The sequence below is a fragment of the Diadema antillarum genome, unplaced genomic scaffold (genome assembly GCF_040938485.1).
Source record: "Diadema antillarum isolate AM-2024a unplaced genomic scaffold, OU_Dant_1.0 seq00000143_RagTag, whole genome shotgun sequence".
Lineage (NCBI taxonomy): Eukaryota > Metazoa > Echinodermata > Echinoidea > Diadematoida > Diadematidae > Diadema > Diadema antillarum.
Window position 1 is genome coordinate 698,830 of NW_027271219.1, and position 60,948 is coordinate 759,777.

Consider the following 60,948-nt stretch of genomic DNA (forward strand, 5'->3'; position numbering starts at 1 on the left):
AGTGTACAGTAAATTCAAAGAGCAATTACCCTTCACGTATACTTTTTGGTTTTTAAAAGACATAACGAGAGACCACTCGATCTGTCCCTTTAACTCTCTGCATTTCAAGATGTCGATTGAGTATTCACTCTTCATCGCTAAATGATGCTTCGTTGAATTATCTTGATAAAGCTTTCTTACAGCATCCTAATATCATTACATTTCAAAGCATTGCTGCCTTGAAATCCAAATATTAAGGACAAATAAGTACAGTGAACTGCTATTGTACCAAACATATTCATAACATCTTTTTTTACGACGAAGCATAAACCATGGTCCCAAATTTATCATCCATACAATTGCCTTTCTTATACTTAATTATTCTGGTGTAACAAAGTTTTGTTGCATCATATCTTGAAATAATGGCTGACTGCTTTGATGAGGGCTATGGAAATGTCCATAACATGGTGAGCTGATTTTTTTCTAAATCTTTCCATTTTTCTTCTCGTGTTTACTTTGAAATTAAGATCTTCACAGGAAACTCGGATCGCGACACCATTGTGACCAACCAGCTTCCAGTACCCGTCATCTGTCAGTACGTGCGCATTTTGCCTTTGACCTGGAATGGCCACATCAGCATGCGCATGGAACTGTACGGAGAAGGTCCAGTGGACGGTTAGTACAAAGACTGGGATAGCGCAATACTTTCAAGAAACATAGCAAACAAAAGTTGCCAAGAGTTTTTTCATACTAGATTTTGGCTAGGATATGTCACTATAATGTGGCTGTCTATATTCTCAATCTGGTGAAAACAAAACGGTTTCTATATGTGACTGCCCAAGTCAGAAACTCACAAAAAAAAGTTGTCCGAAATGAATTAACGCATTTTTACATACTTTACAGAATGAGCTCTCGGCTTTAACTCTATAAAAATCGAACCATTTCGCGTTTAAAACGCATTCAACGCATTAAAACGCATGTAACCCATTCAAAACGTGACTGAAGAGTTAGGGGCGTGATTTCATAGAAAAGTAGGAGAAAAGAGGATTTAGATATTAAGATCTCACACTCGAGCTGTGCAAATGTTTCATTGAAAACATGAAGAGTTTGTTCGCAAAAACCGATAAGGCCATTTTTGAAGATTTTGAAATATGATCTCTGTCATAAAGTACAAAATAGTACCTTTTAAATGATGTTGGTCACTACATATAAAGGTACATTTTTGAAGTTATGGTCAAAAGAAGCAAAAATTTTCTTGTTATTCTTTTCATTTTTCTTGACCTTTAATCGCAAATATCTCCATTTGGCAAATATGGACTTATCGGTTTTTGCGAACATACTCTTCACATTATCTTTATAAAGTGAAATAAGAGTGTGTCCGATAAAAAAAAGTTCACAATAGAAAAAATATTCATATTTCTATCTGGAATTTATTTCAAATCTTAAATTCGACAAGAGGCAGAAAAAAATACTCTTCCATTTGATAGAAAAAAAACACAACAAACGAAAAGAAAATAAAAAGATGAAAAACATTTGAATCATTCAGCCAAAAAGACACATCTTGGTCCATTACAAAGAATCAACATTACTGTACATAATTACCTTTGTTAAAGAGGAAAACACAAAATTGTAACATTGCATTTGTTTAACTGATAAGAACCCTCCGTGCATGTCTTGTATGTGGTTTCCCAAAACATTGAGGCTTTACAGACTTCAATAATAAATATTTCGGTTAATTTAAAGGTATTTTTGAAAGATTCTTCTTCTATTTCCTTTCCATATCTTTTTAGAATAATGCGGCAGTTGTGAGTGAGCAGAAATCGACCAAACCTGGGCGTTTACCCGACAGGAAGTCGCGGTTGTCTTAGAATGAAAAGTTCTTTACCAAGAATATTTGCTATCTTCATCTTCCTCGTTTATTCTTAATCATTCATTAGTAGTTTTAGAACAAATTAACATATAAATATCAGGCAACTCCAGACTAGGTACATTATCTATGATCTAAGAAAATTAAGAATTAGACGTCTTATCCAACTCAAGCTATCGAGGGAACAAAAGATCAAGTTACTCTACAAACGGTGACAAAAGTAGAATCTCAAGTAACTGCAAATACGAGACACAGGGTAAACACACACACACATACATACAAAAACAAAATTGAACCAAAGAATACAGAAACATGGCATTACTGTAAAACACTGAAAATGCCTTGTAGTACTAGCTGTCAATGGAGAGCCGGAAAGAAGGATAATACAGAAAAAAACCTCGGAAGTCTGAAGAGCTGGACATGTAATTAAGTGTAGTTTTATGGCCTTTATAATTATATAGATATTCAAGAATTGTGTAAAGAGAATGTGTATCATCAATCCATCAAGTAGTTGTTATCTTTAAGTAGTTGTTCTCTTATACTTATTTTAAGGTGATGGGATTGCATGTTTATACGATTAGATATTAAAATAAATCATGAAGCAAGGAATATCATACATATTCGCCATCATTGGCACATGTTCTAGAATACATCATAATCTCTTACTTCGCACCATCCTTATGATTGGCAGTATCTGATATTCATGATGTGGTGGCACGTAATTTCTGACAATAAATGCATTAAAGAGATAACTTGTTTCTGTTCCCTGTTCAGTGACTATAGCGTCAAAGACTGTATTAAAAGATGATTATCTAAGCAGGCTTTTAGTCAGTGTCGGTTTCAATTCAACACGAAACTAAGAGTTTCTCACCATTTAAGCAAGTTAGCAATTTGATGTAACTTGATTTGCTTTTTAGTACATCAACGCAGTTGTGTAAATAGTTTATTGTGTACAAGTGCACACTAACTTACAATCTGAACCTTTATAGGAAGTTAAATTTGTCGACCGTCATCAGGACCCCCCCCCCCAAAAAAAAAAAAAAAACACCACACACATATAAGAAATTATGCATATTTATCAATTTATGTATGAACTTTGCGCGTAGGTTTAAACAAAGTAGTTAGGAGGCCTATTTGAAATGTGAGTTATAAGTATATATATATATATGTGTGTGTGTGTGTGTGTGCTGTGTGTGTGTGTGTGTGTGTTTATAGTGTATGTGTATCATGAGGCAAATCTCTCGTTTGAAGAAGCTACACCCTGTAGACAATGCCAGTGTATATCTTGGCAATCAAGGACTTAAAAACCAAAGATATTTAAACACCTGTTTCTTGACCCTAATCTAAGCATCAGTCACCGCCACGGGGGGGGGGGGGGGGGGGGGGGGTTCACCCGCGAGAGGAGGAGATTGTTTTGGTTTTGGCATGGGCTATGTAGCTCCATGGTGCGTGTGTGTGTCGACAAACTTCTACAATGCTCTCCTTCTTATTCCTGTATTTTCGTTATTTATGGGTCAAATTTTTTCGTTCCAAATTCAAAACGGATGACTACAGAATTTCTCAATAGAATATAAAATCTAAAACTTGAGAAAGAATAGAGAAAATTGAGTGCACTTTGAATGGTCTGCCACAGGCAGATATCCTTATCATGCTCTTACGTAATATGACAGCTGCTGCAGTCATTAAACCCTGGCTTGGCCTCCAGGTTTGCCACGCCTGAGTAGAAAGTTATTTTGCAGTGGGCAAATACATCTACTCCCACTTCTCAAACGAGGAATCGTTAGGGGGTATAGCACCCCATCAGCTTCGTTTGGCGATGGGGTCTCGCCGCAAACGGGGGTTTGACGGCATGACATATATATACATACAGATACATATATGGGCGTATAATATATACATATGTATATGAGCGTATTTCATTACAAAAAAAAAAAGGCTAAGCGTCATTTACAGACAGTTTAAAGTATATCCAAAATTATAAAGTCAGAAGAGTATGGTAAAAATGAAATCTTTCTGGAGATACCTACATTATGTAACGGGAAAGGGAATGTGTTTGACATTATGATTGAACATACCAAAAATGTTTGTAACTATTTTTTTATTTGTTTTTGATAAGCTTATTAGCAAATATTTCAACTTATCAAGAAGGGAGTTTACCCGTTTTGAGATCAAACTCCCCCTTTCTCTTTCTCTTTCTCTCTCTCTCCCTATGTATATGTAGGCATCCATATAGTTTATATCTATATATTTGTGTATGTAAATATATGCATGATTTCTGGGTGTAATCAACTAAGACAATATATTATACGAATAATTTACAACTTTCGCGTGCATTGAACACGAATACTAGTATTGCTTGAGGGGCGAGATTATCTACTGGTCTATTTAACAAGAAGCGTGGCGCCGCGTTGAATAGACCAGTGGAAAATGTCGCGCCGAACAAATCCTTGTCCTTATCACACCACTTGTTTCCACTGACCGGAAATACGGTTAGGCCCCCAAATGAATGTAACAGTAGTTAGAAGACTACGCCGAGAATAACCACCCAGTGCAGTAGTCATACAGTAGGCCTAACGTTGGATAGACGATGCTTAGACCATGATGATTGTTGTTGCATAAAATTCTATGACAAGGTAGTCTTGATCTAGTTTATGTGACCCGCTACAACAAAAAGGTCCTAAAGTCGCGCACGGTCGAAGCCGTGAAAATCGAGTTTGAAGTCAGAGCATTAAAATTGGTCAAAACTTACGATTTTCTGATTTTGATATGTTATTGGAGTCTAACATGTCTTCTATCATCAGTCGAAATTTTGAAGCTAAATGATCAAAGGAAAGACCAAAAAATAGCGTCCAAAATGGCCGCCGTGGACTTAAATTGACATATAATAGGCACTAGTTGGCCTATATTTGCGATTTTTGTGTCAATTTCTATGTTTCGGAGGTCAACAAATCTATTGAAATCATTTTCAAAGTTGATCAGTGATGGGAAAGCCTTAAATCCAAGATGGCTTCCAAAATGGCCCCTAAAATGGCGGCCATGGGCATGAAATTGCTATTAAATTGTCAATAAATGCCGACCATGTGTGATATATGTGCCGGTTTCTATGTTTTGGAGGTCTCGACAAATCCACTGATATCATTTTCAAAGTGATTAGTGATGGGAAAGCCTTAAATCCAAAATGGTGTCCAAAATGGCCCCCAAAATGGTGGCCATGGACATAAAATTGCTATTAAATTGTCAATAAATGCCGTGTATTTGTGATATGTTTGTGTCAGTTTCTATATTTTGGAGGTCAACAATTCAACTAAAACTATTTTGTCACGCTGATTAGTGAAGGGAAAGTTTCTAAAACCAGGAATTGCATCTAAGATGACATCCAAAATGGCCACCATGGGGTTAAAATATCTGTAAAACAGCCAATAATTCATTATACTCAAAATACCCGGTACGTAACTGATACTTCCAATGTTTGGATTGGATTTAATCCGTTATTGTGGAGGTAAGCTGTATAATCCAGGCAAAAATCATTTCTTGCCAAGTGCTAGTGGAACAAAACTTGAAATTCTGATATGGAATCACATTTATGTGTATTTTTCTTACTCTATAACTACTAACTCGGCTATTGATTATACATTTCAGTTTCAAGTTTGTGCGATCCTTTGTCGTATAACAACAAGTTATTTGTCCCTGTGTTCATTGTTGCTTCAAAAACTTGCACCAATAGTCTATTTGACACCTTGATAATATGTGCAAAATTCAGATGGTTTGTTTTGTAATTTCACAACAACACAAGATTATGAAATCAAATCTAAAACAAAATGTCGATTTTGAGTTGGGTCATCGTTGTCTTATTATTTCACACTGTTGGTGTGAGCATCGATATTTTGTGGGAGCTATCCTTCAGTTTCCGAAAGGCTACCCCAAACTGGCAAGGAATGATGTGCTCGCTTCATCGAGGGTATACCACCCTGGTCAGTCTTCAGTGATGTTTTTGCCAATGATAGACATGTATTCAAGGGCACTGGCGTAGCCAGGGGGGGGGGGGGGCGATGGGGGCGGTCGCCCCCCTAAGATTTGGACCGGGGATTTGGGAGGCGGAAAAAAAAAATGCGTGTATACTGTATGCATACACATGAAGCGGGTCTCCTTTGCAACCTTTCATCAAATAAGATATTTTTTTTTAATATTTCACTCAAAGTGTGCACCAGATCGTTGAATTTCAATTCACAATATGCAAAATCTCTCGTGCTTGGGAGGGGGTATCCCCCTCCCAAACCCTCCCCCTCTGTGCCTCTTTCCCTAGCCAAGTACACTTTTTAGATTTACAAAAAATTCTGAATAATTCTGAGTGCACAAGACTTATCACTTACATTCCGAAAACTGAAGGTTCCCTCATGTATCTTAAGGGGAATTTCCACTTTTAATCGACCCTTTCCTCCCTCAGCCCCCCCCCCCCAAAAAAAAAAAAAAAAAATCAGGTTTTTTTTTTTTGGTGATTTCTCAAATGTTGATTCCAGCAAATATGCGTATACAAGATATCTCAATTTCAACCTTAAAAAGATAAAAGCTCCATCGGAAGGGAAGGGTGGAGATAACACTCGCCCCCCCCCCCCCCCCGGCCATGCAAAGAAGTAGACTGTGGCTATACCCAGATCGCTTTATTTCAATTCTAAAAACGCAAAAGCTCCGCGAGCGGGAAGGGGAATCCCCCTTCCCCTAAGCTCTATACCTCACTAGACTTTATACATACGCACAGACATGGGCGTCACCAGGGGGGGGGGGGGGGTGCGTTGGGTGCGAACGCACCCCCCTTCAGATCCTTAAAAAAAAAAAAAAATAGTCTGCGAGTGATCTCAACGCCGGACGCTAAATAATTATTCTTTTCTATCTTTTTTTTTAAATATTTTGCACCAGGGACACACACACACACACACACGAAAAAAAAATCGACGGCAAAAACAATATTCGCACCCCTGGTTCTGGCAGCACTGATTTTATACATATCTATTAGTATTCTACAGTGTTTACTATTTATCGACCGTACTCAAGTCTGTACATCCGTACGATACGGAGCACTTATACACGTTTGCATGTACGTGTGGTACTTACAAGTATGTAGGGTATATGTACGTTACTTCTGACCAATCCATATTGCCCGCCCAAGAGCGAGCCTCAGCCTCATTAAAAAAAAAAAAAAAAAAAAAAAAATGTAGGGGCAAGCATAAATTATTTTAGTTTTGCCCCCCCCCATAATTAAAAATTCCCGAAATGAGAAGATTTTCTTGCTTTTGAAAGAAAACAAAAATGTTGCCCCCATAGAAGTATTGGAAGGCAAGCGCACCATTTGCCCCACCCTATACATAATCATAATTCCCGCGATGAAATGATTTTCTTGCTTTTTTGTCAGAATTCAAGAAATCTGTCCAATTATTTCACCCAAAAGCAGTGGCGTAACTACGGGGGGGGGGGGGGGTGCGCCCCCTCCCAATCCGCTGATAAAAACAAAGATTTACCGAAATAATAGTTCAAGTGTTAGTAAACTGCTTTTGAATGAAAGGCTGATCCAGAAGTAAGATATTTTTCTAAGATTTCTTTTACCCATAATTAAATAGGTATATAGTATGACGATAGGGAAACAATTATTCATTTGTCTCGCGAAGAAGATCGTAGAAAGGTGTACGACGTTTCGCTCGCTACTGCTGAGCTTCGTCAGGTACAATAAGACACGTTGGTGCGTGCACGCAAATTATAGCGTGTATGCGGACGTGGTAGTGGGCCCGCGGCCGCCGGAGCCGGGTCGGGCAGTGCGCCACACTGTGTCCGCTGTATGCTGCGTTCATGCGGACCTAGTTGGCAGCACGTTTCCTCCCCCAGCGGGGCGGGCAGTGCGCCATCCTGTGGCCGCTGTTTACAGCGTCTATGCGGACCTAGTTGGCAGCACGTCGCCCTCCGGGGCGGGCCGGGTAGTGAGTCCTCCTGCGTCCGTTGACTGCCGTCACGATTCGGTGGCTTTGGTTTGTGCATAGTGTGGTGGTGTATGCGAATGCAGCGCATCCATGACTCGGGTAACTCTATGCCGACGTCCCTGTTGAGGTTGTCCTTACTGAGTCGTATATGTGACTCTGCACCTCAAAACAAACAAAAAGTCGCCAGACAGGAATTTTAAGTTAAGACCATATTCTAAAAGAGCAGACTTTAAGCTTTAAAATGATGTATAACTCAAATCAAATGGACTCTCCTAACCTATCTAAATATTGGAGAGAAAGCACAAAGTCAGGAAAAGTGTGAACTGAGAAAAGAGGCTCTGAAGTACAGTGTCTATTCAAGCGCTTAATCTTTACCAAACCGTGCTGGCTCTGCGATGAATGGGACAAAAAACAGGAAGTAAACCACCAGAGTAACAACAATGAAGGGATTATCAGATTAAACTGAAATTAAGCATGCCTCATTAACACATTCTGTCCATACTTAATGCCAACTTTCAAAGCAGTAGCATTATCCCTTCAAAAGTTATTAGAGTTGAAAATGAAGAGTGTGGACAAGGTTTTTCAGAAAGGAAAAAGGGATTCTAAAGACACACCTGATCACAGTATTCTACCAAAAATGTTCGAGATAAACTGCTAAAAAAACACACTTTCCTGCCCGTTTTATAATACCAAATTTTAGCATAATGTAAAAGAAGACCCGCTCTTTCAGAAAATATGAAAAAGTCAAGATCGGCTAGGTTGACCCATTTCACTTATTTTCAGTCCTCACGCAAAATCAGTGTGTGCGACTTTATGTTCGTTTTGAGGTGCACTGTCACATATGGATGGCTTCCTTCACTCTACGAGTGTACCAGTGTCGTGCTGTGTCCATGCACTTCACGCCTTTCCAGTCTGGTTGGTGTTGGGCATTCCATGCATGCTCTGCTACTGCAGATGCCTCTGTTTTGCAGTTAGTGACGTCTCGGCGGTGTTCGGATAACCTTTCCCCTACCGGTCTGCCGGTTTCTCCGATGTAGCTCATCCCACAGTCTCTGCAGGGTATACGGTAGATCACTCCGTCTTTCCTGAGGGGAGGTACCGGGTCTTTGGCTCGAACCAGGTGATTTCTGATAGTGGCGTCGGCTTTGTAGACGACTCGGATATTGTGTTTCGCCAGGCGGCGTCTCAGAACGGGCGCAATTGACTCCACATAGGGGAGGACAACCGTGGACTTGTATTCCTCCTTGTCCTGTTCAGGTTGAACTCTTGCTGTTCGTGCCTTGTTGATGAAACACCTGGGATAGCCATTGGCCGACAGTGCTGATCGCAAATGACGTTTCTCGCTTGCTGTGCCAGAGGGCTTGGTTATGATCTTGTTTGCTCGATCGTAGAGGCATCTGATCACTCCTCGTTTGGCGGATGTAGGGTGGTGTGAGTTGAAGGCCAGATATTGGTCTGTGTGTGTGGGCTTTCTGTATATGGTTGTGCTCAGTTTCCCCCCTGTGTCCCTGTGGACTAGGGTGTCCAGGAAGGCGATGCTTCCTTGTGTTTCTTGCTCTGAGGTGAACTTGATAGTAGGTTCTCTCGTATTCATGAATTCGAGTAGCTTGTCAGCGTGCCTCCTGTCGGCAACGATGAAGGTATCATCGACGTACCGCTTCCAAATCCTGGGTGCGGTTCCGGGGGGACACTCTTCCAAGGCTTGTTCTTCGAAGGCCTCCATATACATGTTGGCAACTACAGCAGACACAGGGCTGCCCATGGCGGCGCCCTCTAACTGTTCGTAGTATGTGTCGTTGTAGAGAAAGTAGGTGGATCTCAGAACAAAGCTGAGGAGGTCCGTGACCTCATCCGGACTGAGGGTGGTTCTGGTTGACAAATCTTTGTCCGCCAAGAGCCGTGAGTGTGCAACACTGCAGGCACCATCAATCGGGACGTTTGTGAACAGTGACGTCACGTCAAAGGAAAGCATCAACTCGTTGGAGCTTATAGTCTGAGTGCTGACGAATTCGGCGAAGTCGGTGGAATTGCGAACGGAGTGGCAAGTTCGTCCCGTGAGCGGGGAAAGAATTTGAGCTAGAAACTTCGACAGATCATAAGCAAACGATCCTATGCAGGACACAATAGGGCGCAGTGGGACAGACTGCTTGTGGATCTTGGGGAGGCCGTAGATTCTTGGTGGTTGTTTGCGTTTGGGGCGCAACCTGTGATAGGTGTTGTCGTCTAGGCTCCCTTTATACGTAGCCCCATCAATGTGGCTGTAAGTTTACGGGAGAGGGAGTCGGTGGGGTCCCTCTTGATCTCCCGGTAAGAATCCGTGGAGAGGAGGTCCGTCATTTTCCCTTTGTAGTCGCTGTGAAACATTGTTCAAAAAGCCCGGACCCGACAAAAGATTGTGATTCCTGGTTGGCCTTCTGCATATAAGCAGGATGTGCGAAGTGTACTCAGTACATCCGAACGAAGAGTCGCTACAATGTTGCGCAATGTGATGTAGAATGTACACCTTTGTACCTTACGCTTCGTTATTATCAAAGCTAGATCATTGATTTTGCAGTGTTGCTTTACATACTAGTCTATATAAAAATGTCTTGCATTACCAATAAAGAGACTTGACCTGGGTTAATTCCTAACTTTTCCATGTATATAATACACACACACAAACAAACACGCACAACTAGCTTAGGGGACGCTCTAAAGTGCAGATTTTGGACATCCTTTTCACGCTTGGCCACTTCGACGCCACCTCGCTGTCATACCTCCCCCAGTCATGAACATAAACCCACACCCTTGACTACCAGTGGCGGATCCAGGGGGAGGGGCGCACCGGGCGTCCCCCCCCCCCCCTCCCCCTTTAATTTCCAAAGCGAAAAAAAAAATAGCTGCAAACGGCTGTTTTTGATGTTGCTGCCAGTAATTGCCTGCAGTTGCGCCCGGTGCGGCCCCCCTTAATTTCCCAAGCGAAAAAAATATGGCTAAGAACGGCAGTTTTTGGACTGCGAAATGTAAAATTTTCAAGCTCGCTCTCTTCGCTAGCTCGCATTAATTGTTACGCAATTCACCTGATGTTGCTGCCAGTAATTGCCAGTAGTTCCGCCCGGTGCCCCTCCCCCTTAATTTCCAAAGCGAAAAAATATGGCTAAGAACGGCAGTTTTTGGACTGTAAAATGTCAAAATTTTCAAGCTCGCTCGTTCCGCTCGCTCGCATTTAATTGTTATGCAATTCTCCTGATGTTGCTGCCAGTAATTACCGGCAGTTGCGCCCGTTGCACCCCCTTAAATTCTAAAGCGAAGAAATGTAAAAGCTACAAACGGCAGTTTGTTTGTTTTTTACTGTGAAATGTCAAAATTTTCAAGCTCGCTCGCTCCTCTCGCTCGCATTTAGTCGTAATGCCATTCTCCTGAAGTTGCTGCCAGTAATTACCGGCAGTTGCGACTGGTGCGCCCCCCCCCCCTTAATTTCCAAAGCGAAAAAAATATAGCTACAAACGGCAGTTTTGGGACTGTAGAATGTCAAAATTTTCAAGCTCGCTCGCTCCGTTCGCTCGCATTTAATCTTTATGCCATTCTTCTGATGTTGCTGCCAGTAATTGCCAGCAGTTCCGCCCGGTGCCCCTCCCCCTTAATTTCCAAAGCGAAAAAATATGGCTAAGAACGGCAGTTTTTGGACTGTAAAATGTCAAAATTTTCAAGCTCGCTCGTTCCGCTCGCTCGCATTTAATTGTTATGCAATTCTCCTGATGTTGCTGCCAGTAATTACCGGCAGTTGGGCCCGTTGCACCCCCTTAAATTCTTAAGCGAAGAAATATAAAAGCTACAAACGGCAGTTTGTTTGTTTTTTACTGTGAAATGTCAAAATTTTCAAGCTCGCTCGCTCGCTCGTTCGCTCGCATTTAATTGTTACGCAATTCTCCTGATGTTGCTGCCAGTAATTGCCGGCAGTTGCGCCCGGTGCGCCCCCCTCCTTTGTTTCCAAAGCTAAAAAATATGGCTCCAAATGGCAGTTTTTGGACTGTAAAATGTCAAAATTTTCAAGCTCGCTCTCTTCGCTCGCTCGCATTTAATTGTTATGCCATTCACCTGATGTTGCTGCCAGTAATTGCCAGCAGTTGCGCCCGGTGCGCCCCCCTTAATTTCCAAAGCAAAAAAAATATGGCTACAAACGGCAGTTTTTGGACTGTAAAATGTCAACATTTTCAAGCTCGCTCGCTCGCTCGCTCGCATTTAATTGTTATGCAATTCTCCTGATGTTGCTGCCAGTAATTACCGGCAGTTGCGCCCGTTGCGCCCCCAAGCCAAGAAATATAGCTACAAACGGCATGTTTGTTTGTTTTTTTACTGTAAAATGTCAAAATTTTCAAGCTCGCTCGCTCGTTCGCTCGCATTTAATTGTTACGCAATTCTCCTGATGTCGCTGCCTGTAATTGCCGGCAGTTGCGCCCGGTGTGCCCCCCTCCTTTATTTCCAAAGCGAAAAAATATGGCTCCAAATGGCAGTTTTGGGACTGTAAAATGTAAAAATTTTCAAGCTCGCTCTCTTCGCTCGCTCGCATTCAATTGTTATGCCATTCACCTGATGTTGCTGCCAGTAATTGCCTGCAGTTGCGTCCGGTGCGCCCCCCCCCCCCTTAATTTCCAAAGCAAAAAAATATGGCTACAAACGGCAGTTTTGGGACTGTAAAATGTCAAAATTTTCAAGCTCGCTCGCTCGCTCGCATTTAATTGTTATACATATTCTCCTGATGTTGCTACCAGTAATTGCCGGCAGTTGTGCCCGTTGCGCCCCCACCCCTCCTTTATTTCCAAAGCGAAAAAATATGGCGCCAAATGGCAATTTTGGGACTGTAAAATGTCAAAATTTCCAAGCTCGCTCTCTTTGCTCGCTCGCATTTAATCTTTATGCCATTCACCTGATGTTGCTGCCAGTAATTGCCAGCAGTTGCGCCCGGTGCGTCCCCCCTTAATTTACAAAGCAAAAAAGTGTGGCTACAAATGGCAGTTTTTAGGACTGTAAAATGTCAAAATTTTCAAGCTCACTCGCTCCCCTCGCTCGCATGTATAAGTCGTTATGCCATTCTCCTGATATCGCTGCCAGTAATTTGTCGTTTCACACCGTCATTCCATAATCCATTTATAGGGGGTATAACCCCCTCTGACACTTCCACACCCTCCCCCCATCCTTGCTCGCTCCCTCGCATACTACCCCCCCCCCCCCCCCCAAAGATGAAATCCTGGCTACGCCGGTGCCTTTCCCTGCTTGGTTTTCCTCAAAAAACAGTAAAAGTCTAGGGATTGAGAGCTTCCTATATTCCAAATGTCTGTCCAAAAAATCTCGTAAACATTTAGTGTCAAAGCGCACCCCCCTTGAAAAAAAGCTGGTGACGCCCCTGATGTGTGAGTGTATGTGTGTGCGTGGTTACAGTTTTTGTGTGACAATTGTTGTATAACTGTACAAAAACATAGAGAATTGCATTGGGTTATCTCACAGTGTTTTGTTTTGTTTTTATAAAGAAGTACAATTTTGACAACTCGGCTTTGTCCTTAATTCATGTTTCTTGTTTCCCGCCAAGATATGTGACCCGCTACAAAAAAAAAAAAAAAAAAAAATGATCCTAAAGTCGGGCGAGGTTGATTATTTGAAAGTTGCATGACACAAATCCCTAATCTTTCTGCTTTAAATTGATATAATAACACATCATACAAAAATCGGCTGCGGAGATATCGATGTTTAAAAGAGAGCACGTCGATACGTCTGGGAAATCACTGTTTCGAGAAAAGCGCCCTAAAAGTTCTCCTTGCGACGCAATCACGATCAAAGGACACGCGAGTCAGTTTTCACCTCCGAACAATAGAAGGTAAGCCCTAGCAACCCCCGAAATGCTCATTCAAACACAGCGTCGGCGGTCTCCTCACCGACCAATCAGTGACCAGGATGACAGGATAAGCAGCTGGGCATAGCGCACCCCGCCAGCACGCACCAGTCGACTGGGCAGTGTGCGAGCTTCACGCTTCGGTTAGCGGCAAGCAGCAAACTGACCAATGAGATCACTCTGGTCGTTGTTAGGGGTAGAGCCTATGTGTGGCGCTCACTCCAAATGTTCGAACCAGTTTCTGCTTCGTTGAAACGCCAACAAAACATGGCCCAGAAAAACGCTATTTTTTGGTTTTTCCTTTCATCATTTTGCTTCAAAATTTCGACAGATGATAGAAGACATCTCAGACTCTAACAATATGTCAAATTCAGAAAATCGTAAGTTTTGACCAATTTTGATGCTCTGACTTCAAACTCGATTTTCACGGCTTCGACCGTGACCATTTTAGGACCATTTTGTTGTAGCGGGTCACATATACAGAAACGTTCAAAATTATTTGTATTGTTAAAGAGTACAAGAAAAAAGACACCCTGTATCACAAAACCAACATAAGTCGCCAGACGTGAATTTTCAGTTAAGGACATATTCTAAAACAACATACTTTAAAGGGTGTGTACAGTTCTGGTCGAGGTGATGATTTAGCTTTTAAAATTTTGCAAGATATTGAGAAACCACTCTGTGAGGTGTCTGAGAGCGTGCAATTCTAAGGGGTCTCAAAAGTTTATTTGATGAAAATGGGTTTTGAAGTGGCCGAGATATCCAAAAACAAGGTGAAACAAAGAGATCCTAATAAATTTGTGGCCAGTAGTCTTTTATCATTATTACTGTTTTGGATATCTCAGCCATTTGAAAACCAATTTTCATAAAAAAAACGTTGAATCCTTCTTAAAATAACAAGCTCTTTCATATTTCATAAGATGTTTCTCATTATCTCACTTAGGAATGTAAAAAAAAACATGAATCCCCACCTCAACCAGTACTGTACAGCCCCTTTAAGCTTTAAAAACAATGTGATACTGAATTCAGTCGGAGGGTTCTACCCTATCTAAATATTGGAACGAAAGCAGAAACTCTTGAAAAGTGAGAACTGAGATAAGAGGTTCCGAAGTATAGGGACTATTCAAGCTTAAAAGCCGTGTCACACCAGCCTTGCGTGCGACTTCCGAAGAACATTTTTGCAATCCGGAGGTCCCCGCAGATGACCCGCACATGACAGTACCTAGCATGTATCTCAAAAGTAGTTACCCGGAGGTGCGCACGCTGGCTCTATTTACCCGCAGCCAAAAAAGGCCCTGTCACACCAGCTAAGCGGGCTTATTGCATATGGGGATTTTTCAGCACGCAGAATAATTTCTACGGCCGGACAAGGTTTAGGGCGAGTTTGGCGTGGGTATTACATGATAAACGCGTGATACCTAAGTCCTTCTTGCGTGTATTCCGTTGAACTGCATGTTAGGCGCGTGGGTGTCACGTGATAGCTTCGTGATAGCTTCTTTTATGTCAGTTACGGGCGACATACGGGCTCTGCGAAGTACCTGCGCCACAACTGCGTGTTATCTGCGTACTAGTCGCCTGCGAGGTGAGTGCTAGTCTGAACAATAGGCTGGCTCGAGTGGATGGGCAAACAATCATTTGTCAACTAGCTTTCAAGAAGTGAAGATCCCCCGTAGACGGAAAGTGCACAAGGGCAGAGAACGTCCAGTGGATGGACAGCCACAAAGCCCGGAAGATTCAAAGCAAATGCATCAAATTGCTGCTGAAGTCCATTCGGCGGATGAAGTCCTGTCCCAAAGGGACCAGGTAGTCCTCGACGCCACAGAGGACAGAGGACAAAGAAGAGAATGAGCCCACAATGGCACGCCCTCCCTTTACATAGGCATAGATCAGCGGGCAACTTACCTACTTCAAGTGGGTCAAAATGCCTGTGAATTGCGGCTACGGCCCTCCTACGGGTGTTCTGCGTGGAACTCTTCGGGCAATCCTCGCGACTCATCCGGGAATAGTTTTGGTCATGCTCAAAACTTTGCTGCGGGAAAATTGGACTAGCGTGCGCACCTTCGGGCAACTAAGGACGACATAAGTGCTAGGTACTGTCAAGTTCGGGCCAACTGCGGAGAGCTGCGGGTAGCAAATTTGTTTCCCCGCAAGTCAAGCCGCAAAACTTCCCCAGATACGGTATGACAAGGCCTTGAGCATGCTCAAAACTTGTTCCGGAAGAGTCACGGGAGTTGCCCATTGAGGTACGCGCAGAACACAAGTAGGAAACCCTTACCGGTAGCACCTCACAGGCAACTCCAAAGCAGGTACTTCGCAATCCCCGTAAGTCGCTCGTAACAGAAAATGGATCGGTTTCAAAGCTCTCACGCGAGTCACACGGAACGCACGCAAGTAGAAGCTAAGTAGCACGCGTCTAGTAAGTAAGAAACAAGTGCGAAAATTGCAAACATTCTTGTCCGCCCGCGGAAAATCTTCTACGTGCTTTAAACTACCTCCTCGCCACAAGCCCGCGTAGCTTGCCCGGACAGGTGTGACACTGCCTTTACCAAGCTTTACCTAAGGGCCGCTGCTAAGAACGCAGTAGCTATAATCAGGTGAAGGGGATTCAAATCCCATTCAGGCTAGTTAATTCTTTTTTCACGTGAAGTTCGTGACAATAAATATCAAACAAAAGGTTTTATTCAAGGACAATTACAGCAAGTAGAAAAGGTGAATAATTTTTGTAAAAACTCGTTGCAAAGTCTTGATTGACCAAATGTGACCGTGCACCTCAAAACGAACAAAAAGTCGCACACACTGATTTGCGTGAGAACTGAAAATAAGTGAAATGGGTCAACCCAGCCGAACTTGACTTTTTCATATTTTCTGAAAGAGCGGGTCTTCTTTTATATTATGCTAAAATTTGGTGTTTATCTCGAACATTTTTGGTAGAATAGTGTGAAACAGGTGTGTCTTTAAAATCCCTTTTTCATTTCTGAAAAACCTTGTCCACACTCTTCACTTTCAACTCTAACAACTTTTGAAAGGATAATGCTACTGCTTTGAAAGTTGGCATTAATTATGGACAGAATGTGTTAATGAGGCATGCTTAATTTCAGTTTAATCTGATAATTTCTTCATTGTTGTTACCCTGGTGGTTTACTTCCTGTTTTTGTCCTATTCATCGCACAGCCAGCACGGTTTGGTAAAGATTAAGCGCTTGAATAGACACTGTACTTCAGAGCCTCTTTTCTCAGTTCACACTTTTCCTGAGTTTGTGCTTCTTTCCAATATTTAGATAGGTTAGGAGAGTCCATTTGATTTGAGTTATACATTATTTCAAAGCTTAAAGTCTGCTCTTTCAGAATATGGTCTTAACTAAAAATTCATGTCTGGCGACTTTCTGTTTGTTTTGAGGTGCAGGGTCACAAATGTTCATGTACACAGTAATTCTGTTTACTACAATCAGTCGATGCTATTTCGCATTTTTAATTTCGTGTATTCTTCCTACATTCACCAGAGCATACCGAAGAAAGTCAAGCACCTCGAAACGTAGATGTTGAATCCGGGGAAGACGACAATACCGAAGGTGAGAAGAAAATTGAATGTTTTGCAAAGAAATCAAAATAAAACATTTTCTTGATGATAGTGAGTAGGTTCAGAGAAATGCCTGCCTGCAAATGGCAACGATGTCAATTTAAAAGCACAGAAAATTTCATCAAAGTTGGATCAAAGCTTAGGAAATGATGAAGTTGCTTTCGGGTTCAGTGTATGCAAGGATTTTTTGAAGAACACATCAGTAAGAGTTTTTGATATACTAGATTTTGGCTAGGATATATCACTATCATGTGGCAATCTATATTCCCAATGCTTATTCTTCTGGTGAAAACAAAACGGCTTCTTTATATGACGGCCCAAGTCAGAAACTCACAAAAAAGTATAGTCCGAAATGAATTTTCGCATTTCTACATTTTTTTTTTAAATCAACGCTCCCAATGGTAAACCGTACCTTTTTACAACTGATTACTGGTAGCATGTCATTGTCAGATTTTCGGGTTCAGCTTATGCAGTTTACAGAATCAGCTCTCGGTTTTAACTCTATAAAAATCGAATCATTTCGCATTTAAAACGGGTTCAACGCATTAAAACGCATTTAACACATTTAAAACATGACTAGAAAAAAGAGAAAGTTAGGGGCGTGATTTCATAGAGAAGAGGGAGAAAAGAGGATTTAAATTTTAAGGTCTGCTGTGCCAATGGTTCATTGAAAACATGTTATAGCTTTATACAGTGAAATAAGAGTGTGTCCGATAAAAAAGCTCACAATAGAAAAAATATATATATATTCATATATCTATTTGGAATTTATTTTAAGTCTTAAATTCGACAGGAGTCAGACAAAATAGTCTACCACTTGATAAAAGAAACACAACAAAATAAAAAAATTTAAAAATGAAAAAAATGTGAATCATTCAACCAAACAGACGCATCTTGGTCCATAACAGAGAATCAAAATTACATAATTACCTTTGTTGAAAAGGAAAACACAAATTTTAAACATTGTATATTTTATTTTGTTTAACTGATAAGAACCCACCATGCATGTCTTGTATATGGTTTCCCAAAACATTGAGAGTTCAAAGACTTCAATAATGAATATTTCGGTTGATTTCAAGGTATTTTTCAAAGATTCTACTTCTATTTCCTTTCCATATCTTTTCAGAATAATGCGGCAATTGTGAGTGAGCAGAAATCGACCACGCCAGGGCGCTTAGTCGACAAGAAGTCGCGGTTTTCTTGGAACAACAATTTCTTTACCAAGAATATTTGCTGTCTTCATCTTCCTCGTTTATTCTTAATCATTCATAAGTAGTGTTTAGTAGTAATTAACATATATCAAGCAACTCCAGACTCGGTGCATTATCTACGACCTAAGAAAATTAAGAATTAGACGTCTTATCCTACTCAAACTATCGAGGGAAAAAAATCAAGTTAGAATCAAGTAAATACCAGAGACGGGGTAAAAAAAAAACACACACACACACACATACATACTCAAACAAAAGTGAAACAAAGAAAAAAGAAACATGGCATAACTGTAAAACAATGCAAATGCTTACCAGCTGTAATTGGAGAGCCGGAAAGAAGGATTAATAAAGAAAAAAACCTCGGAAGTCGGAAGAGCTGGTAATTAAGTGTAGTTTTATGGTTTTATATAAATAGTCTGGGTGCCAAAGCCACTTTTTGGGCCTAACCTTGTTTTACCGTCCACCCAATGTTTTTTGATGGTTTTACCCTATTTCGGGGGTGCTGATTCCGAATCTGGATGATGCAACTCTTGTATCCTTGAGGGTTTTCAGATATTCAAGATGGCCGCCAAAATGGCCGCCCGAACTGGAAATTCCCACGTATTTCCTTCTAAATGGTGAGAATTGAAAACAATTGATGGTTTTACCCTATTTTGAGGATGCCAAATCAGAATCTTGATGATGTAACTCTTTCATCCTCGAGGATTTTGAGCTATTCAAAATGGCCGCCAAAATGGCCGCCAAAACCGAAAATTCCCCCGTATTTCTTTCTAAATTGTGTGAAATTGAAAATAATTGATGATCCTACCCTATCTGGAAGGTGCTGAATTCAAATCTGGATGATGCAACTCATGCATCCGTGAAGTTTTTGAGATATTCAAGATGGCCGCCAAGTAAAACCGGAAATTCCAATGTATTTCCTTCTAAATGGCGAGAAAATGAAAACAATTGATGGTTCGACCCTATTTCTAGGGTGTTGAATCCGAGTCTGGATGATGCAAACCTTGCATCCTTGAGAGTATTGAGCTATTCAAGTTGGCCGCCAAAATGGCTGCCAATTAAAACCGGAAATTTCTATGTATTAGCTTTTGAATGGTGAGAAATAGAAAACAATTGATGGTTTTACCCTATTTCGAGGGTGCTGAATCCGAATCTGGATGATGCACCTCGAGATAGTCAAGATGGCCGCTAAAATAGCCGCAAAAATGGAAACTCTTACGTATTTCCTTCTTATGAATGGTGAGAAATTGCTAACAATTGATGGTTTTACCCTTTTCTTTTTTTTTCTGAAAGATTTCATGTTTTCTTCAGTGGCATAGTTTGAACTTGCTGTATATACATTGAAACCAGCTCTACCGGATATCTTTGAGTTGGTACGATACGAGTGTGCCAGCAATGAACCCTTCAAGACTACAGATGCGGTTAAATAATTGCAAGATTACACTTTTTCCTCTACATATAGTGGATAAGTTTTGAACACTAACCATCAATGGACAAGACATGTTCATTTAAACCATATTGTGATAGTGATGTAGAGAAGTGTACTGAAATTACCCAACATTAGGCCTACCTGTCTTAATCCATGAGAAGTTTTGATCTCTTCATCCATGAACACTCAAATTGGTTATTTGGTTTATATTGGTGGTCTTGATGACATTGTTGAAGACACGAGTGGACATTTTTATAGTTATGTTTCAATTTTTTCTTCAATATGATGTAACATTATATATGTGTATATGTACAATATGTATATATTTGTATATAGGTAATCTATTACAAACACACACGAAGGTAATAATTGATAATCCAGTACTTACGAATATCATAATCGCGCGGAGTGCTTTTGAAATTACCCTAATTGATATCTACTATCGTGGTCATGGATGCAACCATTTCCAATGACGTTATCAGAATATGCGATAAGTTTCATAAGAATACGAGGCGAGACTCGTCAGAATACAAGACAAGTTTCAACACCAAATGACCAACATGCCATAATTTAATTTTACTCTAGTGATAGCCGAAAAGGATTCACTACACATCTGTGAGCCTTATTATTGACGACGACAAGTATTATTTTATAACAATTATGCATAAAAACATTTCAGTCGTATCTTTGTGTTTGTACGTTTCAGTATGATGTCAATATCACTTTATTTCTTTTCCAGTACGTGTTAAAGATCGTTTTGAGATATATCGGAATATCTCTGTGTATTACAATACCATTGTGACAGTCATTTTGGATGTCAATAACTTTTGGCTGATTTGACAAATTCGCTCAACTGAGTTGAATTTAAGAATACGAATTATTGCTTTTCACCCTGCATGGGTTTAATCCCCCACTTCCCGTTAGAGCACAATACTTCTCCATTTAAGTATAAGAAAATGTTAAGGAGTTTCCGTTCATACAGGACATTTATAGATGTCCCAAAACCTTCAAAGACCTTCAGCACCCTCGAAATAGGGTAAGGCCATCAATTTGATTTAAAATTTTTACCATTAAAAAAAGATATATTAACATTGATTAACATTGGAATTCTGCCACTTATTTGGCTGTCATCTTGGACGTCCAAAAAATCTGAAGAATGGACGAATTTCAACAACCATGTTTCGAGGGTGCTGAATAGGGTCTAAAATTGTCAAATTTTTGACAGTTATTTTGGCGGTCATCTTGGACATCTCAAAAACCCTTAAAAAGAACACGAAAGTTGCATCAACCAGGTTCGGATTCAGCTCCTTCGAAATAGAGTAAAACCGCTAATTGTTTTCAATTTTACACCATTCAGAAGGTAACATAGGGTTTACATGGAAAATTTCGTTTTTCACGGCCATTTAGGGGCCATTCTGGCAGCCATCTTTATTATCTCAAAACCCTCAAGGAAGCAAGAGCTGTATCCTGGAGCTTCAAATTCAGCAAACTCAAAATAGTGTAAAACCACCAACTGTTTTATATTTTACACCATTTAGAAGGAAATAGGGGGTCTACATATGAAATTCCGTTTTGGCGGACTTTTTTGGCGACGATCCTTTTCATCTCAAAACCCTTAAGGATGCAAGAGTTGGATCTGAGCTTCGGATTCAGCACACTCAAAATAAGATAAAAACCACCAATTGTTTTCAAATTGTCACCATTTAGAAGGAAATACATGGGAACTTCCGTTTTGGGTGGCCATTGTGGCGGCCATATTGAATATCTCAAAATCTTCAACAATGCAGGAGTTGCAGCATCCAGATTTTGATTCAGCACCCTCGAAATAGGCAAAACCATCAATTGTTTTCAATTTTCTCACCATTTAGAAGGAAATACGAGGGGATTTTCGGTTTTGGCGGCCATTCTGGCGGCTATCTTGAATATCTCAACATCCTCAAGGAAGCAAGAGTTGCATCATCCAGATTCGGATTCAGCACCCTCGAAATAGGGTAAAACCATAAATTGTTTTCCTTATCTCACCATTTAGAAAGAATTACGTGGAATTTCCGGTTTTAATTGGCGGCCATTTTTGCAGCCATCTTGAATATCTCAAAAACTTAATGGATGCAAGAGTTGCATCATCCATATTCGGATTCAGCACCCTCGAAATAGGGTAAAACCATCAATTGTTTTCCATATCTCACCATTTAGAAGGAAATACGTGGGAATTTCCGGTTTTAACTCTTTATGTGCCACGTTCGCACGTCCGGCTCAGTCGACGGCGTGCCAACTTCGCATATTCTGCTCAACAAACAAAGCCGCCAAAACCGATCGATAAATCCCTAATCACTGCTAATCCCGCGGCACAATGAAAGCGGTTTTCGTGCTTTTGTTTCTCTCATACACGGCTTGCAGTCTACGTAGTGATTGACTATCAAGCGGTGTTCCCGTCTATATTTGCTTGTACATTCTAAGTTTCTGTCACGGTTTTATGTGCAGAAGTCATGCCTTTACAGTAATGTAGCAACTGGTCATTCGAAAGAGAAATTTAAAATAGATTCGTCATACAATTTGCCCATCCTAACAGAAATTTGTAGAGGTTATACAAATTAGAAAAAACAGAATTCTTTTTCAAAGCATGACTACCTTCGTGTCTCGGAATAACGTGGCACACTTCAGGGGGTTTCCCACCATGGCACATAAAGAGTTAATTGGCGGCCATTTTGGCGGCCATCTTGAATATCTCAAAAACTTCATGGATGCAAGAGTTGCATCATCCAGTTTCGGATTCAGCACCCTCGAAATAGGGTAAAACCATCAATTGTTTTCAATTTCTCACCATTCAGAAGGAAATACATGGGAATCTCCAGTTTTAATTGGCGGCCATTTTGGCGGCCATCTTGAATATCTCGAAAAATTCATGGATGCATGAGTTGCATCATCCAGATTCGGATTCAGCACCTTCCAAATAGGATAGAATTATCAATTATTCTCAATTTCACACCATTTAGAAGGAAATACGTGGGAATTTTCGGTTTTGCCGGCCATTTTGGCCGTTGAATATTGAATGTTGAATATCTCAAACCCTCCAGGATGCAAGAGTTGCATCATCCAGATTCGGATTCAGCACCCTCGAAAAATGTTAAAACCATCAAATGTTTTCAATATTTCACCATTTAGAAGGAAACACGTGGGATTTTCGGTTTTGGCGGCCATTTTGGCGGCCATCTGGAATATCTCAAAACCCTCAAGGATGCAAGATTTGCATCATCCAGATTCGGATTCAGCACCCCCGAAATAGGTTAAAACCATCAAAAAACATTGGGTGGACGGTAAAACAAGGTTCAGCCTCTGGCACCCAGACTAATACAGATATTCAAGATTTGTGTAAAGAGAATAGGGCTTTTTACACTTGTGTTTCTTAACCCCGGACTTTCTCTGACCCAGGACTATCGTTAGTCCCGTACCAATTTTTTCAGCTTTTTACACTCGCCAATTAGTCCCGTACTATCTCTTGTCCGGGGCTAAGGAGAAAACTGACCTTTTTACACTCGTATTTCTTAGCCCCGGACTTTCCAAACCACATGAATATTCATAATTACGCTGTGTACTGTACACGTACACGGACGCACCGGCAGCACTTGATTACCTCGTTTCTGATTGGTCAGTGAGGGTCGCACTTCGTCTCCGTCGCTTAGCCCAGGATTATTTTTTCGTTCTGTTTACACTCACTTGCTTGGCACCGCAATTGCGGTGCTAACCCCTGCTATTTTGCAGGGCCAGATAGTACCGTACTATCGGTGGGGCTAGCCCACTTTGGCAAAAACGAGTGTAAACAGAAAGTGGGCTAAGGATAGTCCCGTACCAACGGTGGGGCTAAGCCCCCCCCCCCCCCCCCCTTAGCCCCACCGTTGGTCCGGGGCTAAGCAAAAATTTACAAGTGTAAAAAGCCCTATAGTGTATCATGAATCCCTAAGTAGTTGTTATCTTTAAGTAGTTGTTCTGTTATGAATATCTTAAAGGTAGGGGATCCCATTTGCATGCCTTAAATGAAGAGTTGTATAAATACAGTGGTATGTTGAAGAGAGTATCATTTCAGAAACTCCCATAAAGTATTAAAAGTGGAATGTAACGTTTAGTACATTTTTAATGACCGTTAGATTTTGAATTGAATTTTTTTCGGGGCTCACCGTAAATTCCAGTACATTACTAGGCTACCTTTGCAGACCCATGCACTGCATGTGTGTCCATCATGTATATTTTGTGAAGAAAGTTCATCAAAACTTACAAACATTTCTATACGTATTCTTGCCACACACTCTATATGTTATTACATCAGCTCTTATACTTTTAGATTTGTGTTTATAGACTAAAAAATACAAAAGACTGCAACAAAAAGGCTTAAGTGTGGCTGCCACACAGAACTACAGAGTAGTTGAGTTTTTTGCATTATTCAAATTGTAGATAACTGTTGACTTCCAAATTTCTCAGCAGTGGCCTAAACAAGTCCCCTGAGGTTCATATCTAATGTTTTGCTGCATTTTGGGAGGTCTGTAAAAGGTATCCCCTACCTTTAAGGTGATGGGATTGCATATTTATACGATTAAATCTTTAGATAAATCATGAAGCAAGGAATATCATAAATATTCGCCATCCTGGCACACATTCTACAGTACATCATAATCTCTTACTTCGCACCATCCTTATGAGTGGCGGTATCTAATATTCATGATGTGGTGGCACGTGATTTCTGACAATAAATGCATTAAAGAGATGACTTGTTTCTGTTTCCTGTGCAGTGACTATGGCGTCAAAGACTATAGTAAAAGATGATTATGTAAGCAGGCTTTTAGTCAGTGTCGGTTTTCAATTCAACACGAAACTAACAGTTTCTCACTATTTAAGCAAGTTAACAATTTCATGTAACTTGATTTGCTTTTTAGTACATCGACCCAGTTGTGTAAAGAGTTTATTGTATACAAGTGCACACTAACTTACAATCTGAACCTTTATATGAAGTCAAATTTGTAGACCGTCATCAGGACAAAAGCAACACACACATATACGAAATTATGAATATTTATCAACTTATGTATTAACTTTGCGCGTAGGTTTAACATTGTTTAAACAGACAAGTAGTGAGGAGGCCTATTTGAAATGTGAGTTATAAGTATTACAGTATAAACAGTGTATAATGTATACACGGGTCAGAATTTTGAACGATGTACAATTGAGCCAAACCAAGGCAAAATCTAAAAAGTAGGAAATTCTCCAAATCAATTATCTTACCTGAAAGAGTATATAAGTCAAGCTTTAATATGAACCCGATTATACTAGGATTTTCCAAGAGGAACAAGTTTTTATTCATCGCGGAAGTTTACCATGTCCAGAGCAGCGAACGTCCGTGAGGAATAGTACTGCGCATACATTTGAATAGCACTTAACATAGTTTGCAAAGATCCGATTCACTTCAAAATGGTAACGAAATATCTTAAGGGACATGTTTACGCGTTGGCAGATTATCAAGCTTGTACTCTTAACCTGTACGTAATGGTACTGATGAAACCAAATTCGTAATTTCCGTTGAAATATTGCTCTTCCGCTAAACACTTTCTCCACTTTACGCGCATTTTACTGAAACTCAATATTTTGACCTCTTATTTCACTATCCCATACTTTAATCCTCACTCCCAAATAATGACATACCTTTTTAAGATGTATCTGATCCAGGCAGTCTCTATAACCCAACAAACATAGCACATTTTTCATCACGGAGGTTCGCATATAGCTCACGGACGTTCGGAACAAACTAGATATTAAACAATGCAGCTCTCTTGAGTTGGAAAACGCATTCTACTCACAACAAACAGCAATTTCATGTCGAGAACAAACTCCTCTGCAAAATCTTAAATAGATATTACAAATTCTCAATTATAAAAGCTTGTTTATCTTTTCATACTGAGGAATCAAAGAAAACAATTTTTTTTTCCATCTCTCGTAAATGAACGTACAAACGTACGTGTAATCTCAGTGACGTAGTCCATCCTTGAGAACGAATATATTTATCAAAATTTCGTTATCACGAAGTAAGGATTCAGGTCCAAAATTTGTTATTTAAAGTCTACAATGTAAAATTTGCCTATAACGAACATGGTCACAGCTAAATATGACAAAAAATTAACATAGAAAAACAAAAGAAATGTGATACGAAGTTTAACTGGGGAGGTCAAACGAATACGTTAGGAAGGAATCCCTCTGCGTTTGCTCCTTGTGTTTATACACACTGTTACCGAGGAGAATTTGTGTTATTATATTAGTCAGAAATGATATAAGGTTCGATACTGCGAAGTTTCGTCTTAACAAGATACAATAAGTCCATATAACTTTGTTGGATAACCTCATGATAACCGCTTTCACCTAAACGAATATCATTCCCATTCCACTTTTAGAAGAACGGACCTAAAAATAATAAACCTTAATATTTAATTTTCAGACTAACAAACTTTCGGAATAAGAACATTTTTAATAAGAAACCTCCTGAATTAACGACGAATATTTTTTGTCCATTTTTCGGAATAACAAACCGTTGGACATTCGGAGTAACGAATCTTTGGAAGAGCGAACGTATCAAAGTGCAACCTTAAACCTATTCTTAGTCATTACTTTTTTAGCATGTGTTTTCAAAGTAAGCACAAAAGCACAAACAAATTATTGACGATCTCTCTGTCTCTCAAATGTCAAATAAAAAAAAAAAATCTTGCAAAGAATTACAAATTAACATTGCTTTTCATTGATGAGTATAAAAAAAACGCCATGTCATGAAAAGCGGAGGATTTGCGTGGTTTCATCAGACAATAATTGTATACTGCATTATTTTTGTTCGCTTGTTACGGCATTTCGATAAATGAAAAAATAAACAAAAAAAAAAACTTCTCCAGAGGAGTTTGGTATAACGGGAGTGCACTTGCAATTATTTTCTCGGTGTGTTGGAGCTCGATCCCTTCTCTGTTTCTTCTCATTTTCATTCAACTGCTTCCACGTCCTTTTGAAACTTTTCCGTTTCTTCCTCAACACACGCCCATTACAGACTTCTACCGTCATTATCATGAATGTGATTGCGTAGCACTTTTCGGATTTGTTTTTTTTTTTTTCTGTTTGGTCGCAGCATGTTCAGGCTACTTAGGGAATGAGAGAAAAATCGTCGTGAAGAGAAAAATAAGAATGAATTAAGGCATTTAATATCATGACAATTACAGCGAACGTCCGTTATGGAGACCGAAACTGGATGTGTTCTGTTTGAGACGCCAGCTACCATACTCAAAAGATAAACACTTGGAACATCTGTCACTAAAAAGTGGCACTGTTCTTCTTTCTCCTACAATGTAATCCATTGACTTATTCTACCAACGAACATCCGTGACCAAAACGTTTTCCGTTTGTTATTTCAGGTAAATTGAGTGCTGAACGTTATTCATTTTTGGGTATGAGCGACTCGGTGATTTGGTAATATTTTCAAGTAACATTAACTTAACGTGCAGTGATACATTTGTAATTATCAGAAATTTTCTTTCTCGGATAGAACGTCCGTGAGCGAAACTTTCAGAACCTGTTTAATTGTCTCCAAAACCTCATTGGAAAGAAATTTAAATGCACAGAAATTACAGATTACGCAAAATTCCATTTTCCTATATCTTTGTTTTCAGTGTTAAGCTGTTTTTGGATAATTAGAGGGAAAACAAGCGTAAAATTGTAAGTAAATTTTCAACTGTTTGTTCATTATGATCACATAACGCCTTAAAAATTCCGAAACTACTGCTCTAAACTCATTGTTGACTTTGTAAAACTTTATTTGTCGCTTTTACAGCCAAAAATTTTAAAGAATACACGACACTTTCGTGGCAAGTTATCCCTATCGGTAGGATTGCACACGTCACGGACGTTCGTTCTAATACTAGGGTCATGTTCCAGGACGGATAACTAATCGGCAGAGAGTACCTAGCCTTTCTAACTCTTTCAAAAATTTGAAAAGGTATTGTCAATTCAAATTATAAGAAAATTGACATCCTTGCAACATAATATGTATTGCTCAGAGGAGATCAGGAGGTGAATTTTCAGAGAAAATATTAATTATTTGCTTGGTTTTCGGTGAATTGCATGGTCCAAAAACTGCGGACGAGCCTCAGTCCGCTCCAAAAATGATATGCAGCTCCTCTGCTAGAGAGCCAAAGGTAACATGTACCTTCACCATCAAAGCAAGATGGTGTCCCACTCGAAAACGTTTTAATCATCACGGACGTCCTCTTTTTCTCGGAGGTTCGTCTAAAAATATTCGCTTCCTATTTGACAAAGGATGGACAGAAACTCAAAACAAACATAATCGTGTAGCTAGATCTTAATTGATTACGACTCAGAACAATATCGCCAATAAAGTTTAATGGGCTCCGATATTTATTAGAAAATAGCGGAAGCACGTCCGTGACGAAAACTGAGTATAATTTTGCATAAAAGAATGTTACGTCCCATGTACAGCCAGTAGACGTACAATTTTTGCAGGATGTGTTCATAAGGTGGAATACCGAATTTCCTTATGCATTACAGTTGGGACAACAAAGTAGAATTTGCAGCAGCGATAGAAATAAAAGCACCACGTACGTTTGTCTGTTTAGGGCTTTGATATTTCAATTGTTCTCTGTAATTTTATACGTGCTCATAAAGTTCTTATAATTTTGTGGTCCATACCCATGATATGTCAGATCCAGAACATGGTCAGATATTAGATGCCAAGTACCATAAAAAAGGCACATCATTAGTTTGAAAAAACAAAAATTATTGTGAAAATAGCGTTTTTACCGTATTTTAACGCTTTAAGTCCTTGTCAAATGAAAAATATCAATCAAAAGTCAAGCAAACCATACATTTCCTGAAAGGAAAATTTAATTTACAAGACTTTGAGATGACATAAAAGAATTTGGTTTCTTATATCATCCATATGTCATAAGGTGCGAAAATTTGCAATTGTACATCGTTCAAAATTCTCACCCATATATATATGTATATATATATATATATATATATATATATGGGTGATAATTTTGAACGATGTACAATTGCCAATTTTCGTACCTTATGACATTCTTTCCCTTAGAACACGCCAGGATGATCTAAGAAACCAGATTTTTTCATGTCATCTCAAAGATTGCTAAATTTCCTTTCAGGAAATATATGGTTTGGTTGACTTTTGCCTGATATTTTTCATTTGACATGGACTTAAAGCGTAAAAATACGCTAAAAACGCTATTTTGACAATAATCTTTGTTTTTCAAACTAATGATGTGCATTTTTAATGGTACGTGGCATCTAATATCTGACCATGTTCTGGATCTGACATATCATGGGTATGTACCACAAAATTATAAGAACTTTATGAGCACGTATAAAATCACAGAGAACAATTGAAATATCAAAGTCCTAAACAGACGAACGTCCGTGATTCTTTTATTTCTATCGCTGCTGCAAATTCTACTTTGTTGTCCCAACTGTAACGTATACGAAAATTTGGTGTTCCACCTAATGAACATATCCTGCAAAAATTGTACGTCTGCTGGCTGTACATGGGACGTAATATTCTTTTATGCAAAATTATACTCAGTTTTCGTCACGGACGTGCCTCCGCTATTTTCTAATAAAGATCGTAGCCCATGAAACGTTATTGGCGATATTGTTCTGGGTCGTAATCAACTAAGATCTAGCAACACGATAATATGTTTGTTTTGAGTTTCTGTCCATCCTTTGTCAAATAGGAACCGAAATTATAATTTTAGACGAATCTCCAAGAAAAAAAGAACGTCCGTGATGATTAAAACGTTTTCGAGTGGGACACCATCTTGCTTTGATGGCGAAGGTGCATTTTACCTTTGGCTCTCTAGCCGAGGAGCTGCATGCCATTTTTGGAGCGGACTGAGGTTCGTCCGCAGTTTTTGGACCATGCAATTCACCAAAAACCAAGCAAATAATTAATATTTTCTCTGAAAATTCACCTCCTGATCCCCCTTTGAGCAATACATATGTTGTAAGGATGTCAAATTTCTTATAATTTGCATTGACAATACATTTTCAATTTTTTGAAAGAGTTAGGAAGGCTTGGTAATCTCTGCCGATTAGTTATCCGTCCTGGAACATGACCCTAGTAGTAGAACGAACGTCCGTGATAATTCCAGCGAACGTCCGTGACGTATGCAATCCCTCCGATAGGGATAACTTGTCCCGAAAGTGTCCTGTATTCTTTAAAACTTTTGGCTCGAATAGCGACAAATAAAGTTTTACAAAGTAGGAAATGAGTTTAGATCAGTAGTTTCAGAATTTTTAAGGCGTTATGTGATCATGATGAACAAGCAACTGAAAATTTACTCACAATTTTACGCTTGTTTTCTCTCTAATTATACAAAAAACAGCTAAACACTTGAAACAAAGTTATAGCAAAATGGAATTTTGCGTAATCTTTAATTTCTGTGCGTTTAAATTTCTTTCTAATGAGGTTCTGAAGACAATTTGTACTGTTACAGGTTTTGAAAGTTTCGCTCACGGACGTTCTGTCCGAGAAAGGAAATTTCTGACAATTACAAATATATCACTGCACATAAGATTAATGTTAGTTGAAAATATTACCAAATCACCGAGCCGCTCATACCCGAAAGTGAATAGCGTTCAGCACTCAATTTACCTGTAATAACAAACGGAAAACGTTTTTTTCACGGATGTTCGTTGGTTGAATAAGTCAGTGGATTACATAGTAGGAGAAAGAGGATCAGTGCCACTTTTTAGTGACAGGTGCTCTAAGTGTTTATCTTTTGAGTATGGTAGCTGCCGTCTCAAACAGAACACATCCAGTTTTGGTCTCCATAACGGACGTTCGCTGTAATTGTCATGATATTAAATGCCTTAATTCATTCTTATTTTTCTCTTCAAGACGATTTTTATCTCATTCCCTCAATAGCCTGAACATGCTGCGACCAAATAGAAAACAAAAACACAACAAAACAAAACAAAACAAATCCGAAAAGTGCTACGCAATCACATTCAGGATAATGACGGAAGAAGTCTGTAATGAGCATGTGTTGAATAAGAAACGGAAAAGTTCAAAAGGACGTGGAAGCAGTTGAATGAAAATGACTGAGAAACAGAGAAGGGAACGAGCTCCAACACACAGAGAAAAGAATTGCCAGTGCACTCCCGTTATACCAAATTCCTCTGGAGAAGTTTTTGTTTGTTTGTTTATGTTTTTTATTCATCGAAATGCCGTCACAAGCGAACAAAAATCATGCAGTATAGAATTATTGTCTGATGAAAACACACAAATCCTCCGCTTATCATCACATGGTGTTGTTTTATACTCATCAATGAAAAGCAATATTCATTTGTAATTTTTTCTAAGATTTTTATTTTCATTTTACATTTAAGAGACAGAGAGATCGTCAATTTGTTTGTGCTTTTGTGCTTACTTTGAAAACACATGTTAAACAAAGTAATGATTAAGAATAGGTTTAAGGTTGCACTTTGATACGTTCGCTCTTCCTAAGATTCGTTCCTCCGATGTCCAAAGGTTTGTTATTCCGAAAATGAAAAAAAAAAGTTTTTAGTTAATTAAGGAGGTTTGTTATTAAAAATTGTCTTATTCCGATAGTTTGTTAGTCCGAAAAATAAATATCAAGGATCATTATTTTTAGGTCCGTTCTTGTAAAAGTGGAGAGGGCCTGATATTCGTTTAGGTGAAAACGGTTATTATGAGGTTTTGAAATTTGGAGGATTTTAGTTGTTAATTTGTTTCTCCACATTTGGATAAGCGAACACGATTTTTCATGTTCCAATTAATAAACCTTTCGATTAACCTTCGGAGATTCCTATCATTTACCGAATAAAAAAGCTTCATAATTATACGAACTCTATCAAGTTTCGTATTGACAAACTGTATGAATAACGAGCCTTCGAAATGACGCGCTACAAAATGTTTGTTATAACAAACCATATTGTATGATATCGAAGTCACAAACATCCATCCAAGTTATATGGACTTATTGTGTCTTGTTATGACGAAACATCGCAGTATCGAACCTATTATCATTTCTGACTAATATAATAATACAAATTCTCCTCGGTAACAGTGTGTAACACAAGGAGCAAACATAGAGGGATTTCTTCCCAACGTGTTCGTTTGCCCTCCCCAGCTAAACTTCGTATTTCTATAACGGAGCACATTTCTGTTGTCTTTTTATGTTAATTCTTTGTCATAATTTTAGCTGTGACCATGTTCGTTATAAGCAAAATTTTACACTGTAGACTTAAGATAACAAATTTAGGACCTGAATCTTTACTTCATGATAACGAAGTTTGAGTGATAAATATATTCGTTCTCAAGGATGGACTACGTCACTGAGATTACACGTACGTTTGTACATTCATTTACGAGAGATGGAAAAATTGTTTTCTTTGATACCTCAGTATGAGAAGATAAACATGCTTATGTAATTGAGAATTGGTAATATCTATTCAGGATTTTGCAGAGGAGTTTGTTCTCGACATGAAATTGCTGTTTGTTGTGAGTAGAATGCGTTTCCAACTCAAGAGAGCTGCATCTTGTTTGTTCCGAACGTCCGTGAGCTATATGCGAACCTCCGTGACGCAAAATATGCTATGTTTGAAGGGTTATAGAGACTGCCTAGATCAGATACATCTTAAAAAGGTTTGTTATTATTTGGGAGTGAGGATTAAAGTATGGAATAGCGAAATAAGAGGTCAAAATATTGAGTTTCTGTAAAATGCGCGTAAAGTGGAGAAAGTGTTTAGCGGAAGAGCAATATTTCAACAGAAACGACGAATTTACTTAAATCATCAGTTGTCTACCATTACGTACAGGTTAAGAGTACAAGCTTAATATTCTGCAAGCACGTACACGTGTCCCTAAAGATATTTCGTTAGGATTTTGAACTGAATCAGATCTTTGCAAACTATGTTAAATGGTATTCAAGTGTATGTGCAGTACTATTCCTCACGGACGTTCGCTGCTCTGGACATGGTGAACTTCAGCGGTGAATAAAAACTTGTTCCTCTGGGAAAATCCTAGTATAATTGGGTTCATATTAAAGCTTGAGTTATACTCTTTTAGGTAAGATGAATAATTTGGAGAATTTCCTACTTTTTAAATTTTGCCCTGTTTTGGCTCAATTGTACATCGTTCAAAATTCTGACCCATATATATATATATATATATATATATACATATACCAAATTATATAGCGTACATGTCAGTCTGGTCCTGTCCAACCCCCAAGGGTCATGCATGTGTTTAATAAGTTCTTCTTTGTACAACAGCGTACGTTTTCCCTTTGCCGTCGTCATGTGTAATGTTCAGTTCAAATTTCAGTTCAAATTTATTTCATATTTCCATTTTCTCAATGATGACATTACAAAATTATTGACAACAAAACAAGAGTACAAAATATATACAATCATGTCTTTTGATTGTAGAAGAAAAAGAAAAAGAAAATATACTTGACACAAATGTACATGGTCACATCGTATGAAAATGTCACTAGTAAGTATAAGAAATATGATGGGGCCTACATAAAAGCTTTAAAGCTTGTAAAACTGTAGGTTCCCGAGTTCATAGGCATATAATTTTACACGGAGAACGGATATGTTTGTCTTGACCAACAAAAATTACACCAGCACAAAAAAATAGATGAGTAATAAACTAATGAACCACATAGATATCGCACAAACCAGACTGCATACAAATCTCGCAGTGTTTGAATAACAAAAATGCTGTATTATTAAAAGATGTATCGGTACCATGAAATAACTTAAGTAACTTGGTGCTGCGGACAAGGACAAAAGACTGGGAGCGTAAAAAGGTTGCTAAAGGCTTGGTAGTGTGTATCCACTAAGTAACAACTGTTTTAATTTGCGTTTGAAGGTGAATAAAGATAAGGAAGAAGTGATATCTAGAGGGAGATCATTCCAATATCTGGGTCCAGTAAATATAATTGTCTTCTTTGCAAAAATAGTGCGAGTACGGGGAAGGTGATAGGCGTCACTCTGGCGAGTGGGATAACAGTGGATAGAACGATTCCTTTTGAACATGTGGATAAAAACAGATGGTAATTCATTAGTTGTTAGTTTATACATGAAAATTCCGAGATTATAATAAAATAAGTCTGAAATTTTCAGAATTCTGTTTTGATGGAAAAAACAATTGGTATGGGCAAAATATCCGGCGTGGTTTATGATTCTTATTGCACGCTTTTGAATACGGAGAAGGGAATCTAGTAATGAGTGAATTGCATTTCCCCACGCCAAAATTCCATAATTGAAGTGTGGAGATATTAAACAAGAATATATACTCTGCAAAATATGAACAGGAAAAAAATGTTTTAGCTTATTCAAAATCCCAATATTTCTAGACAAAATTTTACTTACAAAATTAACATGAGTTTTCCAGGATAATTCTTGGTCAATCCAAAGCCCTAAAAACTTTGTGTTTTTAACCTGCTTTAAACATAAATCATTTATTTTGATATCATATGGAACAACATTCAAAGAATTACTAAATACCATAATGTGTAATCATCTTTAACGGTTTACTGATTTAAGTTAAGTGACAAAAATGAAATAGCAAAACTTAATTTGGTAAATAGACTAATAAAAAACAATTTCGGGACCTGTTCAACATATTTTTTTTTTTGTGAAGATGTTATTAAAAGTCAGTGTTTTCTTCAAGTTTAGTAACATCAAAATGCTTACTCGGTTAAACATAAAAAACTATATTCTATAACATTTACGCGCTGAATTGAAAACGGACATAGACTTTAAATACATCTTTCTTTTCCTATGCTAGTCTTAAATGCCATAATCACCGAACAGGGAATACGAGCAAGTCATCTTTTTTATGCGTTTATTGTCAGATATCTAGAGCCACCAATAGTGGACACCGCCGCTCATAAGGATCGCGCAAAGTAAAAGTTTGCAGTGTATTCTACGTGTATCAAGATGACGACTATTGATTATATTCTTGTCCATTATTTAAAGATTTAATCGCATAACCATAAAATCCCGCCATCTCTCTCTCACACACACACACACACACACCCATACACACACACAATATATATATATATATATATATATATATATATTATATATATATATATATATATATATATATATATATATTATATATATATATATATATAAGGTAACCTCAATGAGAGACCACGAATAGATTGTTGATACTGTTATTTTCTTCAGACAATCGTTGAACATATATAAATGCATAATAAGCGAGGAAATCTACACTAATTACCAGCTCTTCCGACTTCCGAGGCACTTTGTTGATTATCCTCCTTTCCGGCTCTCCGTTTAAGGTAGGCAGGCATTTGAATTGTTTTATAGTTAAGTCCCGTTTGTTTCCTGTCTGTTTCGTTTTTGTTTATGTATGTGGATTACTTTTTAGTATCCCGTCTCTCCTGTTTCCAGTTACTTTAGATTTAACTTTTGGCAGACAAGAGACAGGAGGCTAGGAGGAGAGGTGATTGTACAGAATAACAGAAACAGAATAAAGAAGTCAAGAAATCAGTGAGGGCTGATCAAAGAGAATTTATTGAGAGAATGTGCAAGGAAACTGAGAAATCAGAAAAGAACTCAAGGAAAGTGTTTGGCTTCTTGAAGGAACTCACTCATTTTTTTTTTTTTTTTACGAGATCAGATTTGCCCAATGACAAGAATGGTAACACTTTTAATAACAGAAGCTGATGACATCATGTCCATAATGGGCAGAATACTGCTCAGAGCTGTACGAGCAGGAGGAGAAGGAGTCTGCAAGCATCCCAAACACAGAGTGTGAACCACCTCCTTTGGAGAGTAAAGTGCGTCAAGCAATGTACCAACTTAAAAATGTAAAATCCCCAGGTTTGATGATATCCCAGGAGAGATGTGGAAAGCCAGCGGAGAAGAGGGTGTCCAAGCCATGTGGAAGCTCTGTGATAAGATATGGAGGGAAGTAGAATGGCCGGAAGACTGGTGCAAAGGCATCTTTATCCCATTGAAAAAGATGGGTAACCTGAAGGAATGTTCCAACCATAGAAACATCAGCCTCATCAGCCATGCCAGCAAGGTGCTTTTGAAAATAATCAACAACATGATGACCCAGAAGCTGAAAAGGGAGACTGCTGAAGATCAGGAAGGTTTCCGAGCTGGAAGAAGTACCAGAAACCAAATTGTTAACATCAGGAACATAATCGAGAAGTGCAGAGGCCACAAAATGCCACTGTATCTCTGTTACATTGATTATAGTACAGCTTTTGACCTTAGTAAGCTCTATCAAGGTCAAGAATCTGCAGTAAGATCTAGCAGGAGAGATTCAGAGTGGTTCAAAATTGGTCGAGGCGTCAGACAAGGCTGTCTTTTGTCACCACAACTTTTCGACATAGATGATGAAATGCTGAGAGAAGCACTTGAAGAATTCTTTGGACGTATCAGGATTGGCGGTCAACTGATTACAAATCTGAGATATGCAGATGACACTACCCTTGTATGTAGTAGCATAAAAGGAGCCAATGGACCTTCTGGGAACAATGAAGTCAGCTAGTAAGAGAAGGGGACTGTTGCTGAACACCAAAAAAAAAAATGTAACGGTCATTGATGATGATAGACATGATCATGGCGACGTTTTCAAGCTGGATGACAATGTCATTGAGGAGACCACTAGCTCTAAGTTCCTTGGCTCTATTATCAACGTTAAAGGTGACTGCACCCAAGAAATACAGAGGAGAACTTTAGCCATCGCCAGAAACATGGTACAAAGCATGTCAAAAATCTGGAGGAGCAGCAAACCAACAGCATTTAAGATTGGACTTTTAAGTCAACATATTTTGCTGTTGCAACATATGGCTGCGAGTCATGGAAACCATTCATTCCTTGAGCTTCGGTGTTATAGAAGAGTGCTGAGAGTTTCCTGGAAAGGCGGGTAAAACCAACACATGGGTCCTGGAACAGATGGGGCCTAAGAAGACACTTGTTTTCTGATATCATAGCAAGGAAACTAGCCTTTTTTGCCCATGCCACTAGACACATATGCCTTGAGAAAAGATTCATTCAGGAGATAGAACGAAAAGAAGAAGGGGTAGGCTAGCAGTAAGATGCTTCGACGACATCAGAACGTGTATGGGAACAAACATTGTCGGCGCTACTGGAATGGCAGCCGACCGCACTCGGTTGAGAACTCTCTAGCGGACCACACCAGCATATGTGTATGCAACGTGACGAAGAAGAAGAAGAAGAAGAAGAGAAAATTGAATTTCACCTTCGATAGCTTGAGTTGGATAGGACGTGTGACTCTTATTTTTCTGAAATCATAGACAATGCACCGAGTCTGTTGTTGCTTTGTCGCGCTGCGGGCCGTGGCGCCGTGTGTGTTGTCATGGACGGCGCTGTCACCACCACAGAAGAATACGACTGAGATGTATTAGTAATAATATTATTAATACATCTCAGTCATCTAATATGTTATGATGCTGTCAAAGGATATGACCGTAGGGGAAGATGGAATAAAGTGGAGGATTATATTTGCAGTGTGTATTAATGTAAACATGTATGTTGTGTATAGTGGGGTTGCGTGGTGTAGGAATAGAAACTGAATCGAGTGAGTCGTACACAGAAACAAAGAAAGACACAATGTTGTAAAAACTCTCATTTCAGGTTTCAACAAAAACAAATATCAAAGTTTATTATTCTTTCACACAGCAAACATCGCCATTGTCACATTCTTTCATCTGTACATATGCCAATGTGACTACGCCTGTAGCAATTAAACCCATATTCAAAATTATTTCATGCATGCTTATATCTCTGCCCCCCAAGGAAAAACGCAGTATCTAACATTTTTTTTTGTCGATTTTCACTTTTTTGCATAAATATAGTCAGTGGGCAATCCTTGTTCATATGACATATTCAGATTTTTGAAAAAAAAATGTTTGGAAAGCTACCTTTCCGTAACTGCCAAACGCAGTATCTACACTTAACTTGCACTTTCCCCAAGGAAAAACGCAGTATCTACATGATGAATATTTCCCTAAGGAAAAACGCAGTATCTACCTGATCAATATTTCCCCAAGGAAAAACGCAGTATCTACAAAGCTAGTCTTAATTACCAGACACTGCTATTTATATATGTGACACTGCACCTCAAAACAAACAAAAAGTCGCCAGACATGAATTTTAAGTTAAGACCATATCATGAAAGAACAGACTTTAAGCTTTAAAATGATGTATAACTCAAATCAAATGGACTCTCCTAACCTATCTAAATATTGGAAAGAAAGCACAAACTCAGGAAAAGTATGAACCGAGAAAAGAGGCTCTGAAGTACAGTGTCTATTCAAGCGCTTAATCTTTACCAAACCGTGCTGGCTGTGCAATGAATGGGACAAAAAACAGGAAATAAACCACCAGAGCAACAACAATGAAGGAATTATCAAATTAAACTGAAATTAAGCATGCCTCATTAACACATTCTGTCCATAATTAATGCCAACTTTCAAAGCAGTAGCACTATCCTTTCAATATTTATTAGAGTCGAAGGTGAAGAGTGCGGACAAGGTTTTTCAGAAATGAAAAAGGGATTCTAAAGACACACCTAATCACACTATTCTACAAAAAATGTTCGAGATAAACTGCTAAAAAACACACTTTCCTGCCCGTTTTATGATCCCAAATTTTAGCATAATGTAAAAGAAGGCCCGCTCTTTCAGAAAATATGAAAAAGTCAAGTTCGGCTAGGTTTACCCGTTTCACTTATTTTCAGTCCTCACGCAAAATCAGTGTGTGCGACTTTATGTTCGTTTTGAGGTGCACGGTCACATATGTGAATGCTATGCCGGTCGTTCTGTAATTTCAACGTAAATTACTTTCCTTAGATATACTTGCTCAATAATAATACATAATGTTCAAAATATCTAACCGAAACAATAATGATTAGTAAATATTTTTATGAGATCGTGATCCTAATATAAAACACAATATGTGATTAAAACTAACCGAGTGCACATTAAAACAATACAGCACAACACTGTTGATGACAGCTTGCAGCTAGCTGCACTGAGCATGCAGTCTGCACAGTCTGCACAGGGCCCGGCTAGTCAGCATACAGTGTGTACAATGTACATGTACTTGAATTAAAACAAAATGTTGTCGCGGGGAAAATTACTCGTGAGCCTAGCCCTCAAGAAAACTTTATCTGCAGATAATGAGTAAGTTATTCAAAACTTTTTAATATTGAAAGAATAAAGCTGATCGTTTGTCACACGAAGCGAGGTAAACAGAAATATGCATACATTTGAGTTTACCTCGCTTCGTGTGATAAAAGATCAGCTTTATTCTTTCATATTCTATCTACCTCGATGATGAACATCTTCCGTACTATTTCAATATTAACTTGTTGTGAAGTAACTTTGTTAGGCCAAGACCTTAGTCAAAATTCCTCAGGCTCCGAATCCGAAAGTTTCCACGAAAGGCAATAGATCTAGACTATCATATTTGTGTTGTGTTGGATAAACGTCAGGCTCTGTAACATGTTAGACCCTATATTTAGATCTAAGTGTAATAATTGTCTAAGACTTGTCTAGACTGCAACGTTTGAGTCTTGCGTCTCTTTCCTAACGTTAGACTTAACGTTAATCAGAACTTTCAGGGTCCGTATTCCGAAAGTCTAAAGAAAGATCTAACGCTAGTGTAGGAGTAGATAGGCCTGCTACTGCGTGCTAGGGGAGGCCTGTTTATAAAACTAAGTGAGAAGTCTAAAACTAAAAGTAACTTAACCACTTAGAATCCTAAGTCAAGTGAAGTGTCAATGTTAAATTATCTACTCCATACCTAGCCCCGGAGACCCGCCGCTCCGCGGCAGGGTCCTGGCGGCTACCTCGCAGTTTCGTTCAAGTGAGAATCACGAACAACTCCCTATTGCCACATATACGGCAACTTCACAAATAAACCATGGCTAAATTTCGATCATGAACACAGGGACAATAACAAATGAAATATACACTACCCCATTGCCTTGGTTCTTCTCACCAATTTATCTGGAAACTGCAAAATTTTCCACATTTTTTTAGAAGTAAGCGGCCTGCCCTAGTGGAGAGCTTTGCTGCTATTTTGAATGTGTATATCCATTAGTACGCATCTACGCATGCGTGAACAATGACGTCACCGTTACGGATGCTCAAGGATATGAATACTGCATCATCGCACGGTGCATATAAGGTGAAATGAATATTTATTATGCATCATGTAGCCAGCAATACAGCTGTCAATGGACTGCACTGAATGCATGCTGTACGCATGTGCAAGTGATTGTGAGTTTTAGTGAGCATCGGTGAGCTGAAGATATTTGCCCTATAAGACAGCATTTTCTGCATCATAAGCAATGAAATGCATCAAACAGTCGCCGATGTGAATCACTTAGGTTTAATCGACCCATGTAAGTATTCCTAGTAGTTTTTGTTGAAAAATTAAGGAAATATAGCGCCGGAACGGCACCCGTTTTGTACAACATTAAAATCTGAATGCGAAAACGGCGCAGCCCCAACGCTGCACGTTGAGGCTGGTCGCAGTTGCTCCATACCATACTGTCCTAAAATTGAATAGCTGACAATAGATTATGTGAAAAATAGGTAAATGGACAAAATAGAGACAGTTAAGAATAAGTTGTATTTTAATTCTTATCTAGACCCTAGTGAGACTGACTAGGTTGCGTAAAATGCATGCATGATCCCATGCTGCATGCTACAACTTACAAGTAAAAAAAAAGTTACATTAAAAATTTACATGACATAAAAAACTTAGGTTCGATCCAGAAGGAATAGGCCTAACAGCTAAAGAGCGGATGTCACTTCGATCTAGACCGCTTCTAGATATACCGGTATTTTTTTTTTCTAATGAAAGAGTCCTGTCTCGTGTAGGGCTTAGACTAAACCTTCTAGGCTATTTTTTTTTCTGTCAGTATCATGCATGTATAGCCTGAGGCTGTAGACTCGTGTAGCCTGCTACGTAGCCAGCCTATTGCCCTAGAATAAACGATATAAAAACAAGTCTAGATCGATCTAGGTCCAGACATCCAATTTAGATTTATTTTGGTCTAGACTGACACTAGCCTAGACTGTAGAGATCTAGATCTAGATGCTAGTTAGCGGCTAGGCCATGTAGCATCACATTACAGCCCTGGCAAGCTTCATACTAAACACGTAACGTTACAGCAAGATCGGTCTGGGAATGTAAGCAACACGTTCCAATAACGATGTGTTATTAACATTGTTAATGTTATGAAGCCTGCTCTGTAATCAGGGCATACTGTGTAAATGGGGGGGGGGGGGGATGGAGGATGCATCCCCAGGGCCCAAGGTTGAGGATGGTGCATCATGAATACTTGTACAATGATGTATACATGCATACATAATTATGGCAGAAGATTAATCCTAGTCATTCCGCTGTACATAGATACTGCGTTTTTCCTTGGGGAAATTCGTTACGTTACATTGTAGATACTGCGTTTTTCCTTGGGGAAATCAGTCAATTGCATGGGGTTTCCCCAAAGTATCTACATTTGTGACCCGCTACAACAAAAGGATCCGAAAGTCGGGGGAGGACAATTTTCTGAAAATGGCATGACATTATTTCCTTACTCTTCTACTTTAATTTCATATATAGCACAACTCATAAAAGTACTTGGTTGCGGAGATGTCCATGATTAGCGCATGTCAAGTGGTTGAGGAAATCAGAGTTTCGAGAAAAACGCCTTCAGAGTTTTTCTTCCGACGCTAACATGATCAAGGGAAGTTTTCACCGCTTGACAATGGAAGGCATGCTCCTAGCGACCTCCACGATGTTCATTCAATAGCGTCAGCGGGCTACGTACGACCAATCAGTAATCAGGATGCCACACACTGACCAATAAGATCACTCCCTCGTTGCTAGGGGCGGAGTCTAGCTGCGGCGCTAAATCCAAATCTTCGGACACGTATGTGTTACGTTGAATGTCGGAAAATCATGGCCCAGAAAAACGCTAATTTCTCGTCTTTCCATTGATCATTTAGCTTCGAAATTACGGCAAATGATAAACAAAACATAAGACTACAATATTATGCCGAAAATAGAAATCTGATTGTTTTGATCAATTTTGATGATGTCACTTCAAACTCGATATTCTCGGCTTAGTCGTCAGCGACTTTAGGATCATTTTGTTGTAGCGGGTCACATTTTCATCAATAACTTAAAAACAAAACAAAAACACAAAATGATATTTTCCAGGAAAATTGGTAGCTAGATAGACTAAAATTCCACAATGAAGGAATTTTTCAAAAGAGTATATTTTCCGGGGGCTTTGGCAAAAATATAAAATGGTGAATATCTCGGCTGTTGAGAAATGGAGCTGGATGTAGATGCTGCGTTTTTCTTGGGGGGGGGGGCAGATCTAACACGTCGTAAATTTTAATAAAGAATCAAATCCATTGTGTTCCGATTTGTGGGGCCCTATGTTTGGACTTCAGTTAATGACTCGCAAGAATCCCTAAGATCTCCTGAAACTAATATAAAGCAGGTTTCTTATATTCTGGTAGAACTTCAACTAGCCAGATGATACAAAGCATAAGTTGAAATTTACGTGGGGACATATGGGAGGGGGAGGGGGATTATAGTTCAGGGAGATTGGTATGTCGAGGAGTGAACAGATATTTCGCTCGTTACCTGTGTATCACCCCTAAATGTAATACCAACTCTAAATGTACTATCAACCATAAATGTAATACACCTTAACCCTAAATGTAATAACAACCCTAAATGTAATACATTTTAACGCTAAAGGTAATAATCGAGTCAACCCTTAATGTAATACATTTTAACCCTAAATGTCATAACCGGAGATAACCCTAAATGTAATACATGTCATACCTAAATGTAATATCGACCCTAAATGTAATACATGTCAACCCTAAATGTAATATCGACCCTAAATGTAATACTTTTTAACCCTAAATGTAATACACCTCAACCCTAAATGTAATAACAACCCTAAATGTAATACATTTCAACCCTAAATGTAATACATTTCAACCCTCAATGTAATATCGACCCTAAATGTAATACACCTCAACCCTAAATGTAATAACAACCCTAAATGTAATACATCTTAACGCTAAATGTAATGTCGACCCTAAATGTAATACATCTTAACGCTAAATGTAATTTTTCATGTAAGTCATGTCAACCCTATTATATTCAACTCTTAATTTAATTACGACCTTAAATGTAATACACCTGATTATTAAGAGGGTAAGCAACGCAGAATATCAGGCAAAATGTCAGGGGGTACACGAAGGAGATATGACGCAACTTTCTCTCGCACTCTTGAAAGAACGACAATAGTTGCTTACACTTGTTTTTGTTGTTTACCCATGTAAAAATCTTACAGTCTTATTAAATTATTGTTTGCTGCAAAGTGAATTAGGTTCATGTGACATAGTTCTTAAATCTATTATCTTTGTCATACTATCACATAAACATTTTGTATTCCAATCTTTATTCAGTGTTCATTATTGCTTAGAGTTTTGTTGAAAAAGAAAAAAAAAAAGAATGGGCAAAAGTTAAGTCAGTTTGCCTCACTCATACATTCATATATCATAGAAAAGTCAATATACAAATAGTGACTCAAAGATGATAAAAAAGACATCAATTTCTTTTTCCTTTACTGGCATTTTTCAATTTATTTCGTGTACCCTCCCCACGACCAATACTGTCCCAGTTTCGTGTCACTAAGTATAGTAGTGATTACCAGGAGTAGTGAACAATGTCATGAGGCTAATATTTCGGACAGTGATTTGCTGCCATGTCAATGTGTGACAGATATTTCGTCATTGAAACATTACATAGATAATGATGGTTCGTAAAGAATTTACGAAATCTTTCTAAATCTTTCTAATTTTCTCCATCTACTCGCTCTATCATCCCGTTTCATCAGTACTTATGTTTTTTTCTTGCTATATTAATTATTCATATTCAGAATTTCATTGTAAAGAATTTTTGCCAATTTTTTTTTCTTTTTCATCAAAACTTTAAACAAACATGAACACTGAATGAAGATTGGAATTCAAAATATTTATGTGATTGTATGATAAAGGTATAGATTAAAAAGAAAAGCTATGTCGAATGTACCTCATTAACTTTGTAGCAAACAAAGGAAATAATAAGACTGTGTGATATTTACCTGGGTAAACAACAAAAACAAATCTAAGCAACTATTGCTGCTCTTTCAAGAATGCTATAAAAAGTTGCGTCATATCCCCTTCATATACCCCCTGACCTTCTGCGTTGGTATTCTGCGTTGGTTACACTCTCTATAATGAGGTTTTTACATTTAGGGTGGTAATTACATTAAGCGTCAAGATGTATCACATTTATAGGGTTGACATGAATTACATAAGGAGTATCATTACATTTAGCGTTAAAATGTATTACATTTAGGATTGTTTATTACATTTAGCGTTAAGATGTATTACATTTAGGGTCGATATTACATTTAGCGTTACTAGATGTATTACATTTAGGGTCGATATTACATTTAGCGTTAAGATGTATTACATTTAGGGTCGATATTACGTTTAGCGTTAAGATGTTTTGAATTTAGGGTTGATATTACATTTAGGGTTGAAATGTATTACATTTAGGGTTGTTATTACATTTAGGGTTGAGGTGTATTACATTTAGGGTCGATATTACATTTAAGATTAAGATGTATTACATTTAGGGTCGATATTACATTTAGGGTTAAAAAGTATTACAGTTAGGGTCGATATTACATTTAGGGTTGACATGTATTACATTTAGGGTTGACATGCACTACATATAGGGTTGTCTCCGGTTATTACATTTAGGGTTAAAATGTATTACATTTAGGGTTGACTCGATTATTACATTGAAAGTTAAAATGTATTACATTTAGGGTTGTTATTACATCTAGGGTCGATATTACATTTAGCGTTGATATTACATTTAGGGGTGATACAACCTGGAGTAGAACTCCAAAAGTCTCCTCTGAATATAATATGGAGGAGGGAAAGAAGAAAGCTTATTGAACTTGTTTGTGTTGAGGAGTGAGCAGAGAGTATCTCGTTCCCTGGAGTAGGACACCGGGAGAAATGAAATTTTCTCCTACTTATAAAGACTACAATGCGGACGTCGAGGGAGACACTACGCGGAGATAGCTACGGTAAGCGCAGCCTAAGCGCTGAACTTGTACCATTCGTAAATTCTGTGCTAGTTTGATGTCGCAAATATCTTGTTATCTCGATATAATCTTATGTCACTTTTTATAGTGTGAAATCCGTCTTGCAATGAATTATGAACGATTTACCAGATGGCCAGATATGTAGACCAAATGTCTCTAGAATTGACCAGAATTGATAAAATAGAGGTAATTTTTCACACATGAAGGAGCCAAATCATTAGCTGACGTGGCTACGTCATCACAGCGATGCTGCTATTGTAAAGCCAAAACTCGCATCCAAACTCATATCATTTTGCAAGTTAGCTTTCGAGGAATAATAAAATTCATTTCAATCACCAAAAGTCTAATTCGTGCGTTGATATTTCTAACGTATTTTTCTAAGAGATGACGAATTTAGGGAATTTTAGACATGAATTAAAATGAACGGCCAGAATATCGAAGACAATGAACGAGGGAACGTTTGCAATCCTGAATGATCACTATACGCGGTACGCGCATCCACCTGCAGTGTTTTTGGATCCTTCGTAAGGACATGACTTCGCTTTTAAATTCCATATTCCTTCACATTCGCTGTCAACATGGGGTAAGTTACCACTCGAATATTCGCTATATTTAATAATCGGTTCAATGATCAGGATATTCCTGGCCGACAATTCGTAATAAAGTGGTATTCCCTATCCTTTCAATGCCTTATGATACATGAAGTTCGCTTGTTGAACTATAAAAGTGCAAAGACTTTATACACGTATTCAAGCAGAACCATTTCAGCAATCGCTAAGTCAGCTAACATAATTATATCAGGAATAATTAACAGTGAATGTCGTAAACTTCGACTAAAACAGACTGACATAACAAGGTTGGCTAAATTACTACTACTACTACTACTACTAGTTAATGATCAAGGATGCACAAAATAGATGAATATATATGGATAATGTACTCTTGGTCAATCACATTCCGTTTCAAGACACCAGGCCTGCTGTCGGCTGAGCGCCATGGTTTGGTCGATTTTGGTCACAATTGCCGCATTATTCTGAAAATATATGGAAAGGAAATACAAGTAGAATCTTTTGAAAATATCTTGAAATTAACCGATTAGACCCTCAATGTTTTAGGAAACCATATACCAGACATGCATAGAGGATTCCTATCATTTAAAGAATTATAATGTAACAATTTTTTCTTTTTCTTTTTAACAAAAATAATTATGCAGTTTTCCTCGTTTTTTTTTTTTGTTTCAATTTTGTTTCAATGCTGTTAACCCAAAACAGATGTCTTTTCCTTCATTAAAAGAAAGAGAAATCCAAATTAATCCGCACTCCTCGCCTCTCGTTTGTAAAACATTTTTCTTTGTTGTTGTTGCAAAATATCTTCATTGTTTCCTTTATCTTCTCATCTCATCTCTCTCTCTCTCTCTCTCTCCTATACCGATACTTGTACGTGATATCATGATACAAAATTAAGATGCTCGATTGTTGGAAATGATATGCTAGATGGGAAAACTTCCTGAAAAGCAGAATCGATGTAACCGCCCAGTTCAAAATCCACAAAAATTCGCAGATATGACCGTTTGTAATGGACCAAGATGCGTCGGTTTCGTTTAATGATTCAATTGTTTTTATTGTTTGTTTTTCGTATGTTGTCTTCTGTTGTTTATCAAGTGGAAAATAATATTTTTTCTGCTTCCTGTCGAAATGTAAAACTTAAAATAAATCCCAAATCGAAATATGATTAATTTTTCATTGTGACTTTTTTTTTCGGACACTGTATGTTTTCAATTATACACAAGCACAGCTGCATGAGTGAGAGACCCTGATATACAAATCCTCTTTTCTCCCCTTTTCTATGAAATCACACCTCCTAAATAAATCCCAAATCGAAATATGACAAATTTTTCATTGTGACTTTTTTTTGTGGACACTGTATGTTTTCAATTATACACATGCACAGCTGCACGCGTAAGAGACCCTAATATACAAATCCTCTTTTCTCCCCTTTTCTATGAAATCACACCTCCTAACTCTTTCTTATTTCAGTCACTTAATTATTTCTAGTTTCTGAATGCCTTAAATGCGTTTTAAACGCGGAATGGTTCGATTTTATCGATTTAAAACCGAGAGCTTATTTGTTTTATTTCATTTTATTTTATTGTTCCACATCTCAAACACAAGTAACATGATACAATCGATTGAACATAAGACAGGACATTTACAAAGAATGCAAAATAAAACAATTTAACAAGCATGAAATGTTGGGGACCTACTTAAAAGCAGAGCTTGTAATAATGTAGGTCCCTATATAGATGAAAATGTTGGTCTTATTAAACAAACAACCTAGTAACGAAAACTATGAACGGAAGGAAAGGGACGTAAAGAAAAAGAGAGCCAAAAAGAGAAAGAAAAACAAATTAAATACATCAGAACATAAAGAAATAGCCACCTGTAATGCGCTTGTAAGATTCCTCGTCACCTCGCAACATGGTTACGTAAGTGTAAGAATGCCCCAAAATGCTCATGATACATAATGATTCTTTAATTCAGGAATTACCTCGTCATGAACGACTCAGCCGTAAAAAGAACGAAAATTGAACCCAGAATACCTAATAAACAACTAATCTGATAAAGAAAAGGAAGTTCGATTAAAATTGCATGCTGTATGACTAAACATAGGCCTGCACGAGATCTTTTTTTTTTTTAGTTTACGTTTAAAACAATAGTGCCAACGACTCAGTGATGTTAGAGTCAAGGCTATTCCAGAATGCCAGACCTGTGTGTACTATTGTTCTAGTAAATGCAGTAAGTTCTTACTGGGGAAAAATGAAAAGAGTTTTCCTGTCTTGTATATAGGGAAGGAATGTATAACTTTATTTCTTACAAACATATGAGTAAAAACATAAGGTAATTCATCTTTTATAATAGTTAACTAGTACATAAATTACTACGGGAGTAAATATATCAAAAATGTTTAATAGGTTTTTACTTTTGTAAAGTGGGTTTGTCGGTGCTAAACAATGTGTAATATTGATAATCCTTACAACGGGACTCAAACGGCGCCCTCATTTGTCAGCTATTCATTGCTATTTCATTCTTTGAACTATGTAGAAATGCGAACGTTCGTTTCGGACTACTTGTGTGTGTGTGTGTGGGGGGGGGGGGGGGGTTCACTTGGCCAGTCACAAATAAAAGCTGTTTTGTTTTCACCAGAAAAATAACCATTGGGAATATAGATAGCCACATTATAGTGACACATCCTAGCCAAAATCTAGCATCAAAAACTCTTGGCAACTTTTGTTTGTCTTGTTTGTTATTTTTCTTGAAAGTATTGTGCTTTCCCAGTCATTTGTACTAACCGTGCACTGGGCCTTCTCCGTACAGTTCCATGCGCATGCTGATGTGGCCAGTCCAGGTCAAAGGCAAAATGCGCACGTACTGACAGATGACGGGTACGGGAAGCTGGTTCGTCACAATGGTGTTGCGATCCGAGTTCCCTGTAAAGATCTTGATTTCAAAGTAAACACGAGCAGAAAAATGAGAAGATTCAAAAGAAAATAGCTTACCAAATTATGGACATTCCCAAAGCCCACATGAAAGGGGTCAGCCATTATTATAAGATATGATGCAACAAACTTTGTTGCACCAGAATAATTAAGTATAGGAGAGAAAATGGTATAGATGATAAATTTGGGACCATGGTTTAAGCTTCGTTGTAAAAAAAAAAAAAAAAATGTTATGACCATGTTTGTTAAAGTGGAAGTTCACTGTACGTATTGGTTTTGATAATTAGATTTCAAGGCAGCAATACTTTGAAATGTCATGATATTATGATGATATACTCTCTAAAAAAGAAAGAGTGAATTTTCACTCGATTTTCACTCCCCTTGGTAGTGACGTCAAGGATCACTAGAAGTGGAGTGAATTTCGAGTGAACAGAAATTTCACTCCAAAAGAGAGTGAAAAAAGACGGAAATGTTTTTGGTGGGATGTTCACTCCTTTCTCACTCTTAATTCACTCCTGACGTATTTCACTCTTTTGTCAGTCGTTTTTCACTCCTTTCTCACTCTCAATTCACTCCTATCCATTTCACTCTTCTTTAACTCCGGAGGTTTTTCACTCCTTTTTCAATCTTTTTTCAATCCTTTTTCAATCTTCTTTCAATCCCAAACAGAATTACACTCTACATGAGCACATATCTCTATCACAGCACTCAGTGCACTAGTTATTCAACCCTGGAAGAAAAAGTGACAATGGTGATGAATTTGGGAATAATGTAGGTGGTCTGGAGCCATTTCTGGAATAATGAATACCAATCAAACTAATACAAACAAAAACAGCAAGCAACGTTCATAATATAGATATTTGTTAATATTAATGCATGTATTTTGAAGCCAACGATCCACCACTGGTAGCCCAGTGCATTGCCAACTTTGTGTTCCAGTTTTGAAAGTCATTCCTACCCGAGCTGGATCAATACATGAAACTGAATAAATATAAGCTAGTAATCCAATTGGCTGTTGTTTCATTCTTTCTTATTAATTTATTCTTTCTTTAAGTAGCATTGAGGGGGATATAAGAAGATAATGTACTAAATGCTACGCATGATATGTTTTTTTATGAGCTGATTCTCTATATTAAATAAATGTGTGATGTCCACTGGATCACCTGAAATTTAAAAAAAAAGGAATACACCTCTTTATATATCTAAACTTCAACTACAGAGCAGTACACCATTACAAACAGTCTTCATGTGCTGAGTATCTGGTTTTCCATGAATTATGTGGCCAATAATAATTATACATATTTTTATCATTTAAGAACAACTGTCACCATAATCATCACAAGGTCCTTGTAAATATGCATTTTAGCTGTCATTCCCAAAGCTCTACAAATGAAGAGTTTGTTTGCAAAAACTGATAAGTCCATATGTGCCAAATGGAGATATTTGCGATTAAAGGTCAACAAAAATACAGAGAATAATAAGAAAATGTTTGCTTCTTTTGATCATAACTTCAAAAATGTACCTTTATATGTAGTGACCAATATATAATTCAAAAGGTATTATTTTGTACTTTATGACAGAGACCGTACTTCAAAATCTTCAAAAATGGACATATCGGTTTTTGCAAACAAACTCTTCAAATATTAGCATCACACATTTCCCCGAAAATATGCCAAATTCATAAAGTTTGTGCAAAAGTGAAAAATTTTACAAGTACCCTTCCTGAACATGTTTAATTTTCGACTACAAGTGAATATAATTATTGCATGTTCAATGATAAGCTACAAAACACTTGCAAAGTATAGTCACCATTATCTATATTATAATACAAAAACAATTACACATGTACCAGGAATTGTGGTTACTTTGAAAAATTGACAAAAATACAGAAATTTTCAATACTGCATGGTCAATCAAGTTTGGGTCCTCTGTCATGTAACACAGTGATGCTCTACAAGTACATTGCACAAATACCTAAACATACTCGATCAGAGAAGCATGGTCTTGACTTTAAGTAGGCTTTAGGTGGGGTATTTATGTAGATGATAGAGCCAGAGGGGGGCCTCCCTGAAACCCCCCAGACCTCGGCCATCAACCGTGCGATCATTACAAAATCCACACACAAATTACCTGTGACATAATCTATAAAACGGTAATGTTGATTTTCAACAACAAAAAAAGTCACTTGGCTAAATTATGCTAATTTGAGCATGAAATCAGACCATTTGCCATAACTAAAGTTCCAAAAAGGCACATTTTTTGTTTTTTGTGTAAATATTCTTTCTAGCGTCCATAGCAAATGAAAGAGAAAAAAACTGTGCCATAAAAAAATACTGAAGTATCTATTTTTTTCTATTTACTCATGTATTTCTTTGATTCTTACTTTTTGTTTTTCATTGCCTTTTCAATGAAATTTGTCAGCGACACGTCCAGCATGAAAATATTTATGTTATTGATTTCAATCAATGACCCCCCAAAATAATCATGCCTTCATGAAATTTGGCATGGAATGTCAAAGGGGAGGAGGGCTCGTAGGCCCCCCCCCCCCCCCTCAACCGGGCTTACTATTTATGGAAAAAGAATTGCAATCAATACAGTTGACACAACATGTATCATATCATTGATCTTCTTCACCTAAATAAGGCATCATTGTACAATATTGAACACTTGTAATCCTTCCGAGTTTTGCCAGATGTAGCAACAACTAATGCATGCAAACTGAATTTCTTATAGAGTACTGATTTCATGCGACGTCATGTTGGCCACCATAATGGTGGCTTTCATAGCAAAGGCGATCAATATTCATTCATGCATGCCTCTCTAACAAAGGTGTTCTTTAGCCTTAGGTTTCCCTGAAGTAAACATTGCTGCAGCTTTTGTATGCAGTTTTGATTTCTAGTCAGTTTAGGCAATTGACTTCATTAGGCTGCGTTCACATAGAAGTATACGGTATACGGTATTCGCTATTCGCTATTCGGGCACCCAGTACACCATCACCCTCACCGTCAACTTGCCATCCCATGCAGTGAGGATTTCTTCCTCCTACATCCCAGCAAATTTTATTAACAATTTCTAAACTGCATCAGAATGTCAGTCTACATGCTTATTTTTGCTAAAGGGCAAATCCAGACCAAAATTGTCATTATTTCATAAACGTGAGACGGTATACGCTGCAGGAAAATCGAACAAGTTCGATTCCCACTTTGCTACACTATTCTATGCTATTCGGTACATTCAAATAGTGCCCTCTTATGTGAACCGGTGTTAGGAAATCCTATCGTTCGATTCAAGCTATTCGCGTGCCCTCGAAAACGAGCCCCGAATACCCAAATAGTATACTTCTATGTGAACGCAGCCTTATGGTGGGCAATTGTGACATCACTGCTAACACTCTATAACAAAATATGATTGTCAGTTGCAGGTTATCTTAATAATTTGTTATGAGGTCAAGGGAAGAATTATCCATAAGTTTGACTTGGCACATTAGTGAACTAATCTATTTGGTCCATCTACTCTAATGCCGTGGGTTTATCAATGATGGGCTGCAGATGTTTCGTGGAAAAAGAAGTTGAACCAATTGAGCTTCTACCCACAAGTTTTTCAAAGTACAGTACATCAATTACATAAAGGTGAAAATGTACAAAATAACTCTGGGTCCCGTAACCCTAGGGATCAATGATTCCCATCAATTTTGTTTTATTTTTTTTTAAAGATTTTTCCCTCTACTCCAAAGAAGATGGATGCAATAAATTTGAGCACATGCATATTGTACTGCATCACTGTTAATCAAAGGGGTGGCAAATGTATGTGGTACATGTAACTTAATCACAACATGGAGACATGATCTTCATCCCAAGAGCATGGATGACCATTGGAAGATTCTACTATTTAGCTGCTATTTGTAGCATTCCCTCCCCCCCCCCCCCAAAAAAAAAAAAAAAAAAAATGAGGGAAAGAAAAAAAATACATACGAGTGTCTGTCAACAGTTTTCTCTCTTGAATATTAGACCATAAAAAGGTTTTATTAAAGCAAGTCAGAATTGCCTGGAGAGAAGGGGGTGCTTAATCATGAGCGCAGCCAGATTCGTATCATGCGGAATGCCAAGCTGTGTGTGGCCAAACATTCTTTCATATGCTTGGAACACCATACAGATGAATGTATTGATTAACATGTGGCCATGAAGAGGAGATTTTTTCTTGACTATATAAGTCAAAACTATTTTCAGTTACTAGTATATACAACAATCAACAATTTAAAGCATTAACAATCACACATTCTATGCAACAAACTCTTTTCATCGGCGAGCCCTGTTCTACTTTTAATGTTGAAGTGCTGCAGTACATCCTGGTAACAGCTTCATGCTAAACTACCGCTGAGCCTGATGAGGCTGACTCTTCAACAAGAATGTAAGTTCCAACGTCAGAGGAGCATATACTGTATCTCAAAAGAGGAAAAGCAAGGGTATTTAAACCTATACACCGATGGTAGCTGTCTCTTCTCATTGGGCTTCTAATCTAACGATGGAATGGTGCTCGGTCAGGGGCTTGGTGGGAGCTGCAACTACTCTCTCTCTCTGCCTGAGGTGATGAGTGGTGTCATAGCTCCTCAAGGTCTTCAAACGATACTCAATGAATCCATGATCCTTGCCATACAGGTATACTCCTGAAATATAAGAATGCATTGTAAGTCAAAGCTTTTTCTTGAGTCTCAACAAATTTGACTTTGGCACAGAGTTGACTATAACTGATGAAGATCTGATAGCAGTAGAAATACATGTAGTGGCATTTTTATGGAAGAAAACGAGAATAGGTTTATTATAAATGAACGGCGCAACTGGCATGTTGGAACTTAAGTTACATTACGTTACGTTGAAGTTAACGTTTATCGAACCTAAGTCATGGAATCAGGCCAATCTGCACACAACTTTATTACACATCTATGAGAAGGTACATCAAAGATTATAAAAAGTCCCCACATTGCCTGTATATTTGCACAATGAATTAATTAAGAAATAGATGCAATTTTCCTGTAAAGGGGGGGGGGGGGGGTCATGCCCATAACCTGAAAAACTTTGGGTCCTTGCCCCCTAACTAAACAAGGATGATCAACTCCTCGTTTGGTTGCTTAATTCTGTCCACTAGCTCTTGAGAAAAGTTGAAAATGTTGAAGTTTTTGCAAGCTAGATGAATAAGATACCATGTTACAAGGTAGGTCACTTAAGCTTTCTGCTAAAGAGGGCTAAAAAAAGTTGTAGATCACATAAACTTACGAGTATAAACTTACATGTCCTTTTGCACCTTGTGTGGTGTCTCACAAAGTGGGGTACTGCATCGCAACAGCCTTGGCTACAACATCCTTTGCTCACTACTTGGTATCTGAATTTAAAAAGAAAGCAAGAAGAATGTTAATCATATTCTAGGACGCAAATATATAACATCAAAAATTTGGCCCTCATTTTAATCTTTTAAGGGGCTGAACTATTTTTATGGTTTTTTTTCTTGGCATTAATTTCTATTGCTATTCAGTACCACTGTTTCAAGTACATTTATTGCTACTTGAGCCAGATATCAGTTAATACATATGAAAATTTCATGCAGATAGGTTAAGTGTGAATGTGCACAGTTAGTAGAAAAATTTATACAAGATGTGATTATCCATTGAACTTCATGGCACATCAACTCCCACTTTTTTATTAATCATTGTGTTGATTAAATCATAAGTATTAGGACTATTATCAAATCAATATACATGTGGCCTGATGGGGCTACCAAGAAAATAAGTCAGCGTGGAGTCTTGTACGTACACTCTGATTACATGTCTCATACAAGTACACCAGGCTTTATTTTTAAATCTGTAACCATCACTTCATTAACAATGTTATACTTACCAGTCCCTTCTACTTTCTTTCTTTCTTTCTTTCTTTCTTTTTTTTTTTTTGGGGGGGGGGGAATTTTAGTCTGCTTTTCTCTATACCGGTACTTGAGAAGACCAAAAAAAAAAAGAAATGAACAGGCAAATTACATGGTTATATATTGGATGGAAATGTAGTACAAGACATGACAATGGGAAACTGGTATTCCAGACCAATTTTCAATAATTATGATAATATAATATATGAATAATAATAATATTTTAAATAATTGAACTTACGCTGTACAGTTTTCTGCTTCCATTTTCAACAACAAATATGCTGCAATGATCTGGGTGTGCAGATGTCTCCTCGGAACAGTCAGAACTCCTTCCCTCAGCTTTTGAAGTATCTCTTCCCCCTTGAAGTGATGTGTGTGTTGAATTCCTGGGCAAATAAGTAAAATTTAATGGTTTTATGAATAATACAAATGGCATGAGGATAGTAGGTTCCTCCAGTTTACATTATAAACTTGAAGAGCAAAATCATTTAACATACATATTTGACATAAGCAACAGCTCTACTTACACAACTCAAGACTGACCATAACATGGTTTTCACTTCTGTCGATACGGCAAGTACACGGCACACATTTTTCTTAAATACAAGTACTAACCTGTCAAGACATTCATTTTCAGAGGGAAGGACAGCTCCAAAACTGCTCCATGAAGTATCTTGAAAATCATTTCTTCAAACAAAATAAAACCAACCAAGCATTCAGTCTCTTAATGTAGCCTCTTATGTAATTACTAAGACTCCAGAATGTAAAATAAATATAAATCAATTTCAAACTAGTCTCCCTTCATTAATCATAGTGGAAAACAACAGAATAGCTTACAGCAGGGTTAATGCAATGGAAGTCCATATCTCAGAGGCTCCTTCGCTGATGTTGGCCCGGTGTTTCCAGCATTCCTCAACCCTGAATTCAATGGCTAGTCGTAGACCACATCTGGTACTTTGCAATCTGGTGATCTGCACCCTCTTCGTGTGACAGAGACTGTACAGCTATCAATATCTGTCTTTGTTCTCCAAATGATGACCCCTACACCGAGTTCCTTTAAATCACCATCACTCCCAAAGGGCTGTCATGTCTACGTCTTTCCTGGAGGAAAGTACGAAAACACAAGGTTCAGAAATGTATTTAGAACTCATTTCCACAAGACAATAATTATGCAGTTGTTTTGTCCACACAAATACTAAGTGAGCACCAATACAACAGCTAGTAGGCCTAATTACTTTTTTAGCTACATCAGCATATTTAATGTTAGAATTAAAGACCCAAAGATGATCTCTGCCAAATTTCAATACCGGTACCTAAGGTCACCTGTACCTTTCATTTAAAAAAAAAATGTTGAAAATAGTACCAGTCATCGTCTGCTACAAGGGGGATCGATCTCCATGATGTGTGAGCACGCTGATCTTCAGCTAGAAGTGCGATGTCACAGTGAACCAACACTTAACACGAACAGTACACGCATCATATTTCTTACCTAGTACAGTAGTAGATGATCACGACACATGACGTGGGAGCTAGTGTACGTGGTATTCTCCCAGCTGTTTGGATGCTCGAATGTAGCGGCAAATAAAAGTCCTTTTTACTACATACAGTGTTTAATGAACAATAATCATAAATCACCAAATTTCACCATTCTTTATTACCGTACTGATCGAGATCACCATCTCATCTGGCAACACAGACCAGTGTCAGTGATTCGGCTGTCAACTCAACAATAGCAATGTAGAGTATATGTCTGGCGCTAGGCGCTTCTAATCTATTGCTTTAATTAGCACAGCTTAGTAACACTCACTACAGTTAAAGTTCGATCTCTACACTCGACCACAGTAATCTCTGTGTGATGATTAACTATACACAGCCCAGTCGCTGTACATTAAGACGTACCTACGTACAGCGACTGGGCTGTGTATAGTTATGTGATGATGTTATGCTTACGAATGTCAATTCAATGGCTAACGACCAACGTTTCATTCATCACTCATTTTTTTTTTTTGAATAGTTCAAGCCCTAGATCCCAACGTGTACAATTAAACTAAAGTCTAAAGACTCAACGTATTATTAGATCCCAACACCTAGTGTGTGCCAGTTGAGTTTCGGCCTCGGATTCTAGCTGTTCGTAAGGTGTTCTATGATATGACCAGCCCCATATAGCTTACTGTGCCACGGGCGGCCCGGGGTTATTCGTATAGAACCCTAAAGGTAACTTACTTATGGTCGTTTACGGAGAGGTATAACGTTAGACTAGCCCGTAATGCTGAAAAAAACTCAACAAGTTATAATTAGATCGATCTATGGTTTGCTTACCTTCAAAAATGTGAATAATATCTCCGCCCCACTCAATTTGAAGACAGACATTTGCTCACGTCCATCACGACATCCAGGCTCAGATTCTCACGATTTCACTTACACGCACGTAAATTTGTGATCCTATGCATAATACACGCACAGCTAGCACACAGTACGCAATTGCACACAGTCCACGCACAGCTAGCTAGGCGACGCGTCGCTGTTCAGGTAAACCTGCTCGCGCCCAAGCCAGGGGAAATTGCGGCTGGTGATTGGCTTAGAGTAAACACATGACAGGGGAATTCTCAATTTCTATTGGCCTAGCCAAATGCGTTTAATTATGTATTCACTCGGAATTCACTCGGCTTAATTTTCACTCGGAATTCACTCGGCGAATGGGTTTCACACAAATTTCACTCGTTACAAGAGTGAAATTCACTCGACAACGAGTGAAAGTCACTCTTAATTGAGTGAAATTTTATTCACTCCTTCCGAGGAGTGAATTATTCACTCGAAATTTTTTAGAGAGTATGAAAGCTCTCTCAAGATAATTCCACAAAACATCACTTTGCGATAAAGAGTAAGTACTCATCGACATTCTGATATCATCTTCATGAAAATAATATGTTCACCTCTGTTGCCTTAACCCGAATGAGCCAAATGTGTACAGATTTCACACACAAACCTATGGAAAGAAAATTAACGTGGCAAGCAGAGAGTTAAAGGTCATATCTACCTTTGGGAGAAGTGATTACAAAAATGTTTAAAATATCACATTATTTTGATGCATATGTGTAGGTCTGTTGTATCACAAAACCTCCTGCATATAAAATTTCCACAATAAAGCCTAAACAAGGCAAGTGCCATAATGTGTCTCGCCCATTCGCGTACAAGAAATTGTATAACAGATGAAAAAAGAGATATAACAGATAAAAAGAGATATAAAAGGGTAAGATTTTATGGCAAAAAAGAAACGTGCCACAAACATTTAACAGTGGGCCCTTAAAGTTCGTTGAACCCTGCCTGTGGCCTTTGACCTAGTGGTAACCATCCATTCCCCAAGGGACATCTACCATCCAGGTTTAGTCACAAATGGAGTTATGGATCAAAAGTTATGACCCATAATAGAAATGCGCCATAAAAACTTAAAATTGGGCTCTACAAGTTCATTGACCAATGCTTGTGACCATTGACCTTGTGGTTACCATCCACTCCCCAAGGGACATCTACAATCCAAGTTTAGTCACAAATGGAGTTATGAATCAAAAGTTATGACCCATAATAGAAACACGCCATAAAAACTTAACATTGGGCTCTAAAAGTTTGTTGTCCCATGCTTGTGACCATTGACCTTGTGGTTACCATCCACTCCCCAAAGGACATTTACCATCCAAGTTTAGTCACAAATGGAGTTATGAATCAAAAATTATGACCCATAATAGAAACGCGCCATAAAAACTTAACATTAGGATCTAAAAGTTCGTTGTCCCATGCTTGTGACCATTGACCGTGTGGTGACCATCCATCCCCCAAGGGACATCTACCATCCACGTTTGGTCACAAATGGAGTTATGGATCAAAAGTTATTACCCATAATAGAAACGCGCCATAAAAACTTAACACTGGTCTCTAAAATTTCGTTGACCCCTGCTTGTGACCTTTGACCTTGTGGTGATCATTCACTTTTCAAGGGACATCTACCATCCAAGTTTGGTCACAAATGAAGTTATGGATCAAAAGTTACGACCCATAATAGAAACGCGCCATAAAAAGTTCATTGACCCCTGCCTGTGAGCCTTGACCTTGAAGTGGGGCAGATATGTGAAAAAGATGCTCACATCAGGCGGAAAGTATGAATTTTTGGGTATAGGGGTATTTTGGGGCGCTGTTTTCAAAAATTGCCGGATCCAAGAAATCAGGGCCCTGTTTTATCAAGATAAAGTTAGCGTTGATTGTGAAATCAACGCTAACTTTGTTAGTTATAGGTGATCACCATGACTTAATTATTGATTTAGTCAAAACAAGCAACACGGGACGAGGCTGGTTTCCGGTACTGTCTGCTTAAAAACAATACAATACTTTATGCAAAACAAACAACAAAAACATGATTGTTTGTCATGGCCACGGAAGCGTAGTCTGCTAGTGCGACGCAGTATTATTAGCGCTATGTACAGCCGCTGAATTAGAAGTTTAAGAGTTTGCAACAGAACCGCAAAATACGCCGTTTTGCGTTGTTATTGAAGAAAGTAGGTCGATAGATCTAGCACATCTCGAGCTCAACGAAAATCTGCGTACGCGCGTACCGTAAAGTTTCCGCACACTACGTAGGATTAAACACTAAAGTATCCATTGACATGAGCCGCATTTACACTTACTAACATCGCGATTTTTAAAATCGCCATATTTTGGTTCCACCGTTTACACTTGCGCAAAAGCATGCGAAGTTTGAGCTTCACGAAACATCGCGATTTTTTGGTCGGTAGTGCGCATGCGTAATTTACCTCTTTTCAACACGGTAGCTGAGTGGAAGCGCGCGCTTTTCTGTTCGTTTTCACTGCAGTGCAGTATATTTTGATCACAATAGCTGGTTGGAACGTTGAGCCAGGGCTTTTTATCAGTACAATGCACACATAAATTTGTGCTTCTCGAGACTGTTATACTTACGGTAAAACTATATAGCTTGCTATATTAGATCACATACGTAGTAGGTGTGTAAAACTTCATCTACAGCAGCATTCAGGAGGATCATGAAATTTCGCCGATATGACGAAAGTGAGAAGTAGGACTTGGAAGTTAGGACTGGTATTTTATCAGGCGACAGCAAGAACTCACACTTGTTACGTACTCCTGTACTAGTATTCCACAAACGGCGTATATCGAGAGCAGTACGGGTTCTCTCACAATCTGAATCAACGCATTTCTGGGAGAACATTATTTTAAGTCGTCTTGGGGTGATGATACGTGGTTGGAGAACTTCAGGTTTGCTACTAGTAGTAGTTTTCACGTACTAGTTTCATCAGGGAGAGGGAGGTGAGAGACTACGAGCCGATCGAGGATCAGCCGTACACAGCTAGCTGTCTATACCGTGTACTAGTACTCTGGCCAGTGACCGACGTACTCTCTACACGTTCCAAAGAGGGATCGGGAGCGCGCATAAACTCCCGGTGCAATCCGAGACCGAAAGTCACGTGATGAAAAATCGCGATATTTCTGCAGCTTGGGTTTACACTCGCTAACTTCGCCTCAAACTTCGCGATGTTTCAAAAAATCGCACTCCGGCTGGCGATTTTTCTGGCGATGTTTCGAGGGCATTTGGGTGTACTTGCTTAGCAACTTACACCCAAATGTCGCGATTTTAGAAAAATCGCGATTTTTCCAAGCAAGTGTAAATGGGCCTATGGATAAACGTACAGTAACTGACTGTCCAAGTCTTAATTAAATAGGCTGAAGTCCTGTGTGCTAACGTGTAGGATTATGGAAACTTGTGAGAGTGTGGTGAACTTCAGTAGCTTGTTCTTACCTCTACACCGCAGATCAGCTTTGTAAAGAAAAGATCGCGAGTCTACATACATCAACATGTCGAAATTCTAGACTCTAATAGACGCTCTAATCTGCAGTACCTGTCTACGGTAAGTACAATCGAATCGCTGAACGAATAGGCCTGTTACTGGTTAGCCTAACTTAGATCTCAAGTTACTGTCGTACTCGGTGCTATAGAATTAAACTCTTTCTTTTCTGTATAGGCCTACTAAACTCTTATAATTAGTATCTATTATAAAATGGGTTCAAGAATGTAGCCAATTGGAAGCGCTGAAATGAGTCACGTGTGCGTGCATTAATCTTTACTATCATGCACGGCCTTGCAAAAAAGCGTAAAGTCACTGACGTCACAATGTTTACACTAGCAGTGCGCACTTAATCAGTTGTTACAAGTGCGTCGCGCGCTACCATACGCGCTGTCAATCCTGTAAACAACTTCTCGTTCGGGCTGCCAGCCGGCCTTTCTTGTGCACAGCAATCATGTGGCGTACGTATACGCTTATA

General features: G+C 38.5%; 2 protein-coding genes and 1 long non-coding RNA gene across 3 annotated transcripts in view; 1 reads left to right on the forward strand and 2 right to left on the reverse strand.

Moving 5' to 3' along the window:
- LOC139727702 (uncharacterized) overlaps positions 1-659 on the forward strand; it is a 25,304-nt gene extending 24,645 nt beyond the window's left edge. The window contains exon 18 of the mRNA XM_071638682.1: positions 507-659. Coding sequence (XP_071494783.1) covers positions 507-659 — 153 coding nt within the window. The remainder of the gene's footprint in view (positions 1-506) is intronic.
- A 6,896-nt stretch (positions 660-7,555) lies between these two features.
- LOC139727703 (uncharacterized) lies at positions 7,556-10,149 on the reverse strand. The gene is made up of 3 exons (XM_071638683.1): positions 10,083-10,149; positions 8,677-9,921; positions 7,556-7,968 (listed from the first exon to the last, which is right to left on the reverse strand). Exons 1-3 carry the CDS (start codon positions 10,147-10,149, stop codon positions 7,556-7,558), a joined length of 1,725 nt encoding a protein of 574 aa, XP_071494784.1.
- Positions 10,150-53,179: 43,030 nt separating this feature from the next.
- LOC139727707 (uncharacterized) lies at positions 53,180-55,788 on the reverse strand. Its single transcript, XR_011710761.1, has 4 exons — positions 55,441-55,788; positions 54,845-54,989; positions 53,978-54,069; positions 53,180-53,356 (listed from the first exon to the last, which is right to left on the reverse strand). It is a non-coding gene; the product is annotated as an uncharacterized lncRNA (long non-coding RNA).
- Positions 55,789-60,948: the final 5,160 nt, after the last annotated feature.

Coding starts and splice junctions, on each gene's coding strand:
- LOC139727703 (XM_071638683.1), bottom strand. CDS start 10,149: ATGACGGACCTCCTCTCCACGGATTCTTACCGGGAGATCAAGAGGGAC. Junction 9,922..10,082: donor CCCCACCGACTCCCTCTCCC/GTAAACTTACAG, acceptor TGTCCTGCATAG/GATCGTTTGCTTATGATCTG. Junction 7,969..8,676: donor AGCACGACACTGGTACACTC/GTAGAGTGAAGG, acceptor TTTGAGGTGCAG/AGTCACATATACGACTCAGT.